This window comes from Heterocephalus glaber, unplaced genomic scaffold, assembly GCF_053883595.1.
Source record: "Heterocephalus glaber isolate CG9 unplaced genomic scaffold, H.glaber_assembly_v1.0 deba00001258, whole genome shotgun sequence".
Lineage (NCBI taxonomy): Eukaryota > Metazoa > Chordata > Mammalia > Rodentia > Bathyergidae > Heterocephalus > Heterocephalus glaber.
Genome location: NW_028258228.1, coordinates 262388 through 333240, shown reverse-complemented (window position 1 = coordinate 333240; position 70853 = coordinate 262388). Strand labels below are relative to the sequence as shown.

Genomic DNA, 70853 nt, shown 5'->3' with positions numbered 1-70853 from the left:
TGATGGTCTCTATGTTTCTGAGTTTCCTTCTCCACATGCCCCTGCACTCACAATAGATACTTAGATCACAAATTTTAAGACTGGGGATTAAATATGTCAAGAAAATTCATGTGCAGGAGGCTCTTCATTAAAATATATTTAATTCAATTATTTACTGATCCAAACAAAATATGAGTGAATATTTCACCCAACATGAAGATTATTGAATGTTTGGAAAGGACTACTGGATAAATTGGTGACTATTCCAAGACTAAATGAGCAGAAATTGAAAAACACTGACACATTTTCAAACTTATATAGACAAATGCAGAAATACAAAGGAGTTGGATTAGAAGGAAGGGAAGGTGCACTCCTCGACTAAAAGGTTGTAGTGGTTCTATTTCTGCAACTTCACTCTGGAAAGAGCATCCCTCAGTGCCTGGTGGAACTGCTTATTGCGCAGGGTGTAGATGACAGGGTTCAGCAGCGGGGTCACCACCGTGTTCACCAGAGCAGCCTCTCGATTGGAGTCCAGTCTGCTCATTTGCTTTGGCTTCATGTAGATGAAGATGCAGCTGCTATACATCAGAGAGAGGACAGCGAGGTGAGAGGAGCAGGTAGAGAAGGCTTTCTGCCTCTCCTTGGCTGATGGGAGGCGCATGATTGTGACCACTATGTTGCTGTAGGCGACGATGGTTACAAAGAGGGAAGTAAAAAGAACAAAGAAAGCAAGGATGAAGAACAACATTTGAGTAGATCTGGTTTCAGAACAGGAGAGATTTGTCAAGGGTCCAAAATCACAGAAGAAGTGAGGGATGACATTGGAGCCACAGAAGGACAACTGGGACAGCTTTATAATGGGAACCACCATGAGCAAGAATCCCAAAGAGAAGCAGGCAGTGACCAGCAGGAAACACACCCTCGGGTTCATGATGATGTGGTAGTGCAGAGGTTTGCAGATGGCCAGGTACCTATCCAGGGACAGCACAGCCATCAGGAAGAAAATAGTTGCACCCAAGAAAAGAAAAACAAATGCTTGTGTGAAGCAGGCAGCAAAGGAAATCATTTGCCTCCCTGACATAAAGATGGTCAGGAGTTTAGGGATAACCGAGGTGATGAAACCACATTCACAGAAGGAGAAAGTGCTGAGGAAGAAGTACATAGGTGTGTGGAGGTGCCGGTCAGCCCAGGTGATGGTGATGATGAGGGAGTTTCCTGTGACAGAGGCCAGGTAGGCCAGGAGGTGCAGCAGGAAGAGGACCTTGCCCAGGTGCTGGACAGCAGGGAAGCCCTCCAGCGTGAACTGGACAGCCGTGCTGTTCCCTGCTCTGGCTGGCACCAGCCTTTCCATTTCTTCAGTCTATTGTCATTCAACTATATGGAACGTTCCTGGCTGAAGAATATTTTGTTCAACATGTAAAATAACCTCAGCATAGCATTTGGGCTTGATAATTATTTTTTAAACTTAGGTTTAATATGTCACTTTTGCTAATTGTTAGTACAAGTAGGTGATTTTTTATCAAAGGCTTATGTTACCCACTGCCTCGTATACTAGTTCAATAAGAACTATGCATGTAGCTACCCATCCTCATAAAGGATAAAATAATTTTAACATTATTGGGCACTTTCTTATATAATTTATTGCCCTGTTGGAAATGGACCTTCTTGAGTTATTGTTAAAGAAATATAACCCAATAAAACCAAACTGTTCTAGTAGTGTAGCTCAGTGTTGTGTACTTGGCTAAACAAGTGGCCCTGTTTCATGCCCCAGCACAGCGCACACACATACATGCAGATAAGCATACACACAAACTATGGGATTTATCTGTGTTATTCCACTAAAGAATCTTTTCATTATATATTAGTAGTTTTTCCATATTTTGAGCTATAAAATTATTAGTAGCAAATTTTCTTGTAGTCCAAACTAATCCCTCCAAAGTGAGTTAGATTAGGGCCAGGAATTTGGCTCAGTGGTTCCACCACCTGCCTTACAAGCACAAGGACCCAAGTTCGATCCCCAGTACCAAAAAAGTGAGTTAGATTAGAAGAGTAACATACCAATTTTAAATGGATTGCTAGACATTCAGTCCAGGCAATTGCAATACAGAGCCTGAGGTAGGTCAGTGAATGATATATGTTTTCTCATGCTAAACAGTCATTCAGGTGACATTCTATCTTCAGAGTCCTCAGCTCATAGGAGTAAGGATGCCTGCTAGGGACCAGGCAGAAGAGCACCATGACTTCCCTCCAACAATTGTTTTCTGTTTCATTCTTCCTCCTATTGTCTACCTAAGCAGAATATTCTCTTTCCCCTTTAAATTATAAAATTCTCTTATGTGAGACTTGGTGCTCTGGTCATATAGTGGTCATCTCAGACCGCTGACCTTGCTTTCTCATTTAACCAAACAAAAGGCCTCTGGTCCTTTTTGTGAGAGACCTCAGCTTTTTGCCAAAACAAAAACAAACTGCTTCAATTCACAACAAAAAAAGTAGCAGGATGGTCCAGACACTTTAGGACCATGACTCACCCATGAGTAGCTCACAGTAGCCAGAGCTCCAGCTCTGGCTGGAGTGTTCTTGCACACTTCCAAAAACAAGATGATGGTCTATACAGCTGAAGCATAATAAACACTCTCACTTGAGATTTCCCTTATTTGTCCAGATGAAAAGCTCAATGTATGCATCACATCTGCTAATCCTTCTTCAGTGAATTCACTTTCCAAATCTGGGATAGGCCAAAGTGACATCTCAGTGGAATCTGCAACTGATGAAATTCTTGAAAAGAAAGGAGGGCACAAACCTCCCCAGGACTTTGCTAGAACTTGGGAGTGCATTCATTTTGATTCCCAAGCAGCTCTCCTACCTTCCTGTGTCCCCAGGTCTCCCACACCCCATTCCGTTCCTGTATCTGCTCTTGTGCCTGCACTTGCATGCGACTACTTACTGGGCAAAGACTCCAGAGCAGAACAAGTGACAACAGAATCCTCACTCAGCTGACCCCTAACCTACTTAGGATTCACCAATTCTCCAATTTTCCACATTGGGGTGGGTACTACACCAATGGGAGCTGAAATATAAGTGATAGGAATTCACCCAACACATGTTTACATTGAACAGTCTCTTAATACCAATCAGGACCCACCAGGACCAGGGCACAGCATGAAGACACGCCCAACATCATTAGCAGAAGAGAGAACAAAGCCACCTAGAAACCAATGTCCCTCCAGATCCCTGGTGACTGCTAATTGAGCACAGTTGGAAATAAAAAATTATTAATAATAATAACAATAAATTATCATTATTTGGAATCACAATTACTCTTTCATTATGAATGAAAATATAACAATACACATTCCTAAATTCTGAGTTGTTTCCATGAAAAACTTGAAAGCAAAGCACATATAATCCTCCAGGGTTTATGAAGCACCATGGTGCATTATGCTGCTCAAGTGGGGTTGAAAAGTCAGTTTGGCCTGCGTTCCACCGGGCAGTAATGAGGTGGAGCTCCCCTCATTCTGTTAGAGTCAAAGACATCAGATAAAACACAAGGTTTAACTTAGAGGCAGAGTCTCATATCATAGTGTCAAAATGTCCAGTTTCAGATGAAAGTCACTTGTCAGACCAAGAACTAGGAACATCTCAACTTGAATTTTAAAAGACAACAGGTAGACACCAACATCAAGATCATCAAGATAAGAGTTATTGAAGTTGTATGACAAACACTTAAGCAACCATCATAAAAGCATTTCATTGAAGTATAAACATGCAGAGACAAATTTTTTAAATTCTGCAAAAGAAAGAAAAAAACATTGATTCAGCCAAGAAATAGAAGACACAAAAACAGAACCAAACAAAAATGTTGGAACTGAAGAATATAATAACTAAAAATTTTAAAACTCAATGAATAGAGATAACACAAAGGAAAATCAATGAACTAGAAGGTAGCACAACAGACAGCAGGAGCAATAGAGAGAAGATAGAGTGAAATAGTTATCAACCTTCAGAACAGTAACAAAACATTTAATGCTTATGTCACTAGAATCTGGATTTCTGTTTTGTTGATTTTTTTCTTTTGGTACCAGGGATCGAACTCCAGACCTTGTGCTTATGAGGCATGTGAGCTGCCACTGAGCTAAACCTTCAGCCCTGTCACTGGAATCTGGAAGGGGAGAAACTGGAAAAAGCTGTTCTCAAATCTGCCAAATAGTGTATCCTACAGATTTGAGAAGGAGGATGAACCCCAAAGGGGATAAACTAAAGAAATTCGACCCAAGACACACTATGATCATCAGGCTTCTGGTAATGAAAGACAAAGAACAAAGTTTGAAAGCAGCAAGAGAAAAAGACACACTGTCTGTGGAAAAAACAATTAAAATTATGATGGATTTTTTATCAGAACACTGCACTGTAATCTGAAGTCCTCTCAAAGCTAAAATTAGCCTCTAGCGATGTGAAGATGAGGTCCCCCCACCCCTGACTACAGGGCTGATGGAGACCGTGGATTCAGTGTCATTGGATCCTAGACCCAAGGGAACTGGTCTGCATGCCCACCTTCGGGGCCCTGTGATGAACCAAGATTGGGAGACGTGAGTGTGCATCACAGAGGTCCCAAGGACCCCAGGAAGGGAGTGAAGGGGGCTTTCTCACAAAGGCTAAGTTTCCAGATGCTACCATCACCCCCTCAGGTCTAACAGAGAGATAAAGGATGCTCGCCACACCCCCAGTGGTGGGTGCAGCAGGAAGACAGCAGCCATGGCTGCTCATCCTTGGGAGGATGCCAGAGGTTGGTCAGGAGAGGATGTACACCGGAGCATCCAGATGCTCCTGCAGCCCCACCCTGTGAGGAGAGGCTGCGGGGGGGTCCTCTTTGGAGAGTGATGCAGGACATCTGGGAGAGAAAGGCTGAGGGCACCTTTCCCTCTCACAGGAGGTACCATCTGAGGTCATCACACTCAGCATGAGGGTCTCTGGCCTTGACAGTCACAGATGCAGGGCAGTGTAATGTGCGAGGAGAAATAGGTATACCATGGTGTGATCCTCTGATGGTGTGATCCATCAGAGCCAAGCTGCCAGGAGCAGCAGCACTGAGCTGGCGACAAGAAAGGGTGGCTTGAAGCTTTTAGAGACCAGGCAGGAAAGTAGAAGCCACATTATATAGGGTAACAATGGAGCCAGTGCAGGGAACTGAGCAGAGATGGTGTGAGGACTGTAAGGGCACAGGGGAGACACCAAAGAGACACAAAGAGGTCACTGTGGAAGGCAGCCCCGTCACCTGGACCAGGGGAGCAGAGGGCAAGTTGAGACCACTGACAGTAGACAGCCAGATGGGGGCTCTGCTGAGTGTGTCAGAGGCCTCTGCAGCATGTGTGCCTGCAGGGTGGCCGGGTCCTCCTTGTCCTCCTGTGCCTGCAGGGAGGCATCACATTGCTAGGGGAACCCCCATTTCTGGGGAACATCCACTGCCCTGTGGACTCTGCCTCAGGCCCCAGTAAGGGAGTCCTGTGGAGCAGGGTTCAGGCCTCTGAGAAGCCACACTGGAGACAATGTACCATGTGCCTGAGGGTCTGAGAGGCTGCTCCTGCCAGTGTGGAAACTGGACCCAGCAGCTGCCTCTGGACCCAGAGTCACAGCACAGTCAGAGAACCACCAGGGCAGCACTGACAGAGCAGGGAGCTAAGGGACAGAGCGGGGCCCATCCCTTTCTGGGGTCCCAGCTTCCTCAGCCCCCAGCCCAGCTCCAAAATAAGAATAGGGTTTGCAGAATCCAGCCCAGTTTCCAGAGCTGGATTTGAGAAGAGAGCAGGTTAATAATGAGCATGGTGCTGCCTAAAGAACTCAACTCCCCACCCGGACTAGGTTCTGAGGGAGCAGAAGAGTGGGTGCTGCCCCTGCACCAGCAGATAGAGGACATGAAAGTTCTGGTGGGGCTGAAGCTGGGCAGAGGCCATGCATAGTGTGGGTTCTGGGCTTTGCAAGAGAGCAAACATAAACAACGGTGGCATCCTAGAAAGCCCAGTTGACAGAGTCACCTAGTCACATCTGCCCATCCTAATCATCATAATTCAGAAAAAGGAAGCTTTCTGGTGGGTTTCTGTCTTCTGAGTACAAGTGTGAAAGGGGAGAGATCCCCATGAGTGCACACCAGGCATTCAGCTCTCAGGTCAGACTCAGAGGTCTAGGAATCTGATGACCAAAGGTGTGCGCCCCACTCACCAAAAGGATAAAGTAAGACCAGCCGCAACTTGGTTCCTGTGAAGCCAGCACAAGGACATGTGGCATTCAAGAGCCAGGGCCCCTCCTCATGCCACATTCACGCAGAAGGATCAGTCCACTGCACAACATATCCTGTCTCCACCACCAGAATCCTCCCTGTGGAGTTGCTGCTGCAGGCTGGTTTCCACTATTGAGACATCTCCCTGAGTCAGGAAGACCCAAAGCATACAGCTCGTGTTGGGAGTCATACGAAGAGGATGCACTGCCCTCTCTGCACTGCAGGCAGAGCACAGGGACTTACCACTGTGGCCCCTGAACACGTCATTGAGTGAAGTTGCAGCCAGCCAGTCACAAAGTGTGGCCTGCAGAATCCCATGGGTCAGGACTCACAGGATTAATCCTAAGAGTGACATTAAAGGGAAACAAGAGTGGCTTCTCTGCCTCAGCTAAGGGGGAGATTAAGACAAAGTCCCCCACAAGAATCTGTACAAGGAGTGCAAAGCAGTCTGAATTATTAGGTCAGGGGGTGAAATGCCACATATGTCCCTGCAAAGGCAAACCCAAGTGAGACAGTGTTCCCGCAGGGACGGTGCCCTGTCTGCACCCACACAGCTGTGGGGAGAGGGGCTGTGGCTCACAGAGGGTCTGGAGGCACAAGAAGATGGGCAGAGCCCAAAACAAGGGAGCCACTGAAGCAGGAAGAGGAGTGATCTGAAGACCAAAATGGATCCATTATGTTTGCAAAGCAGGAAAAAGTGTGGGGCCTGAAAGAAGACAGGCTCTGGGGATCAGGAGGATTCAGAGCTAAGGAAATTTCTTTCCTATCAATACAGATGGCCTTGTTCATTGGTGGAAGACTCCTGCATACACAAGTCCTCTGTCTGCTTCAGTGACCACTGTACTGGTTTCTGACTCGCCCACCCCATGGCTTCTCCCCTGAGTCATTTTTGGAGAGCCACGTTCACAGCTGTCCTAGCTTCTACTGTGTAGTCCCCCCACTTAGCCTTCTTATCCACCCCTGCAGACACCCTGGGCCAGGCGGGGCGGGGGGGTATGACTTCCGGACCTCCTCCACCAGCCTGTCCTCAGTGATCCGCAAGAGTAACGTCCTGATCTCACAGAACATTTGACATCATTTTCCTCCTTTGTATTTTCCATCTGGGCAGCATCTCCAGGATGATTTAGCATCCTCGTTATACTCAGAAGGAAACGAGGACTGCGAGGGTCCAGTGCCCCTGCAAGAGCTTGAACCTGAGCCCAGACCACCCCACCCCAATCCAGGACTCTCCACACCCTTTCCGAAGATCTCTGGCACCACCAGCGCCCCACCCCGTGTGCAGCGCTTTCCATACATTTCCCTGGCATGTTGGTCAGTGTTGGTGCTTGGGTCAGTTTAGCGGGGCTGGCAGAAGTCTAAGAAATATAGATTGAGTCTCGTGTTTCATTTGTCACCACCATTTCAAACTCTCACTACTTGTCATAAGTACTTTTGAACTTTCTAATCCCTTTCAAAGTGTAGCAAATGTAAACATTATAAGAAACTAAGATGAATCACTCAATAAACACTCTCCAAGGCATGTTCAAGTCTGTTAGTGACCATATGGAGTCGTGCGTGGTGGTCTTCAGGGACATGTATATTGGGGAGACTTGGAGAGCACAGAGTGACAGCAATGTCATTTGGGGCTCAGAATTCTATCTGGAAGGGTTACACCTGGTCTATAGCAATCTCTGAGCCAGAGTCCCAGTCAGCTGCAATTCATCAAATTCTTGAATTTCATGCTTCAGATCCATATGCTTCTGTGAAAAGGAAGATACGGAGAATACTGGTTGAAGAATCAAAGACTGCTTATCATTTCTAAATCAGATATCAAACACTACTCTCAGCTTCTGTCTAGTACAGCAAACAATACGTTTTTATTTAATTGTAAAGATACAGCTAAACATTCCTGTCTCACTCCTGCCATCTTTAATGGACCAGAGTGGCTTTTCCAGAAGTTTCCTAACAGCATGGAGCACGTGCCCAGCCCTTGTCATCACTAGACACGGTGGCCTCATCTGTGTGGTTCTGTTTAGCAACTATGGCTTCACACAGTGCTTTGTGATGTGTTACAGCTGAACCCCATCAGTTGTCCCCAGTACAGGCCAAGGAGGAAGGTCAGATCCTCACAACCTGAGTACAAAGTCAAGGAGTGGTGAGGAATCTCTGGCATTTCCTAAACACACAACAGGTATCACGGTTGGAATTTCCACAGTCAAAGCAAAGTAGTGATCCTAAAAACTTGTTTCACCTGAGTGCTAGAGAGAAGAAGAGGGAAAAAGCAGAAGTAATGATTCACATCACAGTCAGAAACCATTTCTGAAGTTGAAGGGGCTGCAAGGGGAAGGTTGAGGTAAGGCAGTGTGTTAGAAGGCTTCTTAGGGGCAGTGGGCACCCTACAGCGCTTCAGTCTAACGTCCTCCACGTGCCGTGGGGTCTGCACTTCCTGCCTCACTCTTTTCCGGCACATGTGCTTTCTAGGTGTGACTTCAGGATTTACATCTTGAACATTGTATGTCTGAAAGGAACAAAAAATAGTTTCTCACAGCTGTAAGGCTATACCACACATGGTGTATTTCTATTCTGGAGAGCTTTGCTGGTAAGCACTGGCCTCACCTGGGGGTAACCCACAGGACCCCATGAGTACAAGGCCCGAAGATTCATACCCAGCCTCAGGTCTTGGTCGGCCAGGCCCAGGGCACATCATCCTGAGCTCATCCCTGCAGATGTTCTGCTACAGTGCAAGAGGTAGGCTTATTGACTTTCAGCCCAAACCTGGCCCCTCAGACCCCCAAGAAGGTCAATCCTGCGCCCAGAAAGCACACAAATTAATTTCGGAAGAAGGGGCAGAGCTTCCTGAGGGCCGCTTTGACCTCCTTGTTTCTCAAAGTATAGATAATAGGGTTCAAGGTGGGGCCCAACATGGTGTACAGCACCCCGGCCAACTTGCTCTTCTCTGCATCATAGCTGGAGACGGGGCTGATGTAGGCATAGAAGACGGCGGTGTAGTACATGCACACCACGATGAGGTGGGAGGAGCAGGTGGAGAAGGCTTTCTGCTTCCCCTCTGCAGTCTGCATCTTCAGGATGCTGGAGATAATGCAGCCGTAGGACACAATGGTCATCAGGAAGTTCAGGATGCCATAGAAGGTGTCTGCCAGGACGATCATGATGCTGTTCACGTAGGTGGAGCTGCAGGAGAGGAGCAGCAGAGGGGGGACCTCACAGAAGAAGTGGGTGATGACATTGGGGCCACAAAATTCCAAGCGCAGCATTAGCCCTGTGTGGATGGCTGTGTTGAGGGCACAGAGCATCCACACACCTGTGGCCAGCAGGCTGCAGAACACCTTGCTCATCATGGTGCTATAATGCAGCGGATGGCAGATGGCAGCATAGCGGTCATAGGCCATGACCGTGAGGAGCAGCAGTTCCGAGGATGCAGCCCATGTGAGGAAGTAAAGCTGGGCCATGCAGCCCCCAAAGGAGATGGTGTTCTGCTCTGACACCAGACCTTGCAGGGCCTTGGGCATGATGGATGAGGTGCAGACGATGTCCATCATACCCAGGTTGAACAGGAAGAAGTACATGGGGGTGCGCAGCCCAGCATTGAGGGCAATGGCCAAGAGAATGAGGATGTTGCCAGTGAGGGCCATGGTATAGAGTGAGAAGAAACAGCCAAATAGGAGCACCTGGTATTCCGGGTGCTCTGAGAAGCCCTGCAGGATAAATTGTGTCACCAGTGTGTGGTTACTCATCATCTTTGGGTTGATCCCTGTTTCTGGGACCTTCTGGTGCATCTCCACCAGCAGCTTCATGTGATTTTTGAGGCTAGAGAGAGGGGTGGGGTCCTGAAGAAGCCTGCTGCCATGCTTCCTTCCTCCCTGACAACATGGCAAGGATGATACCATGAGGATGCACAAATTAAGGCAAAGGCACCAATATCATAGCAGCAAGCAGCATGCACTTCTAGTTCCTAAAAGTAAACACAAGTGGCCAGTGAAAATCAAGGATCTTCAGTCAAAGAAATGAAGAGCAAGCCCATGGCCCACTCCTCATCATCCACCATGGGATGGAGCAGGACAGCGAGGCAGTGTCTGATGTTCCCTCAGGCAGAAAGATGCAAGACTTCTAAACACGAGCTCTCTCTAAGCCAGAATTCTGCTTTCTTTAAAGGGATACTAGGAAATAATTTAAAACATCTTCAAGTTGTCAGAGCCACACCATTTATGACTGAAAATATAAAACAACCTATACTCTGAACAGTTAGTTTCTAATACATATTGGTAAAATAGAATGCATCGTAGTTATCAAAATAGTATGTTCGAAGTGTTTCACTGGTAACTTATTAAATAGACTAAGAAGAACTAAAGGTAATGTGCACAAGAGGACCTCACTTGGGGTTTAAAGGAAAAAGAATCCTGCACATGTTGTGCAAAAAAAAAAAAAACAGTCTGAGCCCTGGGCTAGGTTGTGATTGACTGACCTTCCTTTTGCTCATCTGTGCCTCCTGAGTTTTCTGAACAGTGACCTAGTTCCTGAAAGGCAGGTGTCATATGTATGTCTCCTTCTAACAATTCTCCCAGGACCCTCACTGCTGAGGGCCAGCTCCCAACTCTCTTGTTGGAGCTGCCTCCTCCCAGCCTTGCTGCCAGGGCTTAAAGCTGAGACCAGTGCTGCAGCTTTGCCCAGCTCTCCCACAGGGCGACCCTGACTTTGTTCTTGGACCTCCTCAGCCACGGATGCCCTCCTTCTTGGGTCCCAGATGCAGCCCTACCCCAAGCCCCTGGGGAGGAAGGACCACCCCTCCTGGGTCCCTCGGGGTCCTGGGATGACGTTTGTTCTAGGACTCAGTACACCTGACTCCCTGGTGAGCCTCCCTACCTGTGGACACTGGCCCATTTGTCTCTGGACAGCCTCCTCGGCCCCCAGCCCTGTGCCTGGCACCCACAGGTGTTGGGGAGGTGATGCTACAGAGCAGTCTAGTACGGACATCAGCAGGACCTTTCCATCACTTCTAGGAGGATTAGCTCACACGGTGTGCTGTCAAAGATCAGATCAGCATGACCCAGTCCTTCTTTACGACTCTATTCATTGACAAAATTAAGAAGTTGTTCACTTTTTAATGAAAAGTTCAGTATTTTGTCAAACCTCAAAAAATATATTTACCACTGAAACATTAAAAGGTTTATACAAAATGACCAAATATCACCCACATATTCAGTCATGTAACCCTGGCAAGGTAGAGTGTTTTTCAAAGAAGAGCAAAGAACAGCTGTGACCCAGAGCAGCAAGACAGTTGCACACAGCTGGACCTAGTACCCCAGGCCCCCTGTGCTCAGAGCAAGGACCAGGCAGTGCCATCGTGGTGATAATGAGGTGACCATGGTGGACCTAGCTGCCTTCACAACAAAATGCAACAAAATGACTTAACAGTCCTATTGCTCAGTCTGAGTCTGAGATCTGGAGAAGCGTCACTTCACTTGCTCCTCACCACAGCCAAGTGACTCCTGTCTGTCCCCAGGGACCACTGGGAGGCTGGACCGCTGGGTGAGGCTGCATGGGAACAGAGCTGCTTTGCCCCTGACATCCAGCACATGCTTCTGCATTTCCTGTAACATCCCGGGCTTCAGGTCCCTGACACCTTGGCCATCACAGTCTACACCACAGCTCACAGTTAAGACACCCCACAGTCACCCTGCCACAGCTACCCCTGAGGTGGCAGCCACGTGGGTCCCCAACACTTACAGGTCAGCAGTGGTCAGGTCTGTCACATGGGTACCAAGGACATTGTGAGGCAGGAAACCTTAACCTGCCTCTCTTGACTCTTTGAGGTAGGAGGAAAACCTCTGCTGCATAACGTGGTGGTGGGGGGGGGTGTTGAACAGGTGCTGCACACAAGAGCATTTCCACAGACCCGCACTCAGGGGCAAGTGACCCCAGAATAATTACTCCCTGGCTGTGGTTCCAGGCAGCTGGAAAGTTTCCCCATCACTGGCCAAAGAATCAGGACACAGAGGCCCCTTCCATTGGAATGGCCTTGGTTCCCTTGAACCCCAGAGAGCTTTTCTAGAAATAACAAAGGCTTTTTCCCCCAAGGTTCTCTGGGAACTGGCTTTAACTCTACAAGATTACTACCAAGGATGGGATGGGAAGGAACGTGATTTCAGCTAACAGTGACCAAGCTTAAACCCTGCTTTATTCGGGCAACACAGTGACTCACCTCCTGCGAGGTGACCACATATTGAGACAAAGTTTATTGTTCACATTTACCAACCCTTTTTGTGCTCAAGCTTCCCAGAAAATAAAAATCCATTGCAGATGATTTCTATCCATTTAGAAAAACAATAGTTGCCTTCAAAATCCCTAAAATTAAAAAAATACTTTTCACTGAGCTTTTCCTAAAGATAGATCGAATTTTACATGAAATAGAATATACTGTTTGTGAAATGTTACCTTGGTCCCAATGTGTTGTTCAGTTTCACATATGGAAAATTTTAACTGTTTTAAGGCACTTAATAAAAGAAAACATGACCAGTTCTGCTATTTTTATCTCTAAGGGGATTCAAGATTTTCACAAGCATCGTGTACTCATCCAATGCTCTCCTGTTACATATGAAGGTAGATATTCCTATTGCAAACATATTTCAACAACTGAAAGCTAAAAATCAGAATATGCCAAAATTTCAAACATTCAGCGGTAATCCTGAAAGCCAGTGTGAAGATGACGTTGTCCAACCTGGCTGCTAGGAAAGCAAAGGGCTTCCAAGCTACCCAGTGTTAGGGACAAAGCTCATGTCCTGTCCCCAGGCTCAGGCTCCATCCAGGATTCTTTGCTGTGTAATTTGTCAGTTGCTTCCTTAAACCCAATAAATGTTAAAGAAAAGCCAAGGAAGTGACATACGAATCAACAGCTGATATAATCCTTTTTCAGTTTGAGATTTAAGAGTGCAAGGCCTAAACTCTCAGCCAGTTTTGGCATCCCATTTCCCCTATCATTTTATTCACTGATGGAACAGTACTAATAGCCAGGGAGAAGTAATCAAATATCACTGCTCTAGCTTCACTAACCCAATCCAGCAGGCTTCAGCCCTTCCTGCTTTCCGCATTACCTGATGGAAGGCACCCCCAGAACACACACAGTCACCTTGAGGCAGTCACTGCACCTCCGCGGGGCTGAGAGGTGCCACGTGTGGCCTTCCTCTCTGTCAACCGTGTGTGAGGCTGGGAACACGGTGGCACTGGGGTAGCACTGAGGCAGTGTGCTGTGCACACCAAGACCAGTCCGGATGGACAAAGCTTTCCTTCCTGTATTTAACAAGCTGATCTTGCCAAGTATTTTTTGACTCATTTAGTAAAATGTGTCCTTGCCTGTGGGAGACACCTGGGAGAAAGACAGCCATTACTCTAAGTGAACCCTGAAGGAGCAATTAAGTCAAGTCCCTCTTTGCTGGAGACTTGGCTGCCATGGGTGTTCTACAAAGGCCAGTTCAGTCTTCACTCCACATGTGTGGAAACAGTGGAAGCCCCGGTAGGGTCATGGGTGGCACACTGTGTCCCTGCTCAAAGAGGCTGGGGCAAGGCAACGTAGGCTCAGGTGCTCAGAGCAATGAACCCAGGGAGTCCCAGCACTCCCTGGGACTGGGGGAGCTGCAGGCCAGCAGCTGACATCTGGGAGCTGCTGTCCATGTAGGGCCAGACGCCAGGCAAATGCCCCTCTGCTCCCCTGCACACACCACCCCTGTCCCAGAGCCGGCCCCTTCCTATCCCTCAACAGTCCTTGCCTCTGCCTGGCCGCTGTCCCCCTTCTTTCTCCCTGTCTAAACTGCTAGAAACACGAAAAGAGAAAATAAGGGTGAACTTAATGTTATGTGCATTTTGTCACAATAAAAAGGGAACTTTATATCCAGCAAAATTATCTTTCAAAGATGAGATATATTGCCAGATAACAAGAACTGAGACAATTTATCGGTGGCAAACTCATCCTAAAAGGACTGCTAGTGGGAGCTCTTCAAGCTGAAAGCTGGTAACATCAGACAGTAATGTAAATCCACCCCAAGAAACAACAAAAGCTGCAAAGGTAATTCTGTGGATAATTCCAAGAGCCAATACACTTGGATATTTGTCTCCTTTCCTCACTTAACCTAACAAGTATCTGTATACAACGAGATGTACTCAATTGTATTGTTGTAACTTAACAAGTATTTGTGTACAACTACACGTATCCGATTGTATTGTTGTATTAATAGGCAGGATGTAGCACATTTACATAAGAGCACAAAGGAGTGAATGGGAGGGAAGCTGTACAGTAGGGAACTCACGCCGGCAGAGTTCAAGACAGCAAGGGATGACAAATGAGAAGCTTAAGATGATACTTATTCTACAGGTGTATTTTTTCTCTCAGTCTTCTTTAAAAGATATAAAACTGAATAAAACAATAATTATGACAATCTATTGTCAGGTTTGTACACATGTAATATAACAGTAATAGGACCCAAAAAAAGAGAAAAGAAATAGACCTGTATTTGGATAGTATTGTATATCTCACTAGAAGTAATTGTTATAATAAATCTGAGGTAGACAGTAGTAAGTTCAAAAATATATTGTAAGCCCTAACTCATCAATAACTCACAATAAAGCAAAAGCAAAAAATGGTTAAAGGAATTTAAATGTTAAAAGTTATCTACTTAATACAAAGGAAAGTAGTAAAAGAGGAACAAAAACACGAGGAGCAAGGGCTGTCTTTCCATTTTCTAACATCCTCTTTGATCTCCTTTTTCAGAGTACTAGAGTTTTCATCATACAGGCCTTTCACTTCCGTGGTTAGGTTGATTCCTAGGTATTTAATTTTTTTTAAACTCCTGCAAATGGGATGGTTTTCCTATTTTCTTTTTTGGTGGCTTCATTGTTGGTATACAGAGATACTGTTAATTTTTGTGTGCTGATTTTATATCCTGCTACTTTGCTGATCTTATTAGTTCCAAGAGTCTTCTGCTGGAATTATTTGGGTCTTCCATGTCAAGGATCATGTCATGTGTGAATAGGGATATTCTGACTTCTTTCTTTTACTTCTTTTTCTTATTTGATAGCTCTGGCTGAAGTTTGAATATTGTATCGAACAGGAGTGGTGAGGGTGCACACCCTTGCCTTGTTCCTGATTTTACAGGAAATATTTTCAAGGTTTCCCCATTTAATGTAATATAGGCAGTAAGTTTGTTATAAATTACTTTTATCAGATTGAGATAAGGTCCTTCTCTACCCGTTTTCATCAGTTTTTATTAAAAAAGGATGTGTGATTTTTATCAAAAGCCTTTTCTGCACCTGTTGAGATGATCATGTGATATTGTCCTTGCTTCTGTTTACATGATGAATTATATTTATTGGTTTATATGTGCTGAGCCTTCCTTGCATCTCCAGGATGATGCTGACTTAGTCATGATGTGTGATCTTTTAATGATTTGTTGCATTCTGTTTGCAGGTATGTTGCTGAGGATTTTGACAACTATGTTCATTAAGAAGACTGGCCTGCAGTTTTCCCTTTTTTTGTTAAATTCTTATCCAGTTTTGGTATCAGGGAAATACCAGCTTCCAGAAATGAATTGAGCAGTGTTTCTTCCCTTTCAAATTCATGGAAGAATTTGAAGAGTACTGATGCTAGATCTTCCCTGAAGTTTTGGTAGAATTCTGTGGAGCATCCATTGGGTCCTAGGCTTTTCATGGTTGGTAAAGTTTTTAGTATTGCTTCTAGTCTAGTCAGAATTTTTATATCTTGGTAGAATTTTGGTATTTCATATGTGTATAGGAACTTCTCCATTTCATCTAGGTTCTGCAAATTATTGAGATATAAGTTTTCAAAGTAGTTTCTTATAACCTGAATTTTGGTAGTGTCTGTTGTGATTCCACCTTTTTATGTCTAATTGCATTAGTTTGCCTAAGAATTTACCAATCTTATTTATCTTTTCAAAGAATCAACTCAGATTCATTGATCTTTTGTACTACTTTTTCTCTCAAATTCATTCATTTTCATTCTGATCTTTATAATTCCTTACTTTTACTACTTTTAGATTTAGTCTGTTCTTGTTTTTCTCAGACTTTAAGATACATCACTAAGTTTTGGGGATTGTGCTATTTTTTAATATTAGCATTCACAGCTATAAGCTTCCCTCTTAGAACTGCTCGTTGGATGGACACTTTAAATGGGTGAGCTGTATGGCATGCTGCTAATTACAATTCCTTAAAGCTTTGAAAAAGGAAGCACTGATCTACTTCAAGTAAGGCAATGAGTTGATTTGCTCTGCCTAGAGGTAGAGAAATTAGGTAGGAAACTGTTGTTCTAACCCATACAGAAGCTGCAGAGAGCCTGAACTAGGGCAAAGATAGAAGAGACAAGATGTAGAGAAGTTTGGGAAATGATCTTGCAGTGGCGAAGTTTTTATGAAACAAATAGTCCATGAGTATAAGTTCGGTCCTTGCACACGTAACAAAAGTCTCAGAATGTTCATGCACCACTTCTAGTTTCCTGTCCTAGGAAAAACTTTAAATGTTTTATGTACGAATGATATACAGAATTATTTGAGTGAAAACAAGCTAAATATCCAATAATAGTGGACAAATTGAGGAAATGGTGGCATATCCATATACGTAAACATTCTGCAGTTAAAATACATTAAATTAAATTACATAGGAAAGTGTATGCTGTGGCATTAAGGAAAATGGGAATATGGCCCGAAATCGCAGATAAAATCTACTATTAATGTGCAAAACTTCTGCAAAACATGGCACTTTTTATATGTGTTAGGTATTTTGTTTGTGTCAAGCCTTTCTTTTCTACATTTTCCAAAATGATAGTTCATACTTTTGTCAGAAATACTACTGGATGGTATTTATTTTTTTAAAAATCGCCAGTTAGGGGCCGGGGATTTAGCTCAGTGGTTCTGCTTCCTGCCTCACAAGGTCAAGGTCCTGAGTTCGATCCCTGTACCAAAAATAAAATAAAAATAAAAATAGCCAGTTAATTCTTGGACTTGAAGGGCAACTCCACAGATACACACTGCCAGGTAGGGGTTCCCTGGAGCAAAGGGCCCTGGCAGGGCTGGGCAGCCAGCAGCCTGGCACCCCACGCCCTTTCCGAGCCAGTATCTGGGCCCCAGCCCTCCCCGCCTGCAGCTCCAGGACCTTGGCGCCCCCCCTGGATGGACACAGGCCTCATGATGAGCCCTGTCTCTCCCTGTGGCGGTGGGAGGACTGGCGGGACCCGGGTCTCCGAAATGGGGTGCTTGTCTTGGCCTCCGCCGGTGCCCGAACTGGGTCAGAGCAGGTGACCCCCTACACCCCCCGCCTCGCGAGTGCTGCGCGCACTGTGCCCAGCTCCACACAGTGACTCTCGGGGCGACGCCCAGGCCAGGGGATCAGCACCGAACGTGGAACTCGGGTCCGCCCGTTTGCCCGCCACCCCGCCTCCGCGCCTCAGACAGCCAGGCCGCCTGGTCCGGGGTGGGGTGGCCGGCCAGCGCGGATTCGCCCCTTTTGGCGAACCTGACCCGACCAGAACCCGAACCCCAACTCGAACCCCCACGCCAAGCCTCCTCCCCATCCCGCCCCCCACCGCCTGGAAGCTGGCTGCGAGGAAGGGGCAGCTCCGGGTGGCGTGGGATGGGGCTCCCCGCAGGAGCCCCGCTCAAAGGCCCTGGGTGGGCAGCCGTCTGGGCTGATCCTCCTGGGAGCCCCCCCCCCGGAGTCGGTGGGGAAAGCTGAGGCAGGCAGATGCAGGGAAGCAAGGAGAGGAGACGGACTGCAGGAAGGAAGTCTGAACGGTGGCGAGGTGGCCCGGTCAGTGCCAAGGCCGCAAGGACAAAGACAGAGGCACACGGAGGAGGCAGGACGCGGGATCGGAGCCGCGGGAGCCGCCACACTAGCACTGGGATAGGGTGTCAGTCGGGGAGGTGGCCAGGGGCGTGGCCGGGGTCACAGATGGGCGGGGCTGGAGGAGCACAAGTGGTTTGCGGTTAGGGGCAGGGCTTGGGCAGGGACTTGTGTTGGGGCGCGGGTGGGGCTGTTAGGGGCGGGGCCCGCGGTGGGAGGGTCGCGGCCCAGCAGGTTCCGAGGACTGGGGGACTTGGCGCTGAGATCCCCGCGCCCCGCGCCCCGCCATGCCGTCTTACACGGTGACCGTGGCCACCGGTAGCCAGTGGTTCGCCGGCACGGACGACTACATCTACCTAAGCCTCGTGGGCTCCGCAGGCTGCAGCGAGAAGCACCTGCTGGACAAGGCCTTCTATAACGACTTCGAGCGAGGCGCGGTGAGTACGGGATCTTCGAAATAAGACTGAGATCTGCGGACCGGAAGGGGACGGGACCTGCGGACGTGGGGGAGCGGGGTCAGGCAGTGACACCGCGCACCTTCGCCATCTACGAAGCGCGCCCTCTCAGTCTCATCTTGGGGACTTGGAGCCAACGCTGCAGGTCATGACCATGCCCGCGCGGAAGGCGGAAGCCATAGAGTAGAGGACAGTCTGGGGAGGGGGCGCTGAGTCCTGGGCCTGGTGACACAGACAACGCAAGGGGAGTGCAACAGAGTCCACGGCTCCATTCCACCCTGGCTTGCACATGGGCGCACTCAGTCCTTTCTCTGGCCTCAGTTGTAGGATCGATGATCGATGGCTGGTTCAGCCTTGTCTGGTAACGCCTTGTCTGGTAACTAAGGCAAGGGGGAGCGCTGTCCCCTCTGGTGCCTGGAGTGGCTGATGTCTTTTGTGCTCAGGATGGACCCCAAAGGACTTCAAAGGAAGGGAAGAGCAAACCCCGGCAAATCAGGCCTGGAGATGAGATGGCGGGGGGGGGGGGGGGGGGGGGGGCTGGAGCCCTCAGCCCCTCCCAGCAGTAGGCACACAGGGAGGAGGAAGGGGGCCTCCTCCCTCACTGCTCCCCAGTAGAGACCAGAGCCAGGCACTGGGGAGCCAGGGCCCCACCTTCACCCACCCATGCACCTCACACCATGGGGCTGTGGTGTCTGCAAGGGAGGGAGCTGGTTTCGCAGCTGCTCTTGATGCTGAGGGCGCAGATCCCAGCCCATGGCTTTCTCCATGGTGTGGGCCAGTGCGGGGTTCAGCATCTCTCCCAGCACCTGATGCACAGGAAGTGCTCAGGAAATGACTACACCCATGTCCAAGCACACAGGTGCTCAGGGAATATCCCTTCCACTGTGCCCAGCTTCTGAATCTGACTAGAAAGATGCAGTCTTTACCAGCTGCCTTCTGACTATGCAGTTCATTATTAGTGAACCCATATAAAATTGCTTAGAATTCACGATTTGTGACCAATGCCACTGGCAGTTTGGTGTTTCCGCTGAATATTTCTTGGATAAAATCTATGAAGTGTGTTTCAGGTCTGCAGAGCCTACAGTAAGGACATAACAGTCTACTGCTGTAGATTCCACCTCCCAGGGGGCTTGATCCTTCCCCACAGCTGGAAGCCTCAGTCCCCTGACCTGGGACATGGCCAAGCTCAGAGGATGTTCACCTGGCTTGTGTGCCCCTCAGGAAAGCATAGCCATGACCTTGGTCACTTGGTCTCCTCAATCGGGGAGCTGGCCCTGAAGGCCACGGTGCATTGGAGTAATATGTCACCGTCTGGGAGGATGATGCCATCTGCCATCTCCAAATGAACACCTTCATTATGTCCATTTGTTCATGGATTTCCCAACACCCAGGAGAGGAGGAAGAGGACAGGCCATTTCCCCTTTCTAAGAGGACCCTGCAGGCCCTGTTCTCTTCCACACACCGTGACATTCTAGAGCCACAGCCCATCAGTGTGCAGCTGGGGGACCTCGGATGGGTCCTTCAGGAGATGGGGAGGGCAGGGGGGAAACATGGGTCACTGGGTGGACAGTGGCCTCTGTCCTGCCGTGCTCCCTTCTCTCTGTCCCCCCACCCTGAGGAGTCATTTAAATGACATTGGGATTAAACTCCTCATCAGGATCCCAGAGGCAAATTCCTGGAAAGATTTGCATGTCACATTTCTCTTGGGCTGATTCAGGAGGGGTTCCATGCCACCAGGTGGGGGCCAGTTGGGTGTGAAAGGCCTTTGGAAAATGAGTTTTTGAGAAAGTTCCTGTTGATGCAAAGTTACCCCATGCTGGTCTTGCACAGCCTAGAGCTACTTCCTCTTCTCGGGACAGTGTGTCTGCAGACAATCCGTCCCTTTTGGGCAAGGGAAGAGAGCCTGGAGGAAGCCCGGCAAGGAGATAAAGCTTCGCTTCCCACTTGGGAGAGTGTTTGCAGTCGCTTCCACTCAGCACTGTACAGCAAAAGCCATGAAGGCGATTTCTACCTGCTGATCCCATCTTTTCAGGCTGTGGGCGGTCAGCACCTCCCTCCCTCAGTGCACAGTTTGGTCCAATAATGGACAGAACTGGTTTTCTTCCCTTCTTTCATTTACAACAAACTGAGGTACAAATCCTAGATTATTCTCATCCTGCACAGTGGCTCAGAAGGGCTGGGAAGGAGTCCTTTGCCATGGCTCCTCCTGTAAGTGGCACAAGGTCGCTGGTTCCCTCCCTGCTTAGGAGAAGCCAGGTCTCACGCACAATTGCCTCTGCCCAGCAGCTGGCTGACTCCAAGCACATCTGACAAATTGCTTTGCTCCTTAACTCCGTAAATGGAAAGGGGTCCGCGTCAGATGGGGTGACTTACTGATCCAGAGACTTCTGGGAAGCCTTGGTCAGCCCATTTCACACCAAGACGGTGCAGTGAGGAAAGCCCAGGGAGTGCTGTGCCCAAGCGTGTGAGGCCCTGGCTCCATCCCCGGTCCTGATGAAGAGAGGAAGGAAGTGGGAGATAGACATTTAATACATGATTCTTGGACATACTCAGGAAGTATGAGTCACTCTGATGATAGCGCTTCTCACGGACATCCAGTGAATATTCTTAGATTCATGAAGGATAAATTCTAGAATATCTCCTTCTCAGGAAGAAAACTGTGTGTGTGGAGAGTAAATCCTTCTTCCTCGAGGCCCTCAGGCTTGCTCTGTGTCCCTGCCCCACCTCCTCCCCACACTCTGGCCCCCTCTTCCTGAGTCCCTGTCTTCCCCATGTCCTCCAGCCTCCCTGCCTGCCCCACCCTTGTTCCCTCTGCCTCTACCTCCGTCCCACATTGTCCTATCTGCCCCTAAGTCTCCCCAGCCACTGCCCTCTCCCCCTCTCTGCCCCCCCCCCGCTCCCCTCTCTGTGCCCCAGGCTCTTTTGTCTGCCTCCCAGTCTCCCTCTCTTGAGTTCCCCCTCCAGACAAGTGGCCCAGGTCCTTGATCCATGGAGACTCCCTCTCCCTGTCCCTGGGCTGAGACCCACGAGTGAACAAATGCCCTTCTTTAAAACTCGATCCAAAAGTCAGATGGAAAAGATTGACCAACACTTTGCTGAGATGCAGCCAGAAGCCACACAGCCACGGGTGGCATGTGTGACAGTGGCCTGTAGGGTGATGGTGGGGCAGAGAACTATGTCCCCTGTATTGTTGCTGTGCCTATTCAGATGTGCTTAGATCCATGAGCACTTGCCCTGCGCCCACAGTACTGGCATAGCAGCTTGCTGCCCATGTGTGGCTGGGACAGCAGGTGGCCACACTGGATAGGCTTGCACAGTGCTTGCCATGATGTTCCCACAGCGGCAACATCACCTTACCATGTCCCTGTTCCTTGGCCACCACTGGTGACTGAATCCCAGAGCTCTAGGCCCACAGTCCAGTGCAGAGTTGAAAGGAGCAAGCACACTGACGCCAGCCCTTCTGGACCCGAGTCCGGTGATGCCCATACCCAGGTCACCCCAGCACCTCACTTCTGCCCCAGGACCTGTGTGTTGGGCCATCCACCCCCCAGTGAAGTCTTGCTGTGGGATCTTGCTCCCAAGGCACCCTGCATCTGAAATGCCCCCATGCCTCCTCTCTCGCCGCTGTCCCCGACTCCCTCACCCCTGAGTCAGGCCTGTCCCCGAGAGCAGCCTGAGCCTCCGCGTTTCTCCAAAGGCCTCATGGTACCCTGTCTTGCACTTGGTCCAGGGCCACGCCAGGCCTTCTGCCCTCAGCCCAGGGCCTCTCTGAAGACGTAGCCACCAAGATGGGATGGGACCTCACACAGGTGCTGGTTCCAGTCACGGGGTGGCAATTCCTCCTGGACCCCATAGCTGCCCGACCTCCCTGAGCCTCAGATTCTGTCTGGAAATGGGTTGAGTGTTCACTGAGCACCTAACGTGGGCTATGCCCTGCCTATCGTGTCCTCCACACAGAATTCTCTGTCACAGGACACATGCACGGCATCAGCCCAGAGAGGAAGCAGAGGCCCGTGTTTGCTGTCTGACTGTGGCCCCGGCATCTTCCTGGAGGAGGCCTTCCTCTGTCCTGGGGTTCAGGGCCACAGACCCCACACTCTGTTCCTCAGACTTCCCAACTTGGGCCCCTGCTGTCCCTCCAGGCCTGAGCTGGGCCAGACATACCAGCCTGTGTCCTGGTGCCGCCCTGGGGAGACATCCATGGCAGAGCAAGGCCCTGAAGGTCCAGTGACTTCACCTGGGGGGTGCTACAGGGGACCTGGGGTTACACCACAGAGGGCTAAAGGGGCACCCTGATGTCCCTTCTGTCAGAAAAGCGACTCTCTCTCTTCCTTGTGGGCCACCACCACCAGACAGACAGCTGCCCCCTTTGCCCTCCCTGAGAGAGGCCCCCCCAAGGCCTTCCTACAACTGTTGCTTTGGAAAGGGTGCTGTGTCCCTAGCTTTCCTGGCCTCAATTCCAGACTCCCCCCCACCCAGGATCCCCAGGAAAGCCACTTCCCTTGCAGCAGCTGTGGTGCCGCCTGCTCTTGGGTACTGACCACATGCTGACTTCCCTCAGCCTGCCCACCCAGAGGGCAGCCCTTCTGCACCCACACAGGAACTCCCAGCAGGCCCTGAGCAAGGGTTTGGGCACACACCGGCCAGGATCCCCTCTGCACACAACCTTGGCTACGCTGCAGAGCACAGAAACGCATGTGCATGGCGGTGGGCCCCTGGCTCCCCTGTGCCCAGGTAGAGTGGGCCGATGGCCCAGGACCCTCTGCTCTGGTGAGTGAGGACCATGCAGCCAGAGCTGCCCAGACATCCAGTCACTTCAACTTCACAGCGGTCCTGCCAGCTAGGTGTTATCTCTCTTGAAAGATAAAGAAACAGCCCTAAAGGATGAGGCACCTGGCCCAGACTCGGCCATCACTTTGGAGCCAGGATGGAACTCAGAGCCTAGAACCCCAGGGCTAGCTTGTGCCTCTAGCCACCCCACCTTCCATTCCTCCTTGGGCTGAAGTCTCTGCAGATCCAGTACCAGGACCATCCTGTCCTCACGCTACTCTTCTGACCAACCCCAAGCACCTGGCTATTGTGTTGGGTTCTTGCACAGCCCCATTTCCCTCCTTTCTCACTCTGGAAGTGGCCCCCAGGAGACAAGACAGCCCTTCCTCTTCCACGCCCTGTCTCCTAGCCCTGTACCCTGGGCCCATGGGCTCCTCCCTGGGCTCCACCTACAGCACAGACAGGGCTCTGTCTGAGGTTCTCAGGCCTGGCTCAGTGCGCTGTCTGTGCAGCCTCTCTGGTGGCTCCTGTTCTCTTGCACAACAGGAGCTCTTTCTCAGAGGTGACAATAAGACCTGTTCCCTCCCTTCAGGGACAGAGGCTCCTATACTTGCTAAAAGACCAGGACGTGTCATTCAAGGACTGGCCTGGCTCCTGTTCTCGGGGACTGTCCCTAACTGAGGACCTGAGCCCAGTCCACAGGGCCAGGGGAGGGAGCTTCTGCTTTTGACCACAGCGTCTGGCCAGGGCTACAGCATCTGGCCTGGGCCACAGCCACCACATGCCAGCTGCTCTGTGTGCTCATAGCCCAGAGGTCTGCAGAATCCCCAACTTCCCTGTGCTCTTGGGAAGCCACCCAGAGTTCTGCTAGCAGCCGGAGGGACAGGAAGGGCTGGGGACAGTGGGTCACATGAGAATGAACACCCCAGCCATCCCCCCAGAATTCTGGGTTCTGCAGCCCGGGGAAAGGGTCAGGGAAACCCAATCTGGGCAATGCCAGATTGCTGGTCACTGAGGCCAGCACAGTGCTTGAGCCCCACCTGTCTCCCATCTGCCCCCAGCTGCTGCACACCATCAATGCAGAAGCTGGGACACTGCTGCCAAGTCCACCAGTGCCCTGGGGCTGGGGGCAGGAGTCCACCATGCCCAGGGAGCCCAGCAGCTCAGTCTCAGGGACCTGGGGAGCAGCACTACCTATAGCCCAGGGTGCCACCTTCCAGTGGCAAGGTGGCTGCAGCCTAATAGGAGATGGTCTGTTTGTTCTTGGTATCTGCCTGTGCCTGTGAATTGGGCCGGGCCACCTGCCTATCTCTGAGCCCCATCTGTCCTCCCTCCCTGGCCCTGTTGAGAGCTGGAGAACTGCAAAGGACCCTCACCACCCCAGCCAAAGCCTCAGGGAAGCCAAACACACTCCCAGATCACCAGCGTCCATTTAAACAGACACAGGGCCCTCTGTTGCCCCCCAGAAGCACACAGTCTTACAGCAGCAGGCACCAGGTGAACATCATGGCCAAATGAACTGAGAGGTTCCCTCTGAGCTGGGCTCATTAAGAATCTTGGCTAAAGGTCTGCGATCAACTGAGATATCTGGGACAAATGAATGAATTTAAGAATTGTGGCATGTAAATAGGCACACACACAGTGAGATACCAGTCTGCTGCGAAAAGAATGGAATCCTGTCATCTGTGGCAACATGAATGAGCCTGGAGGACGTTATGCTACGTGAAGCCAACCGAGCACAGACAGACAAGTGCTGTGCATTCTTGCTCCCATGTGAAGCCAGACAATGGGTTCCCTGGAAGTGGGAGGAGAATTCTGGTCACTGGAAGCTGGGAAGGGGGAACGTGGGCTGCAGCGTGGGTGCCAGAGTGCAGAGGGGAGAGAGGAGTTCTGATGTTCTGCTTGGCACAGCAAGGTGACTTTTGTTAATAATAAATCATTATATTTTCACAAATCTCAAGGAGGATTTTGAATTTTTCTAAGAAAAGTAAATGTTTGAGGTGATGGAAATGGAATTACCTGGTTTGATCATGGCATATTGTATACACACATGGAAATGTCACACCACATTGCATTTATGTGCAATGCCTCTGAATCAGTTAAATATTTTTTTAAAGAATCTCGGCTAAGGGCCAGGGATTTAACTCAGTGGTTCCGGCACCTGCCTCACAAGTGCAAGGTCCCAAGTTGGATCCCCAATACCAAAAAAAACAAAAAACAACAAAAAAAATCAAAGAATCTTAGCTAAGGGCCGGAGATTTAGCTCAGTGGTTTCACCACCTGCTGTGCAAGCGCAAGGATCCAAGTTCAATCCCCGGTACCAAAAAAAAAAAGAACCTTGTCTAAATGAACCATTGGGAAGGTAAAATTTTACCTCTGCCTATTTTCTGGTGGGCCTGAGAATTTAGTTGACCTAAATTATTAGCAGATGATGTACAGATTTATTCAGTACAAGCTGTACACAGCTCAGGGCCCTCAAAAGGAAACTACCCAAAATGAAAACACAGCAAAAGCCAATTCCAAGTGGTCAGGAGCTGTGGTCAGGAAGGAGCTGAGTAGCGGGGTGATGCATGGAGGAGGGACCCAGAGGAGAAGGCCAGGCTAACAGGATCACTTCTGCACCCACCCCAGTGAAGGGCTGCTGCTACCCTCGGCATGGGGAGATGCCTTCCCGGGGGTCCAGAACCTTACATCACCATTATTAGTGCCCCTGACTCGGGATGCTCAATCTACAGAGCCCCTGTTAGGGTGGCACATTCTTAACACCTCTGAGATCAGGCTCGGGGACCCCCACGGCTGACGGCTCTGTCCTCCTGCCCAGGTTGATTCCTACGACATCACCGTGGATGAGGAACTGGGCGAGATCCATCTGGTCAAAATTGAGAAGCGCAAGTACTGGCTGCATGATGACTGGTACCTGAAGTATGTGACGCTGAAGACGCCCCACGGGGATTACGTGGAGTTCCCCTGCTACCGCTGGATCACGGGTGACAGCGAGATCGTGCTGCGGGATGGTCGAGGTGAGCTCAGGACCAAGCCAGAGGCAGTCCCCTGGGATGTCCTGGGCCTGAGGCTCCCCAAGAGCAGGCACCTGCTCTGTGCCGTGATGCACCTGCGGGAGGCACCATCATCCAGTACTGATTAGCCCAGGCTGGAGAAGTGGCCTCAGGACCAGCTGTGTCCTCCTGTGCCCCCACAGCCCTATCACGGGGGTGACTAGGGTCCCTAGTAGCTGTACCTGTTGACCATACCCCTGAGTGGGCAGCCGTCCAGGTCCCATTCCAGCTTACAGACTGTGGGTTACAGCAGGGCTAGGGGCTTTGGGCCCTCTGTAGGCCTGGAGAGGGCAGGACTGGACAAGGAGTCCCCAGGATACCCACTGTGAGGGACCACAGCAAGCCTAGGGTTCACAGGCACCAGCTCTTAAGCCAAGGGACTCATGGTTTGCTGAAGAGAGAAGAACTCAAACTCCTGCCCCTCCCCAGGAAGACCCTCAGAGGTGCAGGTCCTGACTGGCCCTTCCTGGGATGTCATTGTCTGCAGCTGGCCTGGGGAAGAGGTTTAGAGAGAGAAACAGCTGCTTTTCCCCTCATCCATGGGTGACCACCAGCCTCCTAGTGTGCACAAATCACATCTGTGCCTCCCTCCAGCTGCCCCAAACCTAAAATGACCCATTTGGGCGTGCCAGGAATGAGGAGCCAGACACTGCTTCTGCTAAGGACAGCACTGACCACTTCCCATTGGTGTGGCTCCGCTGGCTCATTTGTTCCTCAGGGAAGCCGAGGTGCAGGTGAGATGAGACAATCATTACCCACTTTTTGATGAGAAAACTGCACAGAGGAGGAAAGTTCTTCTCTAGCTGGTGTCCTTCCACCATCACGCCATGCCCCTAGATTTCTGATGTGGGAGTTGACTTAAGAAACTCAGTTTCAGTGTTTCTCAACTAGATGTCTAGGACTAGGAGAATTTTTCATCCCTAAACCTCAGGGCAGGAAAAACTCACAAAGTTCACTTTACCTCAGGCAGCCAGTTAGAAAAGTATTTTCCCATGTGAAAAGAAATCTTTTTTTTTGAAAGGAAGGGTACATTCATTGTGTATATCCTTGTTTATCTTGCTGAATGTGTACTTATCAATGCAAGGGGTTTTTCTGGTGCAGGTAGGGAGGCACTGGGATCCAGTCAAGGCCTTGCTCATGCTGGGTGAGTGCTGGACCACTGAGCGACTTCTCTAGCACTCACAGCAGCTGTTTAATCACACTCCTCTCTGAGACACCCACTTGGCAATGCACAGGGAAATGCCGTTTTGTTCTCTTGTGGAACGCAGGTAGTGAGCAAGATAAATGGAGGATGATATTGGAACTGTGCAGAGAGAGGCATGGACTGTTGACAAGGACATTGCAGCCAAGAGCTGATTCTCATGCTGGCCCTTCCCATACCACTCCATCCCTGAGACCTGCTTCATGGGTCCTCACAGTGCCCACCCCACTGTACATCAAAGGCTGTGTAAGAGTCCTGTACTGTAATTAAGACAAAACTTGTGGAATTTGACACAACTCAGGACTTTCCTAAAGTATGAGCATGGAACCTTGTTTTCTTTTCTTTCTTTTTTTTTGGTACTGGGGATCAAACTCAGGCCCTTGTGCTTGTGAGGCAGGTGGCAGAAACACTGAGCTAAATCCCCAGCCCAAAGCCATATTTTGTCTATTTGTTTTGGGGTTTTTTTGGTGTGAGGGATCAAACTCGAGACCTTGCGCTTTCAAAGCAGACGGGCAAACCACTGAGCTAAACCCCCCGGGCAATTTTTAATTATGTGAATTGCTGGGGGTTTTTGTTTTTGTTTTTGTTTCTTTTTTTGGTACGTGGGATCAAACTCAGGACCTTCTGTTTTCAAGGCAGGCAGTGGAACCTGTTTTCTACCATTGTTTAAAACAAGCTCAGGGACCCCATGTGTTGCAGGACACTCTAAGCAATGTCTTAAAGTGTACATTATGTAGAAAAGCTGCATCTCTTAAAACACTGGCTCAGTTTTTCATGGTTTCTCTTGAACATATAATCAAATCACCCTTTTCACATTGTATTAACCTCTTTTGTTCTAAAGGAAAATGAAGCACTATGGTTTTGTGTGTGTGTGTGTGTGTGTGTGTGTTTTACACTTTGATCTTTCTCAAAAGACATTATTTTCAACAAAGGGGAAATCTATGATATGCTCAGTTTTATTTACTGTCAATTTTATTTGCTGCTAATTACTGTCAATTTCTTAGAAAGGCTTGACTTTGTTTCTTTTCATTATGTAATACACCTAACAAAAACATAGATAGATGGCATGCCTCTAATCTTTGCCTTGGGTTTGGGATTAGAGAGGGGTGTTGGAAACATGTTTGCTTATTTCTCTGTTCCCTTCCTAATGTAGCCCTCCCTCTCAGTATTGTTGTTTACCACCCAGGTGTTAATGAGATCACTTATTCATATATATTAATCCAAGAAATATTTGTTTTCTTTTTTTTTTTGGAGGCAACAATGCCATTCTTAAACTTACATTTTAAATACAAAAGCACTGTTCTTCCAGGAACTCACCACATACACACAAGCCATTGATGTACTGTTGCCTTTTAAATCCATGAACTAAAATTGATTACTAGTTTGTATAAGTAATGGGCCAAATGTGCCATCCAAGACACACCTATGTTATTCTGAGTGCACAAAGGACCTGGACTGAGCTAAAAAGTATTTAAAATTAAAATGTAAACAAAACAACTTACAAAGTTTAGAATTTTTTTTTTTGGTACCAGGGATTGAACTCAGGACCCTGCCCTTGCAAGGCAGGTGGCAGAACCACTGAGCTACATCCCTGGCCCCAAAGTTTAGAATTAAAGGCAGCCTTTTACCCAGATTTCTCACCAGTCAATCAAATGTGGGTCATGAACTGTTCATAAGTGATTCATATTTGGACTTCCAGTTTACAGCCTAAAGATTGAAATACGTGCTCTGAACTCCTGATTTTCAAAATAACTGAATGAGCCTGTGTGCTCCCTGCGCCCCAGTTTAATTTTAAATGAAGAGCAGGAATGTCCTAAACATGACTGACTTGGGTCAAGCACTGGGTTAAACTGGAGAAAATTGAATCACCCCATCCCAATCCATGAGGAAAGGACTGCCTCTGTGTGTGTGCACATATATACACAGGCACACAGATAGGGATATACATAGGTAGATATAGATGCATATATCTCAAAAAAAGGCAGTAACAAAAATATCAAACTATGCTTGCATTGTGGCAGAATAAGACAGTGTTAAAGTGAAGGAGGGAAATGATTAAGATCTATTACAGATTTAAATGACTATGATACTAGCTTAACTTTTACCAAACTTGCCTGTAACTCCTCTCCCAACGGACAAACTTCTTGTAAGATGAAGAAGTTCTCCTTACACAAAATGCTTTGTGTTCACATCAATCTGTACTATTCAGAACGAAACCAGTTCTGCTGGCAGAGATTGTAGGTTTGCAAGGACATTTAAGCTTTCATTAAACTGGAAAGCAATCAAGTCTTTATGTCTACAAATTATACATTTAATAGTTCCACAAATTTGGCAAAGCTCGCGATGACATCTAGGATGTTTTCACCAAATTGTAGACATAAATATGGAAATCATCATCAAACTTGATGAACTAGGTGGATGGTTTGCCTTCTACTTGATGAATGACCATGCCAGTCCGTTTCGAGCCATCTTCTTTGGCATATTCCACTTGTTTGCCTACCAGTCTGTCCACAGCTTCTCCTGGCTCCCTTTCTGCTGGAGGTGAATCATTAGAATCGGCCATGATGCGAAGGTGGCCCTCTTTGTAATCATCTAGGAGCTGGTACATGTACAAGACAGGGTCTTTCTCATACATGATGTAAAACCATGAGTTCATGACAGGTGCCCATGCTAAGACCATTCCCCTCCATTCATCTTTAGAGCCATCCTCTGTCTCGAACATATGTTCCACCACTTTACCAATCATTGTGTCTGCTAAGTGTGCATCTCTAATTCAAGATGTTGCGACTCTATCGGGGAGGACTTCGAGTGCAGAAACTCTTTCATCTTTATTAAGTTCTAGTCCATAAACACAGTCAAATCCATCATACTTTATAAGAGAGAAAGAAGAACTTATGGGCACCTGGTCCAGGACAGTGCCCTTCCACTGGGTGATAGGGCCATTGCCCTCTCTCCATCCATGCTGGATCCTGCAGCCTATGACGTTCTGTGGGGGCTGGGACACAGGCTTGCTTGGCCCCACACTGCTCCCATGCTTTTTGTGGGATGTCCTCTTCTTCATCATGTTTGCAGACACTCCAGCATGGCCTGCATCAGCTCTGGACTGCTGGCCAGGTGACTTTCTGAATGGGGTCTTCATTCATCTGTATTTAAGTGAGCAGCAGAGCCGCTGCACTAGGGTGAAAATTCAGTGTTCTCCAATTTGATACTTTCCACAAAACGTCAGGGTTCTTGCTAATCCACCATGCAAGTGTCTCTTTTACAAGCTCAGCAAAACCATATGGAACCAGAAGCAGTCTGCAGGCCACCGAGGTCTGCCCTGGCTTGCTCATGCTCCTGCCAGCCCAGCCCAGCCAGCCAGCGCCTCCCCGCCCCACCCCACCCCACCCCCGGCGTCACAGCGCACTCGCACTGCGGCCACGGAACTGCGACGGCCTCCTACTTGCTCTGTTCCATGCACTATTCTAACATCAAGGTTTCATGGCTGCATAAGGCTGACAAGCTTGTCAATTTACAACCTCCTGGGGGCAGATAACAGATGAACATGCAAATAAGTTAACAACAGTGCCTCAGACACAGGCTAAGTGCTGTGATCATGGAGCCACAGGGCTTTTATCTCCCAGATTGGTGGGCTTAGAGGGCTTCTTTATGGAAGTGGCTTCAGTGGAGAACTAAGTGGGGAGGAGCCAGCTGATTTCTCTGGATCCAGCTGAGTGCGGAGGGCACTAGAGAAGTCTGGAGTACTCTGTTTCCATAGATTTGATTTTCAGGGGTAAAAGAGGTTTTCCATTTTTAGCTTGGCATGCCTCATCTAGTACTGGGGTTTCTGGATTTAGGTATATGCTTTGTCTCACCAAGTTAAATTTCACAACTCAGATAGTTCCCTTACACTGGGAGTTTGTATTCTCAGGGAGGCCTGCTGTTTGCCAAGTGGGGCACTGAAGCTCCTCTCTGTTTCTGCTGTGTTGATGCTTTCGAAGCCCTCCTGAAGAACAGTATTTCTGTGTGGTTTGCATTTGAACTTTAAAAATTAGAGCAGTTTCAGTGACCAGATGCCGTCATTATATACTAGTTAATTTACACGAATGTCGGTAGTTCAGATGCAAGACTAGTCTTCTCCCGGCTCAGACCCAACCGTATTTGGCTCTACAAGTCCCACACTTTGTTTGGCAGGTCAGGACGATTAACTAGCTTTTATCTGTCTAAGTTAATTTCCTTTTAGGTGAAACACTAGTTTTGTTTGTCTTTAGAAATAAGAAATCTCAAGTTGAATGCTCACTGAATTTATGGATTTAATAACAAAGTGAATTGTAAAATTCCTATAACATACATTTTGAGGATAAACAGAGCAAATACCTAGCTCACTTTTAAAGTTTAACATTACTTTTTTTTTTTTTTAAGACAGGCAGGAGAAAGACCTTATTCACTAATTGCTTAACAACAGGCTGCAGAGAAATCTTTCTTATTTACCATGTAGCATCCTGGCTGCGAGGTAAAATTTTAATGGCATCTGAACCGTCCTCTCATCCCAGTGAACCCAACCCTACCAGCCAGGAGCAGAAGTCTTATGAAGAGGTAGAGGAAGATATCATAGCCTGGTTTTCTGTTTCAATGGAGTTTGGAAACTGTCTTTGACCTGAAACATGGGCAGAGTTCAAATCCATTCCATATTGTGTTAGGTTGCTGGTCTCCCTTTTCTGAAAGACTCCTGACTGTGTCCTCTCTGCTCAGAGGCTGTGGAGGTGACTGTTGTTCTCACACAGGGAGGCTACAGTATGGAAAGTGGCTGCTTGGATTCTGGGGGTCGCTTGCCCTGTATGCAGGGCCAGGCCCAGGTGGGCAGAGGCTTTTGGGAAGCTGATGAGGGAAAAAGTAGGGAGTATCAGTTTCAACAAGAATTCTTTCTAATGGGATCTTTGTGAGAGCTTCTCAGGCCCACCAGTCAGAGGTGTAAGTTGGGACTGCTGTGAAGCCCATGGACAAGCTGGGGCTGTGCTTCAACAGGACCAATGACCAAGTGACTGCCAGCAAGCAGTCCCTGTGGATCTTGTAATCAGGGGGTACAGGCTTGTTCGTGGTGTCTAGTAGGCTTTTACTGGCATCTTGGGAGTGGATCCCTGGTGGCTTCTTGAGAGATGTGGCCAGCTGCAGTTGTCTTCAAATATCTTGAACTGCTCCAGGGCAGGTGTGGTGCACTTGTAAGAGTGATCCAAGCCCTATTCCCCAAAAGCCACCACCTCAGGGTGCTGTAACTCATGCAGGACACTTTTTTCTTGATACTCATTGTAGTAATGTGCAAAAGGAGGGTTGTAGGGAAACGGGGAAAGGGGATGTTACTTGAACCTCTGTAGTAAGTCCTAGTCTCCTGTGAGCCATGGCAGCACAAGGCAAATTAACTTACTATACAGGAAAGGTAGAAAAATGAGACTTTGAGAAGAAGCTGAGCTTTGGGTCTGATCAGTGCTGCTCTGGGCGGCAAAGACAAAAGCTTCCAAGCTTGCCACACCTTTTATTCAGTACATTGGGAGAAACAAATGTAACAAATGACTTGCAGAGAGTTCAGTGCATCAGGACAAACAAGGTGTAACAATCCAACAATGAGGAACTGAGTAGATGAAGATTTTGTTCCTCCCATGATGTCTTCAGCTGGTGTAATCTTGTCCTGGAGCATCACAGCATCACCGGATCATTAAGGTCTCAGTTGTGACCAGGGAATGGAATTATGGAATTATGTCTCAAATTATGTCTCAAAATTATCCCTCAAATTATGTCTCAAAATGCCATAGCTGGCCTGTAGGCAGGAGAACTATGCCTAATCAAATGATTTTTCCCTAAAATTATGTAGTATTGCTCCCAACAGAGGGTGATGCCAAAGGCTCCCCAAACCAGATCTTTCAGTCGTTCCTCCCATAGACTATCCCTCAGCATACGAGGATCACAAAATCAGTGAGGCAGCCCTGAAGTTCCTTAGGGAAGAAGTTTCTATAAATTTTTCTGAATTTGTCAAAGTTCCCACAGAAAGACAGCTTGGACCACAGCATGTCAAGTGGCAGTGGGAGCCTAAGAAACCCTTCACTAGGTTCGCCTGCCAGTGGCTTCTTGCCAGAAAGCCAGATGCAGGTGTCCCATGTGTGTCTTGCACCTACTGGGACGTGCCAGCTTCTGCTCTTGATAGATTTTTCTGCTTAGAGTCTGCTTCCAAATTTCTAGAGAAATCAAATGCTCAAGGATCTGGGCTGTGTCTTCTGTCATTTGCATCTTCCTGGCCATAGTTTGGGAGCTTACTGTAGAGTAGGAATAACCCCCTACAAACCTCTTGCTGCCCCTCTTCCCCTGTAATGTGATAGAGGTCCTGCTGCTTCCACAGCCCATAGGAAAATAGGGTGAAAGCCTGGTATTGCTGGTCCAAGTGCTGATGTAGTCATTACAAGGGTAGTAATACAAATCAGGCTGTTAAATGCCATAGTTGTTCTTGAAGGGTGAAGGCTTTGAAACTAGTGGGAGGCTCTGAGGGTGGCTCCTCCTGAGAGAATCTGACTGTGCAATCTCATCTATGAGCACCTTGGAGAAGGGTGCTCAAGAAACACTTTTTCCTTAGGCTTTGGGAAGACTGAGTCAACATCATCATCATCCAAAAGTTATTGGGGTGACAAGCCTTTTTCATAAAAACTAACCTTTGGTCACCAAGTGGCTTCTCATTAAGTTTTTTACTAGGACATATAACCACTTTCCTATCACTGGAGCTGCTCCCCTTTGGGGCTGACTTTGTGTGAGGATCAGAGGTGACACTGCTAGCTGGCATTCTGCCAGAATTGGGGTATTCTATCCCTCTTGGTTTTGCACTAAAGGCATTTGTGCCCTTTTCCTGGGATTCCCTGGAAAATCATTGAAGGGCCTTGCTTTTCAAGCCCATTCCTCATTTTTTGGAATTTCTTTGGTTCCTCATTCTTACTTTGACCCTGACCTGAAATTCAGAGGTTTTAGAGTTACAGGAACTCTGTTTGGAATGAAGGTGGTAGGCGCCCTCTTGAAAATCCATCTTTTAGGTAGGCTGGTGGCAGGCACAGCAGATCCCACGGACTAAAGCACCTGGACCATAAGCCTTTGGAAGATGCTCTGTCCACACCTGACTTGAGGGTCACTCCAGTGGTAGTGGGCATCAGACCGCTGTAACACCTTAGGAAGTTTTCTGCCATTTTTCACCGGGCTGTCACCATCTTCAGTGTTGTGGGTCTGTCAGAGTCCTTCTGCTTTGACCCAAAGCAGTTTGGAGAAGTCTCAGTGATCTTGGATTCACAGAGGGCCCAGCTTAGCATCTGAACTCTTAAGGTCTCCCAGATTACCCGGAGCTGTTGTTGTTTGGCTTCTAGTACATTTTATAAAAACATCAATGTTCGGTGGAATGGGAGTTTTTAAAACCTGACCCTTTGGCACAGAGAGCTGGAGGTCCTAGCTCACCCTGTCATTTCTTGTCCCGACCTAGGCAGTACATGATTCTCTGCTTTTCAGGAAATCGGGGCTCCTCCTGTTCACAGCTATGTTGGCTCTGACCTTTGGCTTTGCCCACACGTGATCATGATCCCATCCTGCCTGTTCTGGCAAGTGGCCTGCCCTCAGCTACCTGCCTGGACTCCTGCAGTGAGAGCCGGCAGCAGGACAGGCCAAGGGATGGGGCATCTATGGATCCCATGCCCATGGTGGGGACAGTGCAAGGGTCATCTCTGCTCTTCCCATGTACTGGGCCCAGGCCAAGGGCAGGGCGGCACAGGGCACTCACCGCATCCTCTCCTAAGGCCTGGAACCCCTGCACTGCCATTATTATCTCTACCTCACAGAAGCGGAAGTCAGGTCGGCTTGTTCTGGGTCACATGGCTTTCAGTGGCCAGACTGTGTCCCAGCCCAGGTGTGGCCTCTCCAGCCACAGCCTGGGAGACCCACTCTGTTTCAGAATGGAGCTTCTTTCCCAGGCTCATGCAGGCATCACAAGGGGCCAAGACACTGTCCACCTCTGAGGGCCAAGTCCGCGGAATTCTCCAGGAACCCACCAAGTGCACTTTGAAACTCAAGAACTGAGAAACTCTCAGGCCACAAAGGCCCCACATCAGCTGCAGTTTCTGGCCAGCATAAGAGGGGCAGGGCTGTGCTGCAGTGGTTTAAAAGCACCCAGGACAGACTGCCACATGCTCTCCCCTTCAGGGAGCAGGCAGCTCTGCCCTAAGCCCAAGATTCCTGCAGAGGCAGGGCAGAGGGGAAGGGGAGACTTCTAACAAGGGATTCCCAGTGCTCCTTCCACAGAGGCCTGGACCATTGCCCCAGCCCCAAAAGCCAGTCAGAACCTAGCTCAGCTCCTGCATCAGGATGGGGGGCAGGCAGTGGTTGTGCTGAGCAAGAGAGCTCAGAAGGAGGAGGAAATGGCCATTTGTAAAAAGGAGCACTGACAAGGGGATTTTGTGTTTGCAAACTCACTAATTAGATGTGTGATCTTTTTTTCCCCCATTAAGTTTATTGGTACATTTTAGGTATAAAATACAGTTACATTCATCATTGGGATCTTATACCATTACATAATGTATCTTGGTTCTTATTTTTTCCCCATTCCCCTGCCCTCCCTTCACCCCCTCCGCCCTTCCCTATTTACAAAGACTTTGTTTCCACTTTTTTTCCTTTTCTCGTGTTTTTCCTTTTCCCTTCTTTCCTTTTCCCTACCCCTCCCACTTTCCCTACTACTTTAGACCTTTTGTTCCTATTACACAATATCAATTATATTTTTTTAATTACAATATCAAGATTCAGAGGACATTACCACAGGTTTTACAGAATTTAAAAGGATATAGAAAGCATATTTTAAAAATCTTTTTTGAAATAAATTTGACAACTTCTATGAAGTACCTTGGAAAACAAATTAATGAAACTAACTCTGGAGAAAATATAAAATTTGAATAGCACCTATTAAAGAAAGTATATTCCTAGCTTGAAAACCTACCTATATGAAAACAATAGGCTCATAAACATTTTAACTGATAAATTATATCAAACATTTAAAGCAGAAAAAAGAAGGAACACTTCTCCCCTCATTTTAGGAAATCAACATTGTGCTAATACTAAAACTGGATAAAGAAAATAAAAGAGGAAAGTATGAACATAAATAAAAATTTGTTAAACAAAACAAACTATTAGAAGTCAGATCTGGCAGGATGTAGAAAGTGGTTTTGTTATAAGGATGGCAGTGTTGGTTCAGCATTGGAAGATCCACCCCCATAAGTCATCATTTTAACAAAGGAAAGGAAAAAGGCAAATGATCCTATCAGTAGTTGCAGAAAAAGTATTGGACTAAATTCTACAGCTACTCACGGTAAAAGCTATCAGGAGACTAGAAGTAGAAGAGAACCTTCTCAATAGATAAAAGACATGTACTCCATACTTCCAGCAAAAACACCTTATATGAATGGAAAAGATATAATGTTTTCTCCCAAAGGTGGGGAACAAGGGCAGATATGCCTACACTTCATCTGTCCACTAAACTTTGAAATACAGCCCAAAACCAAAATAGTCTGGCAATAAAAATAGACAAGTAGCATAGGATTGGCAAGGTAGAAGTAAAATCTTTATATGTAGATGAAATGATCATCTACAGAGAAAATACTAAGAAATCTCTAGGAGCCCCTGGAACTTGTATTTGAATTTAGCAGGATTAGAAAACACAAGGCATATATAAAAATTCAGATCTATGTATACTTGCTATAAATGAAGAATTGGATATTGAAATTTAAAAGTTATGTAGGAGTAGAAAGGAACTGGAAAAGTAAAAAGAAAATAACAGTGATGGAAGACATTTATTACCTAATTTTAAGACTTCTTCTAAAGCTACAGTAATCAAGGCAATGTTGGCATAAGGAAAGACATATAGATCATTGGAATAAAACAGAGAATCTAGAAATAGAAGCACACATATATGGTCCACTGATTTTTGGAAGATTATTTAACATTAACATTTTATAAAACATAAACTCAACTCAAGAGCAGAGGAAAAGATAACGTTTTCAACAAATATTACTAGAACACCTGGCATCTGTATATAAAAAATTAACCTCAACCCTTTATTTTCATACATAAAAATAACTTGAAAGGATCTATGAACCTAAATATGAAAGACTAAAACTATACAACTTTAAGAAGAAATTATAAAGGAAAATGTTTATGAATTTAGAGTAGGCAAGAATTTCCTAGGATACAAAAAACATGATGTATAAAAGAAAAAAATTGATAAATGAGATTACATCAAAATTTAGAACACTAAAAGACATCGTTAAGAAAATGAAAAGTAGTCCTTAACCACAACATATTTATAATACATATAACCTATGACCAGAATATATACAGAACTCTTACAGCTCATTAATAGACAAACCAATTAAAAAGTAGACAGAAGATGGTATATAGCCAGTACTGCACAAGGAAAGGTGTGCAACACTAGAATCAGAAAACACCAATCAGTACAATAACAAGATGATATTATACACTCATTAGGGAGATTAAGTTAAAGGTTTTAAAAGAACAAATGTCAGCTTAGATGTGAACCAGTCAGAATTTTCTAATACTGCTAATGTGAATGTAAAATGATAAAACCACTTTGGAAAACAATATAGAAATTTCTTGTATTACTCTTAAGAACCAACAGTTCTGTTCTTAAGTTTTTACTTAAGGGAAATTAAAACACATGTTCATAATAGATTTGTACATACAGGTTGACTGCCCCTTATCTGAAATTCTTGGGGTTAGAAGTGTTTCAGATTTTGGTTTGAAATCCACTTGATCTGCAACAAGGATAGTTAATCCTGATGGGGGGGGGGGTGTTCCTGTCACATGGAGCACTATTTTTCACCCTTTAACTTTCAGTCCATGAATTTCTTTTTGAATTAAGTGTGTTTCTTGTATGCAGCATATTGTTGGATCTTGCTTCTTGACCCATTCTGCCAGTCTATTTCTTTTGATTGGTGAATTGAGACCATTAACGTTGATGGTTATAACTGATACATATTGACCTATCATTGTCATGACTTTTTCTTTTTGTTGGATTCTCCCCCTTTGCATTCAATTTCTTGTCATGCCTGATGAATTTATTCTGCTGGGCTTCCTGGGGTTGTGATCCTCATTGTCTTTTCCTAGGCTATTGTGTAAAATTTTTTTGAGTGCTAGTTTGGTATTCGTGAAGTTCCTAAGGTGCTCTTTGTCATGAAAGTGTCTTATTTCTCCATCAATTTTGAAAGATAGTTTTGCAGTGTACATCAATCTGGGGTGGAGACTGTTTTCTTTTAGGGCTTGAAATACATTGCTCCAAGCTCTTCATGCCTTGAGGGTTTGCATTGAGAAGTCTGCTGTGATTCTGATGGGCTTTCCTTTGTATGTGATTTGTTTCTTTTCTCTAACTGCTTGTAGAATTTTGTTCTTCTATTGGGTTTCTGGAATCTTAACTATTATATCCTTATGTGTAGAATATTTTTTGATCAAGGCTAGTTGGAGTCTATATGCCTCATTTATCTGAACATCAAGTTCTTTTTCCCCTGCTTGGGAAGTTTTCTGCCATCACTTCTGTGAACAGTTTTTTATGTCATCTTCACTCTCTCCTGTTTCTTCATTGACTCTGATCAGTCTTATGTTATTCTTCTTTGCATTGTCTAGCAGCTGCTGGGTTGATTTCTCATGGTTCCTTACTATTTTAAAGAAACTTTTCTTTTCCTGGTCACTAATTCCAATCTTATCTTCTATATCTGAAATTCTGTCCTCACATTGGATCATTCTGCTGTGTAAACTTTCAATGGAGTTTTTAATCTCCTGGAAATCTGTTTGCATCTGCTTTATGGATTCCATTTGCTTCCTATGTTGGGATTCCATCATGTTCCTCAGCTCCTCTATTGTTTTTTTAATCTGTGTCCTCTCTAGATTTATTAATCATGTCTTGCACTATGGGCACAATCTCTGCTGTTATCTGAGAAATTATTTCTGATTTCATTTTTTCCAGATCCTCTTTTGTTGCCAGTTCAGGGAGTCCAGGTGGTTGAGTATCAGACTGGTCCATGTCATTTCCCTTTGGGGTTGCCTTAGGTGATCTGGAAGTCTGGTTTTGAGACTTGTTTACATGTCTTCTCGTTTCAACAGATGCAGCCTGCTGTGGCTTTGTTGAGGCAACTTTTTGTTCACCCAGGGGTCTTCAAGTCTCAGCAAGCCACAGAGCTGTCTTTTCCCTGCTGCTCACCAGTACACTACTTCCTGGGTTCAGAAAGGTGGCCTTCTGGATCCCTGAGCTGACCTGTTGTCTTGGTAGGCTTCTGGCTGGGGCCTGTGCACACTTGGGACGGTATCTAGGTGTGTCACTGGCTAGGGCCCCTACATAGCTGTTGTCTGGGAAGGTCTTTGGCCTGGGGCTATGCATCCCAGTTCCTGTTGTGTGAGCAAGCTTCTGGCTAGGGTCTTGTGCACTTACTGATGGTATTGGGGCCAACCTCTGGCTGTTACTTGTGTGCCTGTGCAGCTCCTTCCAGGCAGGCCCTTGGCTTGGGCTGGTGTGCCCCAGCCTCTGGGATCAGGGCGGAGCCCTGGCTGGGATCTGCTTGCAGCTGTGCTGCTCTGGTCCACACTGCTGCTTCCCCAACTAAGGAGGTCTGGTATGCCTTTATTGCAGAGATTTTCTTCACTTTTCCAGTGGGCTTTAATTTTCATCAAGGGGTTTCAGAGAGGCCCTCTTTCTGTTGTTCACTTCTACTCTATCTTCTCAAGCTCAGAACAATGTCCTTTATGAGCCCTGCAACTCTGCAGTGTGGATCCAGGTAATGGCTCAGCATAGCCCGGGTTGGGAGGTACTGGCACCCATGCAGCTCACCTCCTTGGCACTCTGGGGTGGTGGTACAGGCCCAGGTGTGTGATCTTGCCCCAGAGCAAAGCTATGCACCCTCTCCTCCTACCTGTTTCCTCACCTTAGTAAATGAAGGTGCATTGGTTCAGTTGCATAAATGGGACCAGGCATGGGAAGTGAATGGGCACAGGACCTCACCACTGCTCTTTCATAGGATCCTCATATGTGTGCTTTTTCTGCAGCCAAGCTGGCCCAAGATGACCAGATTCACATTCTGAAGCAGCACCGACGCAAGGAGCTGGAGACACGGCAGAAACAGTATCGGTGAGTGTGACAGACAACAGCTGGTGCCCTCTGCTGGGAGGGAGGTCTCAAGGCTCCTGCAGCCCCATGGTGGCACCTTAGCTGCCATTTCAGGCTGAGGTGGCAAAGGGAGTTAGTGTGGAAGACACTTGGGATCAGCTCCCTGGCGTGGGAGGGATGGGGTGTAAGAGCTTGTGTTACCTGGCTGCTGTCTCCGCTGTGGTTCAAGGATTGCTCTTGCTCTCTGTGTCTTCTGAATTCTGTTGTAAAAGTGACATGTGAGCTACAGCAAAGTCGACAAATCTTTAGTGAACTGACCAAGAAAAAAAAAAAGAATCAAATTATTAAAACTAGAAATGAGAGAAAACATTACTGCCAATCTTACAGAAAATAAAATCAATAAAAATAGTACTGTGCACAATTGTATAACAACAAATTAGACATGGACAAATCCCAGGCAGACATAAACTACAAAACTGGCCTAAGAAGGAAGAAGTAACCTGAATGCACTAGTCACAAGCAAAGAGATCAAATTAATAACTTAAAACTTACTACAAATACAACCCCAGGCCTAGATGCTCCACTGGTAAGTTCTAGCAAACACTTAAGGAATTAATACCTATCTGCCTAAACTTCCAAAAATCCATGCAAAGGCATCGTAAAGAAATAAAACAACATACCAGTATCCTACTTTAGGTACACAATGCTGACATTTTCAACAAAATCTTAGCAAACCACATTCAGCAAGCCTTGCATAATATTGAACAAGCAGAATTTATCCCCAGTATACAAAGCTGATTTAACATCTAAAAATTGATTTAATACACCATATGAATAAATAAATCACATAATCATGTCAATAGATATTTTTTTAAAAGCATTTTTAAAAATCCAATACCTTTTTACAATAAGAACACTCAAAAAGTAGGAATTGTAGAGAACTTTCTCAGCCTATAAAGGACATTAGAGAAAGCTTACAGTTAATGTCATATTTAATAAGGTGAGACTGGATGGTTCCCCTAAGATCTAGGAACAGGATAAGGATGATGTTTTTTCCCACTTGTAACCATCCTTACCCTGGAGAGTCTACACAGGTAAGATAGAGAAGAAAAATTAAAATGAAGACATAACATTGGATGATAATTAACAAAATAAGCACTATTCATAGACAACACAATGTTTCATAGGGAAAATTCTATGCAATTTTTTGCCAAACCAAAAAAAAAACCTATTAGAACTAATAAACTAGCAAGGTTGCAAGACACATGATCAGTAAATAAAAAATCAATATCATGTATTTTCTATGCAGTAGCAATCAACAACCTGAAAATAAAAATTTTTAACTCCATTTATGATAACATCAAAAGAAATAGGATATTTATGAATAAATTTAACAAAAGTAACCTAAGACTAATACAAGAAAACTTAAAATGTTGAAAATAATTAAAGACCAAAATAAGTTGAAAAATATCTCATGTTCATGGATCACAGGACTTAATTTTGTGGCAATAATCCCCAATTGATGTACATATTCAATATAGTCTTCATTAAAATCCCAGCTGAATATTTTGCAGAAATTGACACGCTGTTCCTGAAGTTCATACAAAAATACAAGAGACCAAAATAGCCAAAGCAATCTTGAAAAAAATTAAATAAAATTAGAGGATTTGTACTTCCCAATATCAAAACTACAACACAGCTGTGGTATTCACAAAATGTAATATTGCCATAAGGATAGATACACAGGTTGTCTAAGCCACAATCTCATGGCTTAGATATAATACCTGACCCCTCAACTCATAGGAATTTATTTGGGCTCAGTTTCAGTCCATGGTCAGCTGACTCGGGCAGAGCAGCATGGTGGAAGGGCCTGCTGCAGAGGAAAGCTGCTCACATCATGGGGATCAGGAAGCAGAGAGAAGAGAGAAGCTGGGGAGGGGGATGCACCTGTCCAGATCAGGTCCCCTGTGACCTAGTCTCCTAACCAGGCTTCACCTCTTAATCCACTGGTGGGCCCAGTGCCCCTGAAATCCAATAACCTTCCAAGAGCCCCAGCTCTAAGCACAAGGCGTTGGGAGAACATTCCAGATCCAAGCCACAGAGTAGATCACTGAAATAGAATTGAAAATCCAGAAATAAGGCCTTATATGTATGATCAATTAAATTTTGACAGAAAGACCAAGTTAATCCAATGGAAAAGAATAGTCCTTTCAGCAAACAGTGCTCGGAAAACTTGATAGACAACATGAAGAATAATAGCATTGGGCCTTACTTAACACCAAATACGTAAATTAACTCAAAATGGGTCAAACCCTAAATGTAAGAGCTAAAACTATAAAACTCTTTGAAAAAAAATCTGCATGACTTCAGTTGGCAAAAGATCCTTAGATATGTCACCAAAAGCATGAGTAACAAAAAAAGATGGGTGAACTGACATCATCAAATTGTAAGACTTATGTTTCAAAGGGTGCCCTTAACAAAGTGGAAAGATTACCCACAGGCTGGGACAGATTTCTTGCAAATCACATTTAAGACAAGAGACTTGTATCCAAAATACATGAAGTGCTCTTACAACTCAATAAAAGGTAAATAGTCCAATTAAAAATAGGCAAGTATCTGAACAGACATTTCTCCAGGAAAATATACAAATGGCCAGGGAGCTTAGAAGAGATGCTTGGCACATTAGTCATCTAGAAGATGCTGACCCACACCTCAGTGAGACACACCTTCACACCCACTAGCACTGTAAGAACCAAAGTCATAACAAGCCTTGACTAGGATGTGGAGAGATCAGAACCCTCATACACTGCTGGTGGGAATGTAAAAGGGTGTTCCTGCTTTGTAACACTGTCTGGTAGCTCCTGGAGTTATTAGAGTTGCTACATGATCCAGCAATTCCACTCCTAGGCATATACCCAAAAGAAGCAAAACAAAACAAACAAAAGTAAATCTTTCTCTGGAACAATTGTAGCAGTATAACACATGATAGCCAAAAGGTGAACTCAACACAAATGTCCATGAACTCACGAGTGGATAAGCAGACTGTGGTGTGTCTGTATGCCTCAAAAGGACCCAAGTACTGAAGAATGCTACAATGTGGATAAACCTTGAACACGTGCTAAGTGGAAGAACCTAGTCATAAAAGATCATCTCTTGTTTGATTCCTTTTGCAAGGAATGTCCAGAACAAGTAAATCTTTAAAGACCAAAAATACATCAGCAATCACTATGACAAAGTATCTGAGATAATCAATTTTAAAAGAGGGAAGGTTTGTTTGACTCATGTTGGCAGCTATAGTCCGTGTTCTGGGGGACCCAATGATTTGGGCTGTGATGAGATAGCATGGCAAGGCAGGCACAGTGGAACAAGCTGCTCACACCTGGAAGCTGGGGAGCAAAGAGAGACAGGAAATGGCCAGGCTCCCACTGTCACCTCCACAGGCCCTTTGCCAATGACCAGACTTCCTCCCATGAGGCCTCACCTCCTACGGCAGTGATGACAAAAATTTTAGAGACAAGTGCCCAAACTACAACCTAAAACCCACTTATTTATTGCAAAATGCCAACACTGCAATTAAACCTGAATATCTGATGGTCAGCTGCTGTGGCAACTTAGCTTACATGCTGATAGAGAAGGCTCTGCATGCCCACTGTGGTACACATGCCATAGGCTCACCACCACTGTCCTAGAAGTTGAACCATCTCCCAGTAGTGCCACTGGCTGGGGGCCAAACCTTTGACACATGGGGCTTTGCAGGTCACTACGCCAAACCAAAGCACTTGCCTGGGGTTGGGATGGAGACAAGATGGCCGTGATGGCTAAAAGATACAGGGTTTCATTCTGGGTAGTAAGAATGTCCCCAAACTGATTATGGTGATGGCTACACTCATCTGTGCATACCCTAAAAGCCTTGGATTGTGCATTTGAAATGGGGTTGATTTTAGGGTATGTGAACTATATCTCAATAGATCTGTAATAAAAATTTTAAAATTAACTGAAAATGAATTGTAGACCTAAATGTAAGAGCTGAAATTCTTAGAAAACTCATAGAGTAAAATTCATAGAAAACATAGGAGTGAATCTTCACCATCTTCAGTTCAGCAAAGCCTCTTAGGAACATCAAGACACAGACAGCAAAAGGAAAATAGCCAAGTCAGACTCTGTCAAAATCAACGCTTCTGTGCTTCAAATGACACCATGAAGAAAGAGAAAAGATTACCCACAGAATGGAAAAATGTCTGCAGATCATACGTCTCATAAGGGACTTGAATCTAAAATAGGCAACATACTCTGACAAATCAATTTTTTTAAAAATATGAGTAACTTGGTTTAAATATTAGCAAAACATTTAATAGACACTTCTCCAGAGAACATGTATGAATGGCCAATAAGTATATCAGCCATCAGGAATGTCCAAATCAAAACCACGAGCTACCACTTCATACCCACAAGGATGGCTGGCGTCAAGACAGGTATTATCAGGGCTACCAAGGGTGTGGGCTGATGGGAGCCCTGATACCACCATGGGTACCAGGATGTGAAACAATGCCACTACCTGGGGAAACATGTCAGTGGCTCCTCAAAATCCTGAATTGAGTTACTGTGTGGCCTGACAGTTCTACTCCTAGGTATCTACCCAAAAGTAATGAAACCAAGCCTGGGGGTGTAGCTCCATGGTCCAACACTTGCCAAGCATACGTGAAGCCCAGCACTGACAAAAAATAAACAAAAAAATTTTTAAAAATCATAAAACTGTATGCCTGCACCAAAAACTGGTAAGCACGTATGTATAGCAGCACTATCCATGATTGTCAAAAAGTGGAAACAACCTAATTTCCATTAATTAGTGAACAGATAAAACATGGTATATCTATACAATGAAATGTTATTGGCATTAAAAAAAATGAACCATGAGTGCATGCTAAGTCGAGAATGAAACTCAAGGACACTGTGCTGAATGAGTCATGTCCAAAAGAGCATATATTGTATGATTCTGTCTACATGAAATGTGCAGAGTACACAAACCCTAGAGAGATCAGTGGGTTAGTGGTTACCTAAAACTGGATTCCAGGATGGGGATGGGGAGTGACCTTATGGGCAGGAGGTTTCTTTATGGGGTGCAAATATCCCAAAGGTAGATTGTGAGGAAGCAGGTGGCCCAGCCGTGCTCCGTTATGGGGACAGAGGATGCTGGCGTCCGTGTGTGGCCTCCCCGGTCCAAACCTGTATATGGTCTGCCTTGAAGCTTCTTTCATGTCACTTCCTGTGTTGATGTCATGTCCAGGGGTGTGCAACACACCACAGCTCTGCTGGGACTAGCAGCCAACTGGGATCATAAACCCAGCATCAGTAATGAATTAAACAGACAAAGTTTAAAAGGGAAGACACTTTACTATATTTGTGAGAAGGAAGAAGGGAAGACAGAGAGCTGCCCTGTGTGAGATGAAGGCAAGGGGTCCAGATGTGGATGCCTGTCAGCCTTCATCCTCAGCTTCCTTTCATCAGGTGATGAAGACTCTCCCAGGCGGATATCTGGAATTTATCACAACTTGATTGGTTCCCTGGGCTGTCTTAGGTAGATCCCAGGCCACAGGACCCAAACCTGGGCATCATCGCCTAGGTACGCATTCCTGGGTGGGCGTTGTTTGAATTTTTCCCACCTGTTTGCCCTTGTCAGGGCCTTATCTCTGAGATTTATAGCTTGGTCAGGAGGGGCCTCACAGACAAGTTTCCTTGGAGTTAGTGATTAAGTAGGGGGATGCATGTGTATCTACTGCAGCAATGTAGTGGCCCCAGAGGGGAAATACATGTATGTGTGTGTGTATATGTATATGTGTATATGTATATGTGTATATGTATATGTATAAGTGCGTAAGTGTGAACATATTTTTCTTTAATTTTCCTTTAAGTAGCCCCTCCCCCCATTGTATCCTTTGGACTTTATTGGAGATAAGGAGGGGCTACTAGGGTTTATGTAGTGGGCTTCCCCTGTGCTCTGCCTGTCTACCTCCTCTCTTGTCTTGTCAGTTAATTGTTAAATAATTTCCGTTATTTGCACCCGTGGGTCTTCTTACTTCATATCTGGAATTCACAAAACAAGTAATAGTACTAACAACAAACATCCCTCTCCAGTTTTTATTTCTATGCTGAATATCCTATTTGCTCTGTTTTATAACAAACGTACTTTACTATAAAATCTTGGCATTTCATGGTTCATTCTAATCTAAGCTTTGTTCCGCTGAACTTGTCCGTTAACGTGCATGGGCAGCATCACACCTGAGCCTATCCCCCCGATCACCTGATGCAAGAATATGATCTTAAAAACACCTCTAACATATCACACTGCCTTCCCATTTCCAATATGATCAGTGAGAGCTGCAGTAACAGTCTGACCATTTTTCTTTCTATCCAGGACTTAAATCAGGAAGCGGAAGTCTTGTTTAGCTCCAGGAGGTTTCTTTCTGTTTCTCTGGTGGCTTTGCTTTCAGGTCTCTCCCTCCACCTCCTTCAGGAGCTCTTGCTTTTCACATCTTCCATCTCCTGTATCTGGCTGCATGTGTCTGACTCACGGCTCTGTGTCTCGGTGGTCTTGTGTGTGTTGTGTTGCAGCCCTTCTATTTCCAGCCCCTGAGAGTTGCTCAAAACTTAAATGCAGAACAACTAAACTTTTGTCTCCAAGGAGACCGAGCAGGTCTCAGAGTGACTGTTCTCTTTCCCTTTCTCTGTTGAGATCTTAATTTATGATTTGTGTTTTGTGGTGGGAGGAAGTCTTTCTACATGGAAGTGCATGATTTACGCACCCAAGGACCCATCACATCTGTGGTGCAGAGGTGTGTGGCTCCCACCAGCCAACCTGTCAGGGGCTCGCAGGGCATTGAGGAAGGGCCGCGGCCATTTGGCCAACTGCTCTGTCCCTGTGTGGAAGCCCTGTCATCTCCTTGCCTCACATGGGCACTGTGGCATCACTGACCCTGGGGGCTGCACCTAAGAAGCTGGGAGGCAGTGGCAGTGACAGTTCCATCTGTGCAGGCCAAAGAGCTGACCTTGTTCCAAGCAAACTTCACCTAAAAAAACATGGATGTCACTGCAGGCACTTGTCCCCTTGCTGATACTGAGAAACTCCAACTCTAGTAAGCTCTTAAAACCATTAGCATGGTGGTGCACACCTGTAATCTCAGCATTCAGGAGGCTGAGGCAGAAGGATTGCTGTGATTTTGAGGCCAGCCTGGGATACATAGTGAGTTCAAAGCCAGCCTGGGCTAGAAAGTGAGACCTTGTCTCAAAAAAAAAAAAATTCATTAGTGCCCTTGAGCTGCCCAGTGGCCAAGAGGAGCTCTTTAGGAATGCTGACATTGCCATGCCTGGCAATGGTTAAGCCATGGACAGTTCCTGCAGTAATTGCCCAAGCTCCCAGAAGCCCTGGCCCTGCTTACATGTATATTGGAGATGCCTGGTCTACTCCCTAAGGAAACAGAAGGAACTGCTTTGCACACTTGTGTACATTGCTGTCCCTGCCAGTGTGCCGGCCTGGCCATTACACAAGCAGAGCAGCCAGTTTCTTAAAGTCTGAGCAAGCAGAGTGCCATAGCAAACCTCAGTGAGAAATGCACAGGGCTACACCCTCGGGAAGCACTCTAAATGCCCTTGTGCTGCATGACAGGACATGCTTCCCCAAATGCCTTGTCCCTGAGTGATCCTGTCCAGCTCCTGGTCAACTGTCATGATCCAGAGACTTGCTGGGGGCCAGGGACACCATGGAAAACAGCAGGGATCTCTCCAGGAGGAAAACCACAAGATCCAATTAAAAATATGCAAGACATAATGATTTAAAATCTTCCTCCTGAAGGAGAGGTTGAAAAGAAAGGAGAGGCAGGAATACAAGTGAAAAGTCTGAAACCTCGGGTAAATTTTGGCCTTCAACAAGCACAAGTTCTTTTCTTCTGCCTCAAGGAAATGAATGGTGTTTCTGTTTTGTTTCCATAGCTCAAGTTGGGTCAATAAGTGAACCAAAAGAAAAGTAAAATATGAGTGCTCAGTGCGGTGGGATTAGTTCCAAGGTCACCGGATGTAATCCCTGTTATTGGATTTAGGCTGTTTCAGTTGCATCTGTCTCTAATCCTGCTGTTGCTGGAAGGTCAAAGGGGACAATCCCTTGGCAGTCTGTGCCTGAGGGGGTCCTTGCCCATATCTGCTGCTGCCTACTGCCTGTAGGCGCTAGAGCTTCCTGACCACCACAGGCAGGAGACGCATGCAGCCCAGTAACACACACTACCAAGCTAATGTCCAGGCTGGGGTGACTTGGCAGGTGTCATATTCCTGACTCCTGGATGGGTACAGCGGGCTCTGCAGGGACAGGGCTCTTTGGGGTTGGATCCAACGAGGGAGGTTTCTGGGGCTTCCTTCTCCTTCCTTTCTGTACAGGTGACACTGTTTCCCTCACAGGGCCTTACTGGTGTAGAGTCGGCCTGTGACATGTTGACCATATCATGGGCACATCAATGACAGCACCGGCCACTTTCAGCTTCCGGGCTACTGCACAGCCCAGCTTTAACCAGGATTGCTTCTCTGCCTGCTAGGTGGATGGAGTGGAACCCAGGCTTCCCCTTGAGTATAGATGCAAAATGCCACAAAGATTTACCTCGAGACATCCAATTTGACAGCGAGAAAGGTGTGGACTTCGTCCTGAACTATTCCAAAGCGTAAGTTTCCAAGTGCTGCAGTGGCCATGGCAGGGGCAGCATCCCCTCCCATTGCCATGGTCCCTGGGCCTGGGTGGTGGCTGGCCTAGCAGCTCCTGCCAAGTTTTATCACCTTGGCCAAGGGTGGGTTCTCTGTCCCCAGCCACTAGCTGTGTCCACACAGTCAAGGCCAGGGGACTCCAACTCTGGGTATCTTTGGGGGAACACTCTGTCACCACCCACATGGCCACCCTTCTAGGGTGTGGGCTGTCACCAAGGTGACAGTGAAGTGCTGATGGATGCTAGGCTTCCCCATCCACCCATCACAGTGCCCCATGAGGTGGCATGGTCACCATCCACTCTGCAGTGAAGGAACTTGTGGAGGGCGGTCCAGCACCATCCACAAGGCACCTTGAGGAAGGTGGCAGATACTCAGCTCTGTGCTGCTGGATTTTTGCCCGAATCAGTCCTTAAAGAGGCCAGGCCTGAGAACCTGGGTCAAATATGGTCCACCCCAGGGTGGCAGGGCCACCTCAGGGGGAATCTACACACTTCAGAGGCTGACAAAGACCGTGGCATCCAGTGCTGTCTGGCCACACCCAAGGGTGCTGGGGACCCTCTCCCACTGGCATTCTCTCATTGGTGGGCCAGGAAGGCTTCACTGTCAAGGGCACCCTACCTGGCCTTGTCACTATCTGGGAAGACGCAGGCAGGCACCGCAGGGAAGGAAGAGCCTGGCCCCCCTCATAGGACCGCTGGGTTGTGACATTTCCTGGTGGCTCTAGGAGGGGCACTTCGTGTACTTCTCATCCACGTACAGACTAATAAGCTGGGCATCTGCTTTGAACGACATTTCAGCAGAGCTTCCTTCCTAGGCTGTAGGACTGCACTGGAAGGGACTGAGCCAGGAGAGGTGGCCAGGGTCCAGCTCACCCTGATGGACAGATGGCCTGGGGCAGGAGTAGAGCATCCTTGTCCTTATACTAGGGTCTGTGCTGTCCTGTGGGCCATGTCCTTGCATTCCACCAACTATGAACTGAGAGTCTTGAATAAGAAATGGCATCTGCGCTGAACAGTACTCAAGTTCTCCTCATCCTGGCACTAAGAACAACAGCTGTCACCTAAAATCAACAGGGATCAGGCATTAGGGGCATGGAGGTTGATTCAAAGATAGCTGGACATGCTTAGGTCTGGTGCAGATTCTGAGTGATTTTACAAGCTGTGTGGCCTCTGTGGAAGGTGCAGGTGCTGAGGAGAGGAGACAGCAGCCGTGAAGGGCAGCTGAGAAAGGCTAGGCTGGGCAGCAGTGAGGGACAACGCCCAGTCCCCATGGAGGAGGGAGCGGGCACTGAGGCAAACCTGAGTCAGGGGACTCTTGGCACTGAAGGTAGCCATGAGCTCTTGAACATTTTAAAAACAGTCCCCTCTGTCTTAGTCACTTTCTTGTCCCTGGGACACAATTCCCAACACTCACAGCTTAAGGAGGAGTTTATGCCTCCTGGTTTTAGTTCATAGTTGGCTGGCTCCAAGGCAGGAAGGCAGGATGGAAGGGTCTGGGTGGAGAAGAGCTGGTTGAAGCATGGTGGCCAGGAAGCAGAGAGAAGGGAGGAGCCAGAGAGGGGGCTGGACCTTTCCAGGCCACACCCCCATGACCACCTCTTCTGCCCCTTAATCTAATCACCTGCCACAAGCCTCACCTCTGAGTGCACCAGGCCTTGGTGGGACATCCAGATATTAACCATAGCACCCTCCTTCTGCTAGTGATGCCCACAAAGCGTATTTCTTTGTCTCTGCCCTGTTTACTGACACTGAACTCTATTATTAAATCAGAGACGTGGCCATTGGAAACATCAATTTGTTGAGAAAATATTGGCGGAGAAGTCTCACCTTCAAGTTAAAGGAACCTAGAAAATGTCAATTTGACTTACTAAAATAGCATTTTTGTTGTTGTTTATTTTAAAAAATGGGTCATGTAAGGCCAGAGATTTAGCTCAGTGGTTCCAGTGCCTGCCTCGAAAGCACAAGGTCCTGAGTTCGATGCCCAGTATCAAAAAAAAAAAAAAATGGGTCATGTAGCTGGGCATGGTGGCACATGTCTATAATCCCAGCATTTGGGAGGCTGAGGCAGGAGGATCGCCCCTAGTTGAAGGCCAGCCTGGGCCATATACTGAGACCCTGTCTCAAAAAAAATGGGTCACATAATAAGACTGTTAATACAGAGTATAAAGTGATGTTTTCCTAAAAACGGTTTTTTCAGTGGTCACACCACAGTCACACTGATGTGGCAAACATTGTGTGTCTTCTGCAGTGGGGCAAACTACAGTAGCCTCTGTTACCATGCAGAGTGCGTTCCAGGCTCCCTGGTACTGAAACTGCAGACAGCACTGAACTCTGCTCCCACAAACCCACCTTCAAGCGTCCCTTGTCACTTAGAGGAAGCCCTTCACAGCTTTTCCTGGGATCTCTGAGGCGCCTGCAGCATCCTCTTGCATCTGGGGCCATTATGAGATCAAGCCAGGCTTCCTCACATATGCACTGCAAAAGTGGACAGCCCATCCCATCCTCAGGACGGCACTAGTGACAGGTAACCAGTGCCCAGCACATGGGTGGGTCCCGGGTGGGTGCAGATGTATAGATATGAAGCTCCAAGGAGAAGGCACTGGGGCCATGAGATCCTTGTCAGTGCAGGACCAAGGTGAGGCCTTCGTAAGGCCATATGGCCAAGGATCCAAGGCACAAAGCACAAGGAGGCACAGAGGCCAGCATGTGCAGGGACAGGCGGAACCATGGAGGCCGGCACTTGAGGTTTTCAGGAAAGGACATGACAGTGCTCAGATGCCTCTCCTGAGAGGCCAGGGCTCCATGCTAACCAGGGCCCTTTGACTGTGGCCACCCTGGGCACTGGTTCCGTGAAGGCAGAGAAGGGATCTTCAGGCGAAGAACTGGGTTGGGGGGAAAAGGAGAAGAAATGTGAGGAGGCCCAGAGGAACGGGGCATTGGGATTTCACGCGCGGGAAGTGAGAATGTGGTCGGAGTCACTCTGTTGACTCCAGTGCTTTGTGGAGATCAGGCTGGCCCGGTGGCCAGCACCACACTTCTGGTCCACTTAATAAATGGGGTGACAGCACTGCAAGGATCAGGACTGGGCCTGAGGCCCCGTGCTGGGATGATGGCCCAGGGCACTCATCTGTGCCCGCCGGGCCTGTCCATGCAGGGTCTGTGGCCAGACCCTGTGTGCATGGCAGGAGATGGGAACTCTGAGATTCCAGACCCCACTCTGCAGGGCTGATTGCCCATACACCCAAGCCAGGCTCTGCACTCCTGGGCAGCTGGGCATGTGCCTTGCTGTGGTCAGCAAGCGCCCTCCCCCGGTGCAAAACTGAAAATCGTGGCTGAGGTCACTGTGGAGCCCTTCCCTGTTGCACCCCTGCTCTGGGCAGCTTGGCTTCCGGCCACTTCTGGGAAATGAGCTTTTCCTCCGGCCATCTGCTGCACAGAAAGGGGCCAAGCCCTGCTCCATGAGCTCTGTCATCACCCCAAAGTCAGAGCCTCGAAATGGGAAAGGAGAAGTGGGAGAGGGAGCACGGCAGGGGGAAATAAATGTTCGGCCACGCCAGCATCCACCCAGGCTCCACAGGAAAAGGCTGTGGAATAGGCATCAGGTGCCTGCCTGCTTTGTTGTTACCTGGCCAGGCTGTCACCTGGCTATGACATTCCCTGGCTGTGCCCCTTGAACCAGCCACGTGTGCTGTCCAAGCTGAAGCTGCCTCTTTTGTGCAAATGCAAATCTTTGAAGTCCTGAGTATTCCGCTTGCCCATACATATGCAGAAGTATTTTGCCTCCAGATGCCAGGCAAATACTCTCCTCCCAACCCCACTTCTTCCTGGCTCTGTGCCTTCCCCTGAGGATGGCCAAACTCCACCCACTTCAGTGCCAACCTCTGCCTTGTGTCAGAGGGCCCAGCTGGGGAGGCTGTGACTCACTCCAGCTCCCCACAAGTTACTGGGGTGGGCACCCTGGCACAGGACCTCATTTCCAGGCACCATGTGGTGCTGGGCCCTCCTCAAGCCCCAGCAGGATCTCAGGGGTCTGGAAGGCCTCTCCTCCCACAAAAATAAGTCCTTTCCACCCAACAGGGACACCAGAGACCACAGAGGTCTGACTCCTCTTGCTGCACGGGGATTCTGCCCAGGATGCCCAGCTCACAAGGGATCTGGTCCAGGAAGGAGGTGGCCAGGTGGAAACAGGGCTAGGCTGGGTCATTACATTCTTGGGTTGCTTATGAGGCCTCCCTGCCTGCTTGGCTGGCAGGACAGTCACAGGTGGGAATGTGCCACAAGGGCAGGTTAAAGTGATGCAAGCACCAGAGGTAGAGAGAATAGTCAGTCACTTTCCTATCACTGAGACCCAATAGTAGACTTAAGGGAGAAGAGGTTTAATTTGGCTCACAGTGTCCAGGGATTCAGTCCAGAGCCAGCTGGCTCCACAGCAGGAACATCATGGAGGAAGGGCATGGTGGAGGAAAGCCTCTCACTCCATGGCAGCCAGGAAATAGAGCAGGGAACAGTGCCAGAGAGCAAATGGGCAGGGACCAGACACGGACCCCCAGGCCACAGCTCTGCGACCCACCCAGACACACCCAGGAATGTGCTCCATCAGCCCTGTGGGTGGCTCCTAGGCCACCAAGCCTCCTCAACTCCACACCCAACACTTCCTAGAACCATACTCAGTGCCCAAATAAGCCCACACACTACAGCTCTCCTGCATACAGCCTGCCTTGCTGGCTGCCTCAAACACACCATAGGGCATCTCCCCGGGACACCAGAATTGATGTGTCTGACCCCTCTGTCCTGTCAGCCAGGTCCACTCTGGACGGAGTCCCCGACCTCAGACTCTGCAGAGAGCCCCTGGACTCCCCCCCGGCACAACCATGTGCCTGTGTATCTCCTGTCCTCCTTCCTCTCTGCTGTGCATGCCAGAGAGAGACTGAGGCAGGGTGCATCCCAGTGAGGCCTGGACAGGACTGCCCAGCCTCTGTTCTGCCCACACCAGGAATGTGTAGGAGGCCAAGGAAGGCCCTCCCCCTCCACCTTTCCTGGCCTCATTTCCCACGGGATCACACAGGCCACACGTCTCACCTGGTACCTGCGGCCTGTGTGTGACCTTGGCGAGTTCCTGCTGGGCCATCCTGCGTGACGAAGGTTTGCGCTCATGTTCCGCCCAGCACCAGGCCCAGAGCCAGGCCCAGGCAGGAAGTGAGTGACCTGCACACTCCTGAGGCCAGGCCCTGGGTAGCAGCTGCATGGGGCAGCAGACTGCGCTTTGGGTGTTCACGCAGAACTGACTGCTGAACGGCAGCAGACACCTGGGGATGGGTGGCGCCAGAGCTGACTCAGTGGACCGGTGAGTGCAGGCGGCGACAGGATGCACTGGGGATGCAGGCTGGGGTGAGTGAGGGTGAGGGCAGATTCTCGGCTCTAGGCTCTTCTTGGGGCACCTGCTGGCCTCTTCACAGGCAAGGGTCATGTGGCTGTGGGTGCATCCTGGCCGCACAAAGCCACCTGCCTGGGAAATGGGGGGCATAGCACCTTATGAGTACCACCCTGTCTTTCTGCAGGATGGAGAACCTATTCATCAACCGGTTCATGCACATGTTCCAGTCCTCCTGGCATGACTTTGCTGACTTTGAGAAGATCTTCGTCAAGATCAGCAACACCATTTCCGGTGAGTGTGCATGGGGCTCCAGGGTTTGGGGACAGGGCAGGGGGGAAATTTCCCTGTCCTGGATTTGCCAGGAGACTGGCATGGGTGCTCCACACACCACAACTCAGGAGTTTGCACACGCAGCCACCCAACCCCAGCCCTGCGTCCCAGGCCACCCTCCTCACGGTGGCCACCCTCGCACCCAGAGACCCCAGTGAGACATTCCATCTCTAGCACCCATGACCTCTTTCATCATCACAAGCCTCAAAAACAACAGAACTTTTTCTTTACACAAATCAGCCATTGGTGATACTCGTGATCCAAGTCAAGGTGAGACTCACCTTGTATGGAAATGCTTGTTTTTAAAGTTGGGGACTTCAGACCTGAATGTTTATCTTACTTTCTTGTCACTGAGACACAATACCTGACACCCACAACTCTAAGGAGGAGAGGTTTATTTTGGTTCATGGTTTGTAGAGGTTTCAGTCTATAGGCAGCTGGCTCAAAGGCAGGGTGGCATGGCCAAGTGGCATGGCAGAGGAGAAACAGCTCATGGCATTCAGGAAGCAGAGAGAGGTCAAGGCAGGAGGAAGACAGACCCTTCTAGGCCACACCCCCAGTGACCCACCTCCTCCACCAAGCTTCCCCTCCCAAGGTCACATTTAGCTATAGACTCGCCAGGGAACTACTCCACCAATGAGTGTCAGCCCTCATGATCCAGTCACCTTCCAAAAGCCCCACCTATGAGGCTTTGGGGAATATCCAGATAGAAACCCTAACAGTGTGCTTGGTAGAGCATGGCATCATGGTGGGCAGTGGTGGCATGGGAAGGACACACAGCCACGGGAATTAAGGAAGGAGGTGTAGGGAGCACAGCAAAGAGCCTTGGGTGATGCCTTTCCAGTGCACCCTCCTCCCGCATGCTGAGAGAAGGAGCTGAGATTTGAGAGGGGTGGGTGCCCTGGAGTCTGGAGCTGCTAAGGGCCAGTAAGGGAGAACAGGTAGCAGCAGGACCTGATGGGTGGTCCCCACAGCAGTTGGGGATGGCAGGTGCAGCCTGTGTCCAGCTAGCCCTCTGGTGCTCAGGAGAGGGGGCCCTCAGAGTCTCTGCTTTGGGGCAGTATCAGGAGGGCTGTGGCCCTGGTGCCCTCTGCTTGAGCTCAGTAGCCCGGCCTCCTCCCTAGAGCGAGTCATGCAGCACTGGCAGGAGGACCTCATGTTCGGCTACCAGTTCCTGAATGGCTGCAACCCTGTGCTCATCCAGCGCTGCACACAGCTGCCCCCGAAGCTCCCAGTGACCACAGACATGGTGGAGTGCAGCCTGGAGCGGCAGCTCACCTTGGAGCAAGAGATCCAGGTAGGGCCTGCTGGTGGGTCGGAAAAGCCACCTTCTGCAGCCAGCTGGTCCCCAGGCATCACCTTCAGGCCTGGCTAGCTGGCCACCCATGTGAGATCGTGAGATTGGCAGCCTCCTCCTTTTCCTGGTAGCAGTGCTGATAAGGATCCTGGGCATGGGGGGGGGGCATCCTGGGCCTCATAAATCAAGATCTGAAGGGCTGTTCTCCATCATACTTACATCTGGCAACTTGATGCCACAATTTTCAATATCAATGTCCACGATTACAAGGGCTGCCCCTGGCTAGGGGCAGATGGTGGGTCAGGCATGTGACAGGTGCTTTGCACATACTGTTTTCAAATTGCTACCTGTGAGGAAACCAGAGAAAGAAGCAGGCTTCATGCAAGAACATGAGTGGAAATGACTGAATTTAAACCCTCTAATGAGAAATGCTGGTGTCACTCCTGCCCCAGCCTTCCCCAGCCTTTTCCAGCCCCGCACTTCCTAGGCAGCTGGAGCTGATTCAGACCTAGTCCTCCCAAATCTGGTGGGACCCAGTGTCAGGTACCTTCTACCCTGGGGACTGATGGTCCCAACATCAGCCCTCTGTATCTCCCCACTGCCTATCCTGGCTATCCATGCTGGACCCAGCTTGGCAGGGTCTCTTGCCACACAGCTTCCCCCCCACACACACACACACACGGCAGTATTCCTCTGCAGATTTAGTTGCTGAATACAGTAAGCTTGAGTCATAGCTGTAGGTTTCAAACTTTAGGGAATAACAGAGCCTTAAAAGCCAGAGCATCAGGGTCTTGAAAGGGCCTGGCAGCCATCTGTGCCTTCAGCCACCAAGAACAGGCCCCTCCTGGGCCCCAGACAGGCACAGCCTCACCCTGGGGGGCACTTCCAGAGGAGGTGGGTTGGAGAACATCTTCCCTTTGAGCTGCCCCCTTGTGGTCCCCATGCTCAGCTGTGGTTAGGATCTGGGCAATAATCCAGGAATCTACCAGCCACAGGGACTGTTCCTGGCACACACACTGACCCTCTCTCCACTGTCCCCTCTTCCCTACCAGGCACAATGCTTAATTCCCAGTCATTCCTGCCATCTCTCTTTGGTGGCCCCATGGCAATCTGTGGCCTGCTAAAACTCCTAAAACCTGTTTTATCTCTACCTGTGCTGGTTCTTTTTGGAACACAAGTAGAGAACTTCCTGGTTTTTTGACACATGATAATTGTAAGTATTCCTATCGGTGGTTTTTATTCCAAGGTACAGCTCTTCAAGATTGCTGTATACAGTTTATATTAGGTTCTTTGGTTTTGAGTCACAAAATTGAAATGTCTGGCTTAACCCAAGAAATGCCTTGGTCCAGGCAGCAGTGAAAGTGGGCACAGCTAGATCAAAGTGCAGGCGAAAACTGGCCTTCTGTCTCCACTGCTCTGCCCCTGGGGGATTGTCCTGAAGGGGCTGCTCCCTGGGGGTAACAGTGACACCAGCTTCAGACTCAGCTTCCCCTAGTTTTGCAAACACCACCCACTCCCAGAAAGGAAGGCTCTGTTGCCCACCGCCCCAGCAGATGTCTCTGCCCCATCCTCCTGGCTAGCAGGAGTCCTGAGCTAGATCCCCACCGCAGCCAGGACCCTAGAGTGGGGATCACTGGCCAGAGGCTCCAGGGCTGCCTGGTCGGGGTCAGTGCCGGTGTCCAGCAAAGTGATGGGGTGGCTCAGGACAAGGGGCACGCCCGGCCCGGCCTTGCTCCTGGCTGGGTCCGGAGTGCCCTGCAGGCCTGACCACGATGGGGGCAGCTGCAGGCTGGATGGCGCCGCACCTTCCTCCCACGGAGGACTGAAGCGCCTCACGCCACGTTCACGCGCGACACCCCCCTCGAGAGGAGGAGGGCAGAGGTGCACAGGCTTAGGCTAAAGTGAAGGTGACGGTGACGTCCCAACCCCGCCCCCGCCGCCCCCCCACGTCGCAGACCCTCGGCGCCCCCTGCCGGACCCCACGTCAGCCCCAGGTTAGGGTGCGGCCACCCCTAGAGGGTGCGTTGGCGGCCGGAGGACTTCACAACAAGGAACTCTGTCACAGCCTCCGACAGGCCTGGTCCGCCCGCAGCGAGGATCGCCCCGCTATGACCTTGTGACTCTGAGCTCCTGTGGTGAACGAGGAGGGGGGCTCTACCAAAGGGCAGCAGCAGTCCATGGGCAGTGACCTGGCCTGTCTGCCTCCCGCAGCAGGGCAACATCTTCATCGTGGACTATGAGCTGCTGGACGGCATCGATGCCAACAAAACAGATCCCTGCACGCACCAGTTCCTGGCGGCGCCCATCTGCCTGCTGTACAAGAACCTGGCCAACAAGATCGTGCCTATAGCCATCCAGGTAGGTGGCGACGGGCTTTGGGACTCTGTCTCCCCAGACAGGAGGAGGGGGCCGGGGAAAGAGGTGGGAAGAGCTCTGCCCTTGCGCAGTGTCCCACTCACCGGCCAGAGGACTCGGGTCCCAGAATCCCAGAGCCCAAGGTAGCAGGAGAGCCTTCCCTGGCACATCTGGCCCCCACCCAGCACATCTGGTACCTAGCACCGGCCCAGGAGCACAGACTGTCATCAGAAGGAAGCCTGAGCCTCAGAAACTGAGCAAAGGGGAAGGGCCAGCAACAGGTGACAGTGGGAAGTCTCTAGCCTCCTGCTGGCACCTGGACCATGGGCCACCACAGGGGCCTCTGGAGTTTCTTTCCTGCCCTGAAAATGGAAGGCATGCAAATACCAAGCCCTGTGCAGATGAAAGTCAGAGGGCACTAAATCCAAAATCTGGTTCTTCAAAATTCTGGGAAAAGGATCTCAAGAGGCTGCAGGGAAAAGAGAGAAAGCGAGGGCTGGAGGGCAAGCCCAGTGCCGCGCTCCTCCTGTGCACACATGAGGCCCTGGGTTCCACCTCCAGCACCAGAGCTGTGCACAGCGGAGAATAAGAAGGAAGACAGTAAAAGGAATAATTGTGTTCAGATATCTTAAACAGAAAGAGTAACTGTGAGGCAACAAAATTAGATAAGCTAGAAGAAACAGATTTTTTTTTAAGCTAGGATAATGTAAATTAGAAGAAACTGTGGAAAACAGGGCAGTTTCCATACCAGCAGTTGGAAAGTTGATGAAACTCTAGACTGCATCCCTGGTGCAGTGAGCGCAGGCTTAGCTGACCTTCAGGCAGTGCGTGTTCCCAGAGCCCTCAAAGGCTCATCAGCCGCCAACTTCATCCCATCTGTAATGGGCTCCAGGGGCCTGCAAAAGGAAGCTGAAAACCAAGCTAAGTTACCACCCGGGATTTAAAAAGAAATCTAAAGAGGCCACGGGCGAAGTGAGCACAGCAGTGTGATCATGAGCAGTAGGTTCCCAGGAAGTAGTCACTCCAGGTGGTTCAGTATCAGGAGAGCCACCTGTGACTCATTCCACCAGTGAGGGAAGGCCTGCGACTGTGTCAGTCCACAGAGCAAATGTCGTTTGAAAAGGCACAACTCCATTTTTTATTAAAAATCATAAATAAGAATACTGACTTGGGGCTGCAGGCGAGTCCAGGGAGGACCTCGTGTCCTTGGGGTGAGAGGCTGAGATTTTTGTATGTGAGGAGATGTGTCTGGATATTAATTGACAGATGTGTGGGCCTTGCCTGATGATGTCAGGAGATCAGAATGAAATACGTGTGTGCTTGAGAAGGACTTGTGACGTCCTATAGGAACAGAGAACACATGGTGTTCTTCAGGACCCGACAAGTGGTTAGATCATCTAGTGATGGATGCGTGGTTCTGTGGTATAGCTTACCCGGTGGGAAGTTAGTGTCCCACTGCAGACTCCCCACTCAGCAGACTGAGGGCTTTAAAGAACCACCAGGAAGATTATCCCAGTCCCCCACAGAGCACTTTTTTGCAGAATCGGAAGGACCAGCATGAAGGCACTGGTAAGGCTGGATGCTGCATGAGGTCAGAAAGATAAGTAAAGTCTGAAGTGAAAAAAGTGGAAGAGGAGATAGGAGACAGTGGATTGTCTGTGGACTAGGGAGACTTTAAAAGTAAAACCAAGAAGTCTTGAGGAAAAAACAGGCATACTTGGTTACATAAGGTCTTAAACATTGAGTGGTAAAATGCACCACAAGCAAAGCCAGAAGGCAGTAATAGCTGTGCCACAAGTGCCAGCTAAAGGGTGAATATTGTTACCATGCAACATGCAAAGAGCTCCTGTAGACTGATAAGGAAGGACAAACACCTCCTAGAACAATGGGCAGAGCATATTCAGAGGGCTTCACAGAAGAGGAAATGGAAATCTGGCCATCAGTCTATGGAAAATTCTCAGCCCGCAGTTAGGAAAATGCAAACTAAAGTTAACATCAGTACACCAGATGGACAAAAAAAGATGGTGGACACCCAACTGCTAGCAAGGACAGCAGCCCTGATGCTGCCCACAGCCCAGGGTGGTATTCACTGTGTGAGACCTAGGTGTCTGCAGCCAGTGCCACACCCCGGGCCAGCACCTGAGCAGGTCTTGCAGCACCTAGGTACCCAGTGTACCTGTCATGGTTCTGGATTTCAGAGTGGGAGATGTGAGGGTCTTGGGATTGGGCTGGCATGTCCAGGGACATTGGAGAGGAATTGGGTGGGGGATCTAGGCCAAGACTACTTATCATTTAAATGTCCTGACATCCAACAAGGGTACCATGGAGCAGGAGTGCACCAGCCTTCCTGGGAGGAAGAGGGCATTCTCTACCCAGCTGGCACATCCCACACCCTGCAGTTGGAGTGTTGGGAACCCAGCATGTTGGTGGGCTGGGAAGGACAATGATCCACACACTTGTGGGGGAAACAGACTTAAAACACTCTGAAGCAGGAGAGGACAGGATGAATGACCTTCCATGGCCAGGCCACAAACTGTCACACCTTCAACATGAATATACTGAATCTGTCCCCGCTGACCTCCAGATGTCTCCGCCGTGTGTTGACAGAGTAGAAAGGCAATACAGGCAAGACACAGGAACTGATATAAAACCAGGATCTCATTTATGCAAAATGGATACAAGAATCCAGGACATTGTGTGCACGGACAGATGCTTATGTGGGCATTAGAGACACAGGACACAGGGTTGTGACTGGAAAGCCTGTTCCTAACATGTCAAGGAACAGTGATACTCGCTCCTAGGTTTTTTCTGTCTTTGATGAAAGGTCTCAGATAAGACACATAGGCCATCATATAGAGTATAGGCAGAGTTTATTACAAAATGAGAGGGAGAGAGAGAGAAATACGCCTTCAGGCGGCATGCAGGTGGGCCAGCATCAGAATGGCAGTTTCCCTGAGAGTCTCTGGTTCCATTTAGGGTTAACTGAGTGTGCAGGGAAATCCTTTCCTTCCTCTGAGGTGGGTACTGCACCACACCATGAATTCTAGGCAGGGCCCAGCCATGGGAGTCTGTGGGCCACACAGGTTATGCCAAAGAGTGAAGCAGCGGGCAGATGGGGACCCTGGAGACGGTGAGCACTGGGACCCTTTCAAAGAGGAAGAGCGTTGTTCTGTAAGAATGCTAGTGGAATTTTAAGCAAAAGCTCAGATTCTGGGATCCCAAAAGGATTCAACCCCCTGCCCCGATCCATCCATCAAGGAACCAGCAGAGGGGGGTAGGAAAGGAGCTTGAATCAGCACAGCTGTGCCAGAAGCACAGACAGGTTCAAGATCTGTCTTCAGGGGCTGAGGAACTCTGAGGTTCCAAGGAGAAGTGTGTAAAGATGAGGGTTCACACTGGGGATTGGGCAGTGGGTGGGCTAGGTGTCCTGGCTGAGCTGTGCTCTGGCTGGCGGTGAGCTCAGAACTGGCTCTGTGTGGGGGCTCTAGAGAAGTCCTGATGGTCTGAAGGGGCAGTCGGCTCCTGTGAGACGGGGGCTGCCCCAGGTCCTTCCTGGGTGGTCTGTCTTCAAGGCTCTGCCTTTCCTGGAGTCCAAGGTGACTGCAGACTCAGTACACTGACTGCAGAATTTAGGGATCACTCCAGGAGTCTGGAACAGGACACTCTAGAAGCTGGCAATTGAATGACCCTGAAAATCTTGCAGATGCCTTAGTTACTATTAATCCTAATGTCTTTGGTCTTGAAGGGGGATGAAATAGGTCATGTACATGTAGGATCAATAAACCCTGTATTCCAAGTTTTTAAGAAGACTCTCCTTGTTATGGCTTGTGTCTAGATGTCCCCCCAAAGCCTCATGTGGTCATAGGTGGGCTTTTTGAAGGTGGCTGGACCTAGGGTGTGTTGTGCTGGGATTAAGGGTGTGATACTGAGATTGCCTCCTGGTGCAGTGCTAGGATTAAGGGCATGAGTACCACCCTGGATAAAATATAAGGGACAGAAAGAGGGTCACTGGTCACTTGTTGCTTGCTGCTTGCTGCCTTCTGCCTGCCTGTTCTGCAACGCCCCTCTGCCATGCCACCCTGCCTTGGAGTCAGCCAACTATGAACCAAAACCTCTACAAACTATGAGCTAAATAAACCTTTCCTCCTTTAACTTTGGGCGTTGGGTATTTTTATCTCAGCAAGAAGAGAAAAGTAACAAAGACAGAATTTAGTACCAGAGAAGTGGGGTCGTTGCTGTGACTGTACCTGACCCTGTGGTTCAGAAGCCTTTGGGAACTGCTTGTGGGAAGAGTTTGAGAAGGTTTGGAGATGTGGGCTGAAGAAGCAGCCTTGGAATGCCTTAGGCTGTACTTGATTGGAGATTCTTTTCAGAGCTCAGAAGACCAGAAAGCTGATAGAAACACTGCCAGTAAGACCAGGCTCGGGTTTCTGTTGGGAAGAAGGACTACATTGGCTATTGGACTCCAGACAATGTGTGTTATGGCTTGGCAGAAAGTTTGTCTGCATTTTGCTGCTGTTGAGAGACTTTGCTGAGACTAAGGGTAACAAACTAATCTGGCAGAAGAAATTTCAAGGCAGGCTAGTGTTGAGGCTGTTCCATGGCTACTGTTGGGGTCTTTTAGCCAGATTTATGCTCAGAATGAAAAGCAAAGAGCCCAGCAAAATGAATTAAAATGTTTTGAATTTTGAGCCAGGGATTTAGCTCAGCAGTTTTGCCTCCTGCTGCGAAAGCACAAGGACCTGAGTTCGATCCCCAGTACCAAAAAAAAAAAAAAGGTGTGAGTTTTGTCAGAAAGGAAGCTCCAGTAAACTTGTGGCCTGCAAAGATGGAACAGAAGAAAAATTGGTCTCTGAAAAGACTAGCAAGAAAAAGTCAAGTATTTCAGAAGAGAAAAATAGAAAAGATGGCCTGAGGGCATCACAAGAAGCAGCAGGACTTCAGCCTTTGAAGCCTCAATGTTGCAAAGGTGAAAGACTTTGCTTTGAGAAGAGAGCCCCAGAGTACCATTGTGGAGGCATAGGGAAGTTATTCCTCAGCATCTGGTCCACAGGCACTCAAAACCTACAGCCAAGAGAGAAGGAAGCCTGGCTACTCCTCCAGCTGACAGCAGATCTTGGTATCATCCACACACTGCTGGTTTTAGGTGCATGCGAAATGCACAAATTGTGGAGTAAGGAAGGCTTCCACCCACATTTCAGAAGAAGGCCTAGGAGGCTAGGCAGTGTGCTCCTGAGAAGGCAGTGTGTGTGAAGCTGTGAGTGTGAAGCCACAGGTGCAGTGGAGACACCAGAAGTTTGGGGAATGTGGATCATCCAAGGGAAACTGCAAGGAAGGAGCAGAGCCAGCCTAAGAAAGAAGCCATGAGAACTACAACAGCGGCAGTGCCAGAAGGGTAGAGCCAGTCAAGCCCTTTGGACCTCACATCTTGCCACAGATTACCTTGGATGCTGCGCACGCAACTACAGTACTGAATGTTTTCCCTGCTTTGGTCCCATTTCATTGTACCCCGCTTTTTGTACCTTTTGGAATGGTAATGTTTATCTTTGTATGCTGGAAGTATTTAACTCTTTTTTTCGTTTGTACAGGAGCTCAAAGCTAAGAGTTTGCCTTAAGTCTCAGAGGAGACTTGGGACCTGGACTTTTCAGCAAGGCTGACTGAAACTGTTAGGACTTTGGCAACTCTTAGAGATGGACTAAGGACGGGTAGCCTGAATGAAATAGAAGGCACAGAAAGAGGGTTGCTTGTGGTGTGCTTCTTGCTGCTTTGTGTCTGCCCTGCTTTGCCATGAACTGTTTCTCCGCTGCGATGCCCCTCTGCCATGCTGCCCTGCCTTGGAACCAACCAACTATGAACCTAAACCTCTGTGAACTCGGAGCTAAATAAACCTTTCCTCCTTTAACTCTGGGTGTCAGGTATGTTGTCTCAGCAACTAGAAAAGTAACCAAGACACTCCTTAAGTGGTGAACATGTCTATGTGCAAGCTCACCAGGAATATGACCCAAAATGTTAAGGTAATAAAGGAGATAGCTAAAAATGAAGGTAGTGGCCAGGCATTAGGCACTGCAGGCCCAGCCTCTAGGTCCCTGTGAGAAGAATACAGATGCAAAATTCTCTAGCCTCCTACCTGGTGATCCAAATTTTACCTGAAATTACCTGACAGTTAAAGATGGACGCCTAAGCGCATTCATAAATAGCACTGTGCAAGTCAGCAGCTGCTCTTCCTCCTCTACCCTCTGTGTCCTCCAGGAATAGCCAGGGCGGCTGTTAGAGCTGCCCTGTCCCTGCCTGGTGGGAGAGCTGAGACTCACCTGGTCCAAACCAAGAGCCACTGTGGTTGCAAAGTACGATTGTGATAAAATATATATATATAGTGAATGTTTGAATGTTCAAATTTTTAAAACTTATTACAGTAAAAGACCATTTCCATGCATCTCCCTCAAAATACTCTCTTGCTTTGAGAAGCTGTTCTGGAAATCCTCTTTCCTGAGTGTGTAGCTGCTCTTGTTTACCTTTCATGATCATTTTTGACTTTGGAGAAGACCCAGAAGGCTGATGGTGCCAGATCCAGTGAATAAGGTAGGTGAGGATGCACTGTGATGTTTCTATGAGCCTGCCTTTCTGTTGGCTGGCACTTGGCAGCAGCATTTACCATATTTCTAATCATTCCTCATAAAGACATTCATGAAAAAGGACTTCCAGAACTGCTTCAGAAAGTGGCAAGAAGGATGGAATAAATGTGCTCAAAGCAAGAGGAAGTATTTTGAGGGTACTAATGGCAATGTGTCTTTTACTGTAATAAAATTTTATACTGAAACATTCACCATGTATTTTTATCACCCTAGATTTCAGAGTGGTAAAAATATTATTGAATAATTTTAAATCTGGCTTCATATTGAGGTGATATTTTGACTATATTGGGTAAAATAAAGTTATATTATTAACCTGTATTTCATCTGTTTTCTTTTACATTTTGAAATGTGTCTTCCTGAAAAATTGACATTCCCTGAGGGGCTGGCATTACATTTCTTTTAGACAGCTCTGTTTTGGATTGAGGGACAGCCAAGGAAGTCACCTGCCAAATCCCTGAAGGATGAAACCAACTGTCAAACAGCTGTCCCTCCCTGGCTCTCCCACCAGCTGCCCTCTCTCCAAGCTCCAGAGCTCCCCAACCCCTTTCTCGCTCTTGGCTCGGCACCTGTGGTGACGCAGTGCTCCCCCAGGCCACCTCAAATGCCAGCCCTCCAGGACTCCCTGTAGATGCCATAGTGCTAGTGCCTTCCAGCTTTCCTGCCTCCCCAGGGCTGCACTGTCAGATGCTGAACCGCAGGAGCTCAGTAAAAGTGATGTGCTAGGCCCTGGCTTCCATCCCCAGCACTGGGATTTAAAAAAAAAAAAAAAAAAAGGTGATCAGGTGCTTTTCAGGAGGAGATTAACACAACCTGACTTGCACCTTAGAGTAAAGCCACTTTGACCCCAGAGCGGCTGGAACCGGCAGGGAAGGGGAATCGAGCACCCAGGAGACCCTGGGGACAAGCAGCTCTCAGGGGAGTGGAGAGGGAGAAATGTGGGCAAGGGACACAGCCACTGCACCCCACTCCTGAGGCAGTGCCCAAGCCACCTCCACCAGCATCCCTGTCCCAGAAGGAGGAGCTGGAGCCCACATAGGCACAGTGGTACTCAGTGATGTGGCTGGGACAGGAGGCATCAGTCCTGGGCCCCTAGGACCCCTATGGTCTTCCCGTGGTCTGAAAGTTGCTGCTGAAGATGCTTAGACGCTTAGATGCTTCTGGGATTTCCAGGAGGCAGCTTCTCCTACAGCTCCTCTGGGGCAAAACACACCAGTACCTTTTCTCTCTTCAACCTATCAGCTCAACCAAACCCCAGGAGAGGAGAACCCCATTTTTCTCCCTTCGGATGCAAAATATGACTGGCTTTTGGCTAAAATCTGGGTGCGTTCCAGCGACTTCCATGTCCACCAGACCATCACCCACCTGCTGCGCACACACCTGGTGTCTGAGGTGTTTGGCATTGCTATGTACCGCCAGCTACCCGCTGTGCACCCCATTTTCAAGGTACAGCCAACTGCTGGGGGAGGGAGCTCACTGCCCAGCAGGAGCTGGTAGGTGGGAGTAGCTGTGGGGAGAGAGCCCTGGAGAGGTGCTCAGGAGGCCAAGGCAGTAGCCAAGTGCTGATGACGCCGCGATGCCATGGTGCTCACTGAAGCCCCAAGCCCCCGAAGTTTCTCAGCAGGAAAATCAGCACCCTGGGCTGGGCTGGGGTGCTTCGGCAGTCCTCTCTGAGGTTTGCTGTCCCCCAGCTGCTGGTGGCCCACGTGCGGTTCACCATTGCCATCAACACCAAGGCCCGAGAGCAGCTCATCTGCGAGTACGGCCTCTTCGACAAGGTATGAGCCCCGACCCTGGGCCTGCACCTACCCGGGTCCAGGTGCCACTGGGAGGTGGACTGGGGGCTTGCCCTTCCCAAGTTGATCGCCGCCCCCAATTCGGGGTTTGCCCTCCGTCCACACCCCGCTGCCCCATTACCCAGGGGCGCTGGCTCAGGGGCGCCCCCTCCTGCAGGCCAATGCCACGGGTGGCGGCGGGCACGTGCAGATGGTACAGCGCGCCATGCAGTACCTGACCTATGGCTCCCTGTGCTTCCCGGAGGCTATCCGGGCCCGGGGCATGGACATTGCCGAGGACATCCCCTACTACTTCTACCGCGATGACGGTCTGCTGGTTTGGGAGGCCATCCGCAGGTGCGCGGGGTTGGGCCTGGGAAGCCCAGGGGCTGGGCCAAGCGGGGGGTGGGGGTGAGGGGTGGGGGTGGGGGGACTGGGAAGCCCCATGGACTAGACCATGGGGGGAGGACTGGACCACCAGGAGGGAGACCCTGGGGAGGAGCCTGGGATTGGACGGCGCCCCCCACCAGCCGGGCAGGTCCCCAGGACCCCGTGCTGATCAGCTGCCCCTCCCCAGCTTTGTGGCTGAGGTCGTGGGCCTTTACTATGAGAGTGATCAGGTGGTGGCAGAGGATGTGGAGCTGCAGGCCTTCACCAAGGACGTCTATGTGTACGGCATGCGAGGCAGCAAGGCCTCAGGTGGGCATCTCACTGACGGTGTCTCCCTGCGTCGGGTCGGGTGGGCTAGGTCCCGACTCACAACGCCAACTCCCCAGGCTTCCCCAAGGCGCTGCGGAGCCGGGAGAAGCTGACCGAGTACCTGACCGTGATCATATTCACGGCGTCCGCGCAGCACGCGGCTGTCAACTTTGGGCAGGTGGGCAAGCCGGCCCCTCACCCTCACCCTGACCCTAACCCTAACCCTGCCGTACCTACCCAGGGGCATATGCTGGGCCCCCACTAAGGAGGGGCAGGGCGTCGGGAGGGGCGCGGACCACCATGGTCAGTCCGGCGCAGGTTCCCGCGTGAGCGCAGTTGGACTCCGGGGCCCCACCCGTGTGTCTGCGCTGTCCCCAGTACGACTGGTGCTCCTGGATCCCCAACGCGCCCCCTACCATGCGGGCCCCGCCTCCCACGGCCAAAGGAGTGGTGACTATCCAGCAGATCGTGGAGACGCTGCCTGACCGTGGCCGCTCGTGCTGGCACCTGGGCGCTGTGTGGGCGCTGAGCCAGGTGCAGGAGAATGAGGTGAGGCGCGGGTGGGGACAGCGGCGCTGGAGGGCAGGCTCCACCGTTCTATCCTGCAAGCGAGGAGCCTGAGTGACACCCTGCAGGGGCAGAAGGGGCCAGGTGCCACCAGGTTCCACTCACTGCCGCCAGAGGGCGCCGCGTCCCCGTCCCGCTTCTCTCAGGGACTAAGCTCTCTGGTGTGGGCCCTCTGACCCCCGAAGAGTCCTTGCCCCTTCTAAAGGTGCACACTTGTACCCCACCGCCAAACGGGGGCAGGGGGCCCTCCTGGGTGGACACAGGCCTTGGTAGGACCTCGGGTGTGTGGACGGGAGGAGCCAGTCACCAGCCCGGTGCTGGTCCCTCCTAGCCATCCTTGCACCTGCATCAGCGTGAAGCATTCCTGGTAGAAGAATATCATGGCAGATCATGAGGACTGAATTTCACTTCCTCACACCACGTCCAAATCCCACTGCCCTTCCCACCTGAGACCTTCTGGTTTTACAATCCCACAGTGCTTCCACAGATGAGTCCAGTCTTACTGTGCTGCTATCTGTGTGAGCAGGCACATGAGCACAGGTCCCCAGAGGCTCCACCTGCAATTCCCTGACCCTCGGGGCCCTTGCTCAGGACCCCACAGGCCTGGAACCCAGGTGGGCATCATGCAGGACACCCCAGCCAGTCCCACTGTGCTGGACCACTGCTAGCTCCCTGTGGCCCCTGCAGGGGACATGGTCCTTCCTAGTAAACCTGTCTGCCAGGTCTGGGCCCTGGAGCCTCTTCAGGGAAGTAGGTTGGAGGCAGCATCGCCCTGGCTTTCAGTTTCCTTTTGTTTCTGATGGACACATTATACATACTTCCAGTTCTGCATGATGTCTCAATACACACACACACACACACACACACACACACACGCACGCACACACACGCACGCACACACACGGTAATGATCACTTTGTGTGTTTAGCAGATCCAATATCTCACACACCATTGCCTTGTGGGTGGACACAGGCCCCCAGTTACTATGAAACACACTTTACAATATTGTCAACTGGAGTCCCTTGCCGTGCCACAGCCCTCTAGGACCCCTCTCCTGCCTGACTGCAGCCTGTACCCACTGACCCACCTCTCCCCATCTCTCCCCATTGGTAGCCACATTCTACTCAACTTTAAGGTGTTCAAACTCCATGTATTAGTGGGACCGTGCCATCTTTCTATGCCTGGCTTATTTCACCTACCATAATGTCCAGGTTTACCATGTTGTTTCAAGTGACAGGATGTTGTCCTTCTTGTGACTGTCACTCCTGCAGGTGGCAGAGGGTAGCAGAAATGGTAGGTGAACAGAGGCTCCCCTGGGGAGTAGGTTCTGGGGTGGGGTGAGGGTTATCTGTTTATGGAGTCCCACAGTACACTAAGCCACCTGTCTGTCCATGTCTGGCCCTCAGCTATTCCTGGGCATGTACCCCGAAGAGCACTTCATTGAGAAGCCTGTGAAGGAAGCCATGGCCCGCTTCCGAAAGAGCCTGGAGGCCATTGTCAGTGTGATTGCAGAACGCAACAAGAACAAAAAGCTGCCCTATTACTACCTGTCCCCAGACCGGATCCCCAACAGCGTGGCCATCTGAGCCCCACTGTACCAGGCTCCCTCTGGGAAGACCAACTGGATGCCGGCCTTGGGCAGGCTGCTGCCATGCCCAGGTGTGCTGCTTTCACCCCAGGCTGCCCCAGGACCAAGGACAACAAAGCTTCAGTGCCTTTTCTTGCTCTGCCCTCAAGGCCCGAGGATCCCATCCTTCAGTGATAGAATGCAAGCCCTGCAGGCCTCAGCCCTGGAGCCAACTGAGGAACCTCTGCCCAATGCCCAGCTCAGCAAGTGGTGGAGCTGCTGGTGACAGCACAACAGGGTAACCACCCTGCTCTTACTGCAGATGTGGGGACACTTCCTGTTCTCTTCATGATTAATCCAATTCCGTGCCTGTAGTAGGTGCCCAAATAAATTCCTGTTGAGTGAATTAAGAACAGGTTGTCATAAAAAACAAATTTAAAACAGGTCTTGCTTTACCTGCTATGTTCCAGCCACCCCCAAACAGCTCATAGCCCACCACCATTGCCAAAGGCCCCAGTCACTGTGACTGCCTGGGCAAGAGCCTCCCCACTGTCCTCTGGACACTGGCCTCTGCCTCTGAGGAGACTGTCCAGTGCCCCACCCCAGGGGAAGCCTCCTTTATCCTCCAGATAGAGCTGCTTTCTCTCCAGGGTTTTGTCCAGCCTTGCTGTTGCCCTTCTGTGTGCTCTCCCCCAAAGAAGGTGCCCTGGAAGGATGGGGATCCCACCATGTCTGTGCCCAGGGCTGGCAAGGGGACTCGGGCCTCCTCCCTCTTCCTCCAGGCGTGCCTTGGGAGCT

General features: G+C 48.9%; 3 protein-coding genes and 1 pseudogene across 3 annotated transcripts; 1 reads left to right on the top strand and 3 right to left on the bottom strand.

Moving 5' to 3' along the window:
* Positions 1 to 376: 376 nt before the first annotated feature.
* On the bottom strand, positions 377 to 1330 carry LOC101703769 (olfactory receptor 6C75-like). Its single transcript, XM_004875217.1, has one exon. It carries the CDS (start codon positions 1328 to 1330, stop codon positions 377 to 379), a length of 954 nt encoding a protein of 317 aa, XP_004875274.1.
* A 7570-nt stretch (positions 1331 to 8900) lies between these two features.
* On the bottom strand, positions 8901 to 10274 carry Or13a1 (olfactory receptor family 13 subfamily A member 1). The gene has a single exon (XM_004875204.3). The coding sequence runs from the start codon at positions 10135 to 10137 to the stop codon at positions 9058 to 9060; it is 1080 nt and encodes a 359-aa protein (XP_004875261.3). The 5' UTR covers positions 10138 to 10274; the 3' UTR covers positions 8901 to 9057.
* An 8015-nt stretch (positions 10275 to 18289) lies between these two features.
* Alox5 (arachidonate 5-lipoxygenase) lies at positions 18290 to 70500 on the top strand. Its single transcript, XM_004875205.3, has 14 exons — positions 18290 to 18525; positions 26135 to 26333; positions 40663 to 40744; positions 49300 to 49422; positions 55020 to 55126; positions 56290 to 56462; positions 58674 to 58820; positions 66690 to 66893; positions 67139 to 67225; positions 67401 to 67579; positions 67800 to 67921; positions 67999 to 68099; positions 68300 to 68470; positions 69895 to 70500. The coding sequence occupies exons 1-14, from the start codon at positions 18376 to 18378 to the stop codon at positions 70072 to 70074; spliced, it is 2025 nt and encodes a 674-aa protein (XP_004875262.1). The 5' UTR covers positions 18290 to 18375; the 3' UTR covers positions 70075 to 70500.
* On the bottom strand, positions 29906 to 30893 carry LOC101699861 (spindlin-1 pseudogene; annotated as a pseudogene).
* Positions 70501 to 70853: the final 353 nt, after the last annotated feature.

Bases quoted from the DNA above. Each gene is read 5' to 3' on its own strand.
- LOC101703769 (XM_004875217.1), bottom strand. From the start codon at position 1,330: ATGGAAAGGCTGGTGCCAGCCAGAGCAGGGAACAGCACGGCTGTCCAG.
- Or13a1 (XM_004875204.3), bottom strand. From the start codon at position 10,137: ATGGTATCATCCTTGCCATGTTGTCAGGGAGGAAGGAAGCATGGCAGC.
- Alox5 (XM_004875205.3), top strand. From the start codon at position 18,376: ATGCCGTCTTACACGGTGACCGTGGCCACCGGTAGCCAGTGGTTCGCC. The intron at 49,423-55,019 runs GTAAGTTTCCAA...GTCTTTCTGCAG, and splicing joins GTCCTGAACTATTCCAAAGC to GATGGAGAACCTATTCATCA. The intron at 68,471-69,894 runs GTGAGGCGCGGG...TCTGGCCCTCAG, and splicing joins GCCAGGTGCAGGAGAATGAG to CTATTCCTGGGCATGTACCC.